At 38.0% G+C, this 68,423-nt stretch overlaps 12 protein-coding genes and 2 pseudogenes across 15 annotated transcripts in view; 5 read left to right on the top strand and 9 right to left on the bottom strand.

The window, feature by feature from the left end:
* Positions 1-2,447: 2,447 nt before the first annotated feature.
* Positions 2,448-4,217, top strand: LOC141845625 (uncharacterized). Its single transcript, XM_074733690.1, has 2 exons — positions 2,448-2,729; positions 3,209-4,217. Exons 1-2 carry the CDS (start codon positions 2,652-2,654, stop codon positions 3,977-3,979), a joined length of 849 nt encoding a protein of 282 aa, XP_074589791.1. The 5' UTR covers positions 2,448-2,651; the 3' UTR covers positions 3,980-4,217.
* A 2,030-nt stretch (positions 4,218-6,247) lies between these two features.
* LOC141825933 (receptor-like protein kinase THESEUS 1) lies at positions 6,248-7,107 on the bottom strand (annotated as a pseudogene).
* Positions 7,108-7,381: 274 nt separating this feature from the next.
* Positions 7,382-8,323, bottom strand: LOC141825922 (receptor-like protein kinase THESEUS 1; annotated as a pseudogene).
* Positions 8,324-11,585: 3,262 nt separating this feature from the next.
* LOC141820315 (type I inositol polyphosphate 5-phosphatase 8-like) lies at positions 11,586-15,154 on the top strand. The gene is made up of 10 exons (XM_074707637.1): positions 11,586-11,933; positions 12,021-12,096; positions 12,170-12,247; positions 12,354-12,447; positions 12,525-12,629; positions 12,745-13,123; positions 13,185-13,378; positions 13,472-13,583; positions 13,671-13,819; positions 14,270-15,154. The coding sequence occupies exons 1-10, from the start codon at positions 11,901-11,903 to the stop codon at positions 14,511-14,513; spliced, it is 1,464 nt and encodes a 487-aa protein (XP_074563738.1). The 5' UTR covers positions 11,586-11,900; the 3' UTR covers positions 14,514-15,154.
* Positions 15,155-17,135: 1,981 nt separating this feature from the next.
* LOC141814274 (uncharacterized) lies at positions 17,136-17,899 on the top strand. Its single transcript, XM_074702214.1, has 3 exons — positions 17,136-17,228; positions 17,315-17,529; positions 17,603-17,899. Exons 1-3 carry the CDS (start codon positions 17,136-17,138, stop codon positions 17,886-17,888), a joined length of 594 nt encoding a protein of 197 aa, XP_074558315.1. The 3' UTR covers positions 17,889-17,899.
* Positions 17,900-19,194: 1,295 nt separating this feature from the next.
* Positions 19,195-20,188, top strand: LOC141831953 (uncharacterized). 2 transcript variants are annotated; one of them, XM_074719408.1, is made up of 4 exons: positions 19,195-19,216; positions 19,293-19,428; positions 19,529-19,743; positions 19,821-20,188. In XM_074719408.1, exons 2-4 carry the CDS (start codon positions 19,336-19,338, stop codon positions 20,104-20,106), a joined length of 594 nt encoding a protein of 197 aa, XP_074575509.1. In that variant the 5' UTR covers positions 19,195-19,216; positions 19,293-19,335; the 3' UTR covers positions 20,107-20,188. The 2 variants fall into 2 exon arrangements, with proteins under 2 accessions (XP_074575509.1, XP_074575501.1); XM_074719400.1 differs by having other exon boundaries at positions 19,195-19,220.
* A 673-nt stretch (positions 20,189-20,861) lies between these two features.
* On the bottom strand, positions 20,862-27,921 carry LOC141831941 (two-component response regulator-like PRR37). Of its 2 annotated transcripts, none has more exons than XM_074719387.1 (9): positions 27,780-27,921; positions 26,740-27,214; positions 25,520-25,681; positions 25,314-25,447; positions 24,988-25,146; positions 23,067-23,250; positions 22,606-22,993; positions 21,704-22,517; positions 20,862-21,194 (listed from the first exon to the last, which is right to left on the bottom strand). In XM_074719387.1, the coding sequence occupies exons 2-9, from the start codon at positions 27,110-27,112 to the stop codon at positions 21,141-21,143; spliced, it is 2,268 nt and encodes a 755-aa protein (XP_074575488.1). In that variant the 5' UTR covers positions 27,113-27,214; positions 27,780-27,921; the 3' UTR covers positions 20,862-21,140. The 2 variants fall into 2 exon arrangements, with proteins under 2 accessions (XP_074575488.1, XP_074575479.1); XM_074719378.1 differs by having other exon boundaries at positions 20,862-21,168.
* A 4,109-nt stretch (positions 27,922-32,030) lies between these two features.
* LOC141833750 (APETALA2-like protein 3) lies at positions 32,031-36,227 on the bottom strand. Of its 2 annotated transcripts, XM_074721248.1 has the most exons (10): positions 35,250-36,227; positions 35,143-35,168; positions 35,025-35,055; positions 34,843-34,930; positions 34,537-34,682; positions 34,227-34,271; positions 34,028-34,131; positions 33,779-33,891; positions 33,459-33,563; positions 32,031-32,351 (listed from the first exon to the last, which is right to left on the bottom strand). In XM_074721248.1, exons 1-9 carry the CDS (start codon positions 35,777-35,779, stop codon positions 33,474-33,476), a joined length of 1,173 nt encoding a protein of 390 aa, XP_074577349.1. In that variant the 5' UTR covers positions 35,780-36,227; the 3' UTR covers positions 32,031-32,351; positions 33,459-33,473. The 2 variants fall into 2 exon arrangements, with proteins under 2 accessions (XP_074577349.1, XP_074577357.1); XM_074721256.1 differs by lacking the exon at positions 34,227-34,271.
* Positions 36,228-43,172: 6,945 nt separating this feature from the next.
* On the bottom strand, positions 43,173-43,824 carry LOC141825910 (putative RNA-binding protein ARP1). Its single transcript, XM_074713177.1, is given in 4 exon segments — positions 43,173-43,332; positions 43,377-43,540; positions 43,543-43,569; positions 43,657-43,824. Coding segments are annotated over 4 exon segments (519 nt in total).
* A 3,437-nt stretch (positions 43,825-47,261) lies between these two features.
* LOC141844558 (uncharacterized) lies at positions 47,262-49,102 on the bottom strand. Its single transcript, XM_074732598.1, has one exon. It carries the CDS (start codon positions 48,972-48,974, stop codon positions 47,946-47,948), a length of 1,029 nt encoding a protein of 342 aa, XP_074588699.1. The 5' UTR covers positions 48,975-49,102; the 3' UTR covers positions 47,262-47,945.
* A 6,129-nt stretch (positions 49,103-55,231) lies between these two features.
* On the top strand, positions 55,232-56,766 carry LOC141840765 (peroxidase 21-like). Its single transcript, XM_074728832.1, has 5 exons — positions 55,232-55,325; positions 55,393-55,544; positions 55,632-55,820; positions 55,912-56,077; positions 56,161-56,766. The coding sequence occupies exons 1-5, from the start codon at positions 55,274-55,276 to the stop codon at positions 56,568-56,570; spliced, it is 969 nt and encodes a 322-aa protein (XP_074584933.1). The 5' UTR covers positions 55,232-55,273; the 3' UTR covers positions 56,571-56,766.
* A 556-nt stretch (positions 56,767-57,322) lies between these two features.
* Positions 57,323-62,438, bottom strand: LOC141836302 (ATP synthase subunit O, mitochondrial). The gene is made up of 6 exons (XM_074723765.1): positions 62,279-62,438; positions 61,992-62,042; positions 60,453-60,696; positions 59,280-59,392; positions 58,256-58,342; positions 57,323-57,680 (listed from the first exon to the last, which is right to left on the bottom strand). Exons 1-6 carry the CDS (start codon positions 62,390-62,392, stop codon positions 57,552-57,554), a joined length of 738 nt encoding a protein of 245 aa, XP_074579866.1. The 5' UTR covers positions 62,393-62,438; the 3' UTR covers positions 57,323-57,551.
* Positions 62,439-65,320: 2,882 nt separating this feature from the next.
* LOC141825899 (uncharacterized) lies at positions 65,321-67,300 on the bottom strand. The gene is given in 5 exon segments (XM_074713170.1): positions 65,321-65,685; positions 65,756-66,356; positions 66,359-66,585; positions 66,588-66,716; positions 67,279-67,300. Coding segments are annotated over 5 exon segments (1,344 nt in total).
* A 287-nt stretch (positions 67,301-67,587) lies between these two features.
* LOC141841417 (uncharacterized) overlaps positions 67,588-68,423 on the bottom strand; it is a 3,115-nt gene continuing 2,279 nt past the window's right edge. The window contains exon 3 of the mRNA XM_074729595.1: positions 67,588-67,914. Coding sequence (XP_074585696.1) covers positions 67,792-67,914 — 123 coding nt within the window. The 3' untranslated portion in view covers positions 67,588-67,791. The remainder of the gene's footprint in view (positions 67,915-68,423) is intronic.

The raw sequence follows: 68,423 nt of genomic DNA, 5'->3' as shown, positions 1-68,423 counted from the left end.
ATATATTAACATAGTTAAAGATTGATATAGACCTAAAAGTGGGCACTAATTGCATGCATGCCACGCTAGGTTTCCTCATGAAAGTCATAATAATGCAGATAAGGAGAGTTTGTCTACTGCACGTTGGAGTGTTATTGATTTGGGGGTCACGTCGTCGCTAGTCACACGACTTGTGGTTCGGGTTACCACTTTGGGTCGAGTCGGAGGATGCACAATTGGGTCAACCGGTAAAGTAGTTGGAGTGGGCACAACATAATGAGACGCGCGAGATCCATCGATCACCCTACTAATGCATGATTTGGAAAAGGCACGCAGGGGTGTGGTTAAAAGGGAGGGAGGGAGGGGTCCCTCGACCTTTGGAGGGTCTCACTTTAATAGATGCAGTCTTGATCCTCGGGGACCAAATAGTATGAGCCTAACCTTAGCCTTGCGTGGGGTGAGCATGATGAGCCTATGAATCCATGTGGCGAGGGAAGGGACCAATTAATTGAGAAGGAGCTGCAGTTCACTATGCTTCTGCATGTGTGTAGTGTAGCTAGGGGCCCCCTAGCTTTTGTACTATAAACACTCTGATATTAAAGCCTAGATTAGATAAGATCGATCGACTAATTCGATATTTTTTTTAAAAAAAAATAAAGGAAAATATGCCAAACGCCGGCCAATGTGTTTCCGGTATATGCAAGAACAAGAGAGAAAAGTGAAACCAACCAAGAAGCTTGGCAAAGTCATCGACATCAAAAACACAATATGTGCCAAATGCAACAGCTATCTTGCATAGGCCAAGACAACGTGAGACATGAATCCATATGCTTGAGCTCTTTCCATCTTTAAGCTTTAAACATGCGAAATGGATCGATTGAATTGAAAAAGAAAATGGTTTTTAACTAGCTAGGTCATGCCGATCATCAATTGGAGTTTAGGAAAAAGAAGGGGGAAAAAAATCATCGAGTAGCTAGGGAATCAAACATCAACATTAATGTGGTTGGATAAGAAGTCATATACAAGAACAAGAAGAGGTCACATTGATGGGGACCTTGCTTGAATCCTATGCTACCAACTAAATATATATATTTTACCAACAAACAAGAATGTTAGGTTCTTGAAGAAAATCTACACTTTGCAGATCTAAAGATGTTCTTTTGCTTGCTACATCAGTGGGATGACTAGTGACGAAAAGTCTATAATGAAATAAATAAATGAAATGCAAATTTATTGATGCATGTCTTTCAACAATTAGAACCAAAATCAAAATATGGTTCAATTTGGTTTCAGCCTGAGTCAAAATGTTTTCTATAAGAACACAGTAGCAACAGCCCCCTATATATATACTTACAAAACAGATGCATGGCAGAAGATGCACTGAACAAGACCCACAGATTTTGATGTCTCAGCATCATACAATTGAAGCATTCTTTTCTACTGTAAATAAAACTTACACATTCCACTTTAATTCCTAATCAGTACTTATGTTCATTCCAAGAGACATGCCAAAAGACAAGAGTGAGCAACAACAACACAGTACAATGTATCAAGTGCACCTGCTGGCTGCTGCTTGTCCTATATACAAACACAACAATGGTCCTAAAATTATTCTTTCAGCAGGAGAATAATTAATGAACTGTACTGTACACAGAGCAAACAACGTACCTTCACATGCAGCACCTTCTGGGACATGAGAGATTCTGACTGCAACATTACATGTAAGTGACGTTGCAAGTTTAGAACTCAGTAGGTAATGTGAGTACAGCTATTTAGTGAGCACATAAGAGAGCGAGAAAGATAAGAACGGAGAGTTCATAGAGATGTAGGTCAACTCTAGAGTTAGTTCCCTTACCACAAACATGGACTGTTTGGTTTCCAAGTTAGAATGTGCGTACCAGGAAAAAAACTTACACGACCAAGACTTCCACAATCATACAACACATGCAATGGAAGGAAGTCTTGATTACCGAGTCAATAAGTTAAAGGACTGTATACATACCCTGGTCTTTACTCAACTTATGGCATGAAAAAGACAAAGTCCATACCCATGTTCCTGCATACAAATTACATCTTAATATGCTAATAAACCATCTCTACTGAAATTAGTATCCTAATCAGCATTGAATCATGCAGTGTCCTTGGTTGGACAGTGTGTGATTCAAAGGATGTGGATTTTGAAAAATTAAAACCAATTCATGATTGTGCCCAAAGAAACAGGTCATTATGTTAATGACAACTTTATCTGCAGAGGGAGCTTTTCTGGAATCTATACAGACTACATTAAAACAAAAGAATAGATATGGAATTTGAACACCAAATTACAAAAATTAATTAATTCCTACTATAGATAACTAGAGAGAGGGAGAGTCATGGTTGTGGGGCAGGGGAGGGGAGGGGGGCCTTAAAGGACGGAGAGGATTCCTGAATCCTGAGTTCATCTTCTATATATAAGGTCATTGCAAGACCACCTTCCATTCCTGACACAATTCCACATTCCATTTTTCTTTCCTCCCATTTCAAAATTCAATTTTGTCAGTCCCTCCTCTTCTATCTTTCCATCTGTAGTTACTGTCAGACATCGACATATATCATTCAATTTGGTTGCGTGCGGAAGATCTTCAAGCGACAAGAAGCCCATAGAACTAGCAGCTGAAGGGGAAGGAGATTTCATGGGGATGGGTGTCGATGCTTGGTCTCTTGAAGACGCCATGGCCTCAGGTTTTGCTCCTGTTTGGGGTTTTCATGAGGTAATCTCTCCATATTCCTGTCTTCTCTTATCTTGCTAAGTTTCACCGACGCCTCGCCCTTCTTAATACACTGGTGATCTTGATTTATAACCTTTATTTGCCGTGACGCAGTCTGCTCTTCTGATGTCTCTTGTTCCTGAAGATGTGACCGTGTTAGGGACTCGCTTTGACCCTATAGCTCCCTGTTACCGTAGAACTTGTTCCTCAATTAATGATCCAAATTCTGCTTGCTCTCTGTGTTTAGCCAAAGAATTCTTATATTACATTATATTTTATTATCTCGTCCACCAACTCTCATCATTACCTTTGGTCTTTATGTGCAGCAAAGATTCTCTGCAACCAATCATTCTGTTCCCATAATTTGATTTAACTTTTAATTTTCTTCTGGCCTGGTCCATGAAGTCTGTGATAAATCATCTTGTGATAATCAAATCTATGCTTGCTCTGACTTGATCTGTTTTTTCCCCTTGATTAAGCAGAGCGTGGAGGAATTAAAGCACAAGCTTCTATGTACTACCTTGGAACTGGAATCACTCCGCACTAATGCCAAGGAAGAGATGAGAAAGACCGAGGAGAACGTTAGCCAGTTGTTGCAGCTGCTTCAAGTGATCACTCAAGAGCGAGACGAGGCCAGAGAACAGCTACAGCTTTTGATCACAAAGATCACACAGCCAGAAAGCCCACCGATGAGGCAGACGAGAGCCAGTTCCAGTATCACTGAATCTGACAGCTTCTCTGGCACCCCCAAGAAGAATCATTCTTATGGCGGTTCTCCCGGGCATTCTCTTTTCAATGTGACTGCTTCTCCAGAATTACCAACTATGAAGTTGCAGTGCCAAGAACGTGAACCAGATATGACATCTGCCGTCATAAATGGCCTCGTTACCAAGCCGTTGCCTCAGAAGGGGAATCTGCTGCAAGCAGTGCTGGAAGCAGGTCCTCTGTTGCAGACTCTCCTCTTGGCAGGGCCACTCCCTCAGTGGCGTAATCCTCCACCTCTGCACCAGTTTCAAGTTCCTCCAGTTTCTGCCATTGCTTACAATTCTTCATCTCTCAGCCAAAAAGTTGTGACGAATGCAAATAATTTGGCTCACGGTTCGCCTAACATACTCGATAGTGAGAAATCTAAGGAAGAATCGAATACATACTCCTCTGATTTCCTGAAGGGACCAGTGAGTTTGACCTGCATGAGAAGTTATGACAACTTGAGCTTGAAAAGGCAGAAGACTCAATGCACAGGGGGTGCATGATGAGAAAGATATGTTCTTTCCTAATTTCCAACACACCCTTCTGGATAGGAACAATTAGATTTATTTTTACTTTACATATCAAGATCTACGTTGCAGGAGTTTGCTTTATTCTACTTTTATTTTTAATTTTAATTTTAAATTTTATTTTTTTGGTGAAGAATGCCTAGTTTAACTTACTCTGAATAATCTTAGTTAGGTGCTATATTTTTTTAGAAGATTGTGTAATATTTCATTGTGCCAGCAGCAGGCAAATCTAAATGCATATTTATCATCTTTACTAAGATATTATACAATCAAACAGCTTGATATCTTGATCCATCATCAAAGTGTCGGGATCCAGAAATTCAATTCTTTTGTACATAAATCAAAGAGTTCCATCTTTTGTTTTATCTCAAACTTGATATCTTAAAACTTAAAAACATCGACTACAAGTTTATGACCAAGATTTCCTATGGCCCTCAAAGGATCCTCATTTCTTGTTCTATTCTAGAAAGTATTCATCAATTTAGACAGCTCTTATTTTTCTAAATTTAATCTACGCATGCAGCTGTTTCTTTACTCAAGTCTTTTCAACAGTTTGGAGCTTTTCTGCAATACTGAAATGTGTCATTTGTGTACTATTTATTTATTTATTCTGAGATTCTTGTTGTTTGGTGGTTCCTTTTGTTCAAATTTTAACACCTTGCTCCTGCTATATTCACATCCTTTATACTCTTGTTAATTATCAAACTCATCCCGTTGCCTGTTCCTGTTGACATGATAGGATGCCTTGGAATGAAATAAAAGGGCCATCAAGCCAAGAAAAAAATTTGAAAATTTCACAAGAAAAATTCTAGCATTTGCACTAAATTTTTAAGATGTGATTGGTAGGCATTTACCTATTTGCAAACTCATGCTGAAAGAGTAGAACTATCAAATGAATTGACTAGAAATTTTAAAATTCTGGCATCTAATTAAGAGGGAATATCGTACAATGTAGAGAATTGGACAACCAAACAAGTTAATAAATTACTTGTATTACACCAACAATAAAGACACTACAACACTTTTGTGGATCACTCACAATTTTAAGACAAGGAAGAAAAAGAACAATTCACACTTTGACTCACAAGTTGATTTTTTTTTTTTTATGAATGAAAACTAAATGTAGGGGAGAGTATTTATAGTACTCACTATGCAATCTACACCGTTCAATAAAAATAAATCCTAGTCATAGAAAAGTCTCATTCTTATCCATTGAATGAGAGAAACACTTCCTACCATACATTTATTTCTATCTCTTACTAAGTCGTCATCCATATTCATTAGATAAGAAAAATATTCCTACCATAAGATGAGAAATGTGCTATTTACAAAATTTGTACATTGTAGGTTGCTATGATGAAATGCTATACAGTTAGGTTGATGGCATAAAGAACTCAGACGAGACAAATGTAATCAAGTAGCTGGAACTGGCTCACAGCAATGTGCATAGGTTTCATTGGCTTTTTCACTTTTGTTTGTGCTAATTAACACGACTGCATTGCAACCATGCCAGAGTAGGAATCCAAGTTATTAAACAACGTGTAGGTAGTTGATAAGAACTATAGTTATTGGTTAGTATGGCATGAGTACATTGACCTAACTTCTCTTTTATGCACTTAATCAGATACCTTTTTTGTCAGTTTCTTCGCTCTTTCAAACACTGAGTGATACAAGTGCATACATGGGATACAGAAAGGGATGGGAACTAATGCTCCATTCCCTACCAAAGTCTGGCAGGATTCTTCACTAATAGTCATTCAGATAAGAAGGCTTGACTATCTAGAACTGAATGTGGATGAAGCTTGATTAATATGCACCAAATTAGACTTTGAAATTACCAAAAAGACAATTTTTCTCATCTACCCAAACGCACATAAATCTCAAGAGAACAGTATTTTCATGCAATTATATAAACTGAGCCAAATAACTGATATATGTATGATGCGAAGAAGAACTACATGTTGATAATGTGGTTCTACTAAAAAAAATCAATGGAACTTTAGCTGAATGATACCTTTAAGTAAAAAACTAAAAACTTTTAGTGTTGTGTTTTTAAGAACTGAAAGCATGATCTTGGTACAAAAATTAGCACCTACAGACTTTCCTGTACATAATTAGTAGATCATGTAGATAAGCTGAACTTACCATATCGAATCAGCTACATTCCTTTTCAATTTATTAGCCACGAGAACACTGTACTTGTTGCAAAATCCGTAACATCACTGGAGACCCTGACAATATCGGCTATAGAGCATATTGCATATTCCATAACACATCTACCATACTGTATTCTGCTAAGCATTTTTCAGCTGCTCAAATTCACAAGATTATCAAGACTAACAGTCCCTGCGAGATAAGGATAAATTATCTGCTCGAGCTGACTGAGCTTTTGGCAAATTATCGTCCGCTCAACAACGTTAACCTGATTTCTTGGTAGTGCTAGGTTGATCACAGGCCTCACAGACACACCTCCAGGAGAACCACTCCAAAAGCATACACATCCGTATTTTCTGTTAGCAACTGCTTTCTAAAATACTAAGGATCGAGGTAGCTAAAACTTCCCTTTACTGCTGCACTCACAAGAGCCTGGTCTAGTGTAGGAACTATCTTAGACAAACCAAAATCAGCTACCTTAACCGTCAATTTCTCATCAAGGAGAATGTTGGTTGTCTAATTATCGATGTGGATGATAGTCTCAGTAACTCCTGTATGAAGGTAATGCAAAACTTTAGCACCTCCGATGCATATTTCAAGCCTTTGTTTCCTTGGCAGCGCTGGAAGGTCTGATCCCCATATAAGTGCTTGCTTAGAGGCTCCCTAGAAATAAACTCATAAACAAGCACCATCTCATTAGCGTCATGGCAATAGCCTACAAGAGATACCAATTGGCGATGTGGAAGCTTGGATAACATCTCAATCTCTGTCCTCAACTCAGTTAAGCCTTGTTGAGATTTGGGGTTTTGCCTTTTCACTGCCACCATGAGTCCTTTTCCAAATACTCCTCTGTACATCTTTCCAAATCTGCCAATGCCTACAACCAACCATTCATCACAGTTCTTGGTTGCTTCTCATATCTCTGAAAAGGCTAGTAACAGTTGCACCATGAGAAGGCACTTACGAAACATCACAAAGAGAAGAGATCTCTGTATCTGAGTTGCCTGAGTGAGTGATTGAAGCTACAGCCAAAAGAAACCAAGCCAAATCTGATTCTTTTTTGTACCTTATCTAAAGCACAAGCCAAGTATTGCCACAATAACAAGTAGAAACAGCATTCCTACCAGGCTTACTGCAAAGACAAATGTCTGAACTTCTGAATTTCATGATCTCCAGACCATCAATAATTGCATTAGCTGGCAAGTTGAGAAGTTCCTATTTGAATCAAAATCCTATCTGAATAGACGTTTGAACATCAGCAATAAAATCCACAAAGTAAGCATTCAATATCCTAACTTTGTTTGATATATCAAAGGAGCTTAATGCAGACTGTTTTATGTACCAAACTTGGTGCTAGGTAATAGAGGATTTCAGATGTATATCTGATCAAATTGGGATCAGTTGAGGCGTTCCGCACAGAAGCCGGAATGACGAAGAATGGATGATCATTCTCCCAAAGTCTCCATAAAGAATCATTACTTAAATCCAAAATTGGGCCTCCCGCATTGATCGTAAATGCAGTCTTGCATCCCACATGAGATGGAATCTCAACGGCGGGAAGACCAAGAAGAACAGGGGAGTGGGGACGCAGCAGAAGGTATCAGATCATCCGGCAGCGAAAATATTTCTATGAGATTAAGGAACGCGATGGAACCATTCGAAGGAACTATTTTGATCAATAGACGCTCTAGCTCGAATATGTATTCCTTAACATACATGATTACCAAGATCCGACTTTGAATAAGAAAAGTTACGCAGGAGGGTATACGCATTCGCCATTATCGAAAAAGCAGAGGATTTCATGACATAAAGGGAACTTCTGATGGGATAGAAATACAACCGCACGAAGCGCCGACTCTTCTGCTTGATGTGGAACCTGTATTCGGCTGCTTCTCTAAAAACCCTGGGGGAGGCTTCAATGGGCCGCCGACAAGAGAGAACGCAACAGAGCAGGAGGAAGAGAAGGTGGATTATGGACACGGCTGAGGTGCCATTGGAGATTGCAACCGAAATCTGAAGAAGTTGAAGAAGGATGGAGTCCTTGCAATCCTTCGGACAGGGAGAGTTGTTTGGGGAGGTGGTACAGCTATCACTGTCGCCATTAAGCAGGCTCCATTTCGAATAAACCTTCAAGTTTCCAACTGAGATAAACCTCAGCATCCACATCCTCAGATAAACCTCACGATCTCCAATTCTGATGGAGATTCTTACTACTTTTGATTAGTTTGGATTAAAACAAATAACTTGAATTTTTGTTTTAACTACTGATAAAAATGTAAATCTAAACCTTGTACCATTTTTTAAATCTTTTCATATTCTAAAGAAAGTAATTTAAAAAGAAAACAAAAACACTAAAAATAAAAATACGACGATGGTTTGAATTGTGACGACGAAACGGAACTTCTTGAAATTTCTTCAAGTTGCATTTTGAAAAACAAGTTAAATTCCGAGGATAAAAATGTGAGAGTGGATGGGCCTTCGGTTGGCCTCATGGGCTCTCTTGAAGTGGCCCGATCGGACCCTATTAAATAGAATAAAAAGTTTAAATAATTTATATATACTTGAAATCTTAATCACCCAAAATTTTTACTCAGATAAAATTAAATGATGGACGATTCTTTATCACAAAACGAATGAGTCAAGTAAATTAACCACAATTAGGGTATATTTTTTCCCAATTGTTAATTTAAAAGCAGCTAGGAATATTAATTTTTCGTGCACTACAGTTCATAATCATAGCGTGCTCCATGCAACTGATATTATATGACGTGGAGCTATCAAGTGATCGTCATGCCATATGCAAACTAAACACCTCCAATAACTACCTAATTATATATATTAATGCTTCCCTTCTTAGTTCTTAACTAACACCCTCATGCACTTAATTAAATCCTTCCTCCTCTGTAATTAGTTAATTAATTAGTAATATATTAGTAGTGGGGGAGGAGGCTCCTACTAATTAATTAATCGATTATGGGCATTGCATTTTTTAGTCTAACAAATAATTTTTCTGTAAATATTTTCAAATAACATAGGTGTAATAAAAGAAAATTATGCTTTATTTCTTTTCCAAGTAGACATAGATTGATCTATTTGTTAGCTCTGTAAGTTAATTAGTAATGATCTTATCGTGCATCCCCGTTGTCTATTGTCATTGTCTATTGCTTAATCTTTCACTATCTACAACATGACACAACAATGGTAGATATATCTTTCTATTGAACAATGATATGTTATTGGATGGTCGTAAGGGACCCGTACGTGATAGATCAATCAAGATTATTGGAATACAATCAAAGTCCACGTTGAAAATATATAAAGATATCATTGATTTATATTATAAGGATTGAGCTCAAAAATACAATCATGAAGATTTATGTCTAAAGTGGACAATATATAAAAAGTAAAATTTTTAATTGGTTGAATAGAAAAAAAGTACACAAATTAAGTCAAATAATGATAAACTTAAATAATAATATTTTAATAAACTATATATATATGTTATTGTTTTTTCCCCAAGACCACGAAACAAATCTTGGAACGGATTGACGAATAATTAAATTCCAAAAAAAAAAAAAGGGGCGACAATGATTTGGTGCCAATCTCTTGGATGGTGATGCTCCAACTAATTCAATTCAAAGTACGACGAAAATTCTATCTATCTTTTACAACATCATTTCATAACTTATGGTAGTAGCAATATTTTATGAACAAAATCAGTTAATTTACTGCTGTAATTTACCATGCAATAATTCTTGGGACAATTGTCTTTCATATATAATTAAATTAATGTTTATGCATATTGTTTGTCACGAAGGAAACACATCCTTGAAATTTATAATATTTTCATACCAATCAGTGGTACATAGTCACCATGCATGCATGTGAGCATCATTCAAGAGCTCCTATTTAAACAAGCAAGCAATGCTAAAAGAATTCCAATTAGATCATGCATCCAACTCCTTCCACCTGTCCTAATTATTGAACCACACACGATAATGAATATAAGATGAGATCTAATTAATTAAAATTTTCTTCTCGCAATAGTTAAATTTAATCTTGATTGCACATGATGAGAGGTGGCAAACTTAGGCCACAAAATTGGGTAGTAGGGCCTTAATTCCCTCTAGTGAATTGATAATCCTTTGTGTTAGGGCATGCATGATGCCACCATGTGTCCACAACGAAGCATTTCCCTTCGCACATTTGGTCATGATCACATTTGTTTAAGTGGGGTGTGATTAGGTGCATAATTACGATAAAGGTGGGATTATCAAAGTCATAGACAAGAAGCCTCCAAATTAGGCCCGGAATTGTTATTATATTGTGTATTAATTCTTTACTAATTAATCATGTCCTTAAATGAATCTGTTGGAGACGACGAATTGAAGGCATTTGAGAATTAGGGTTAGAGATTCTCACGAGATAAGAAGAAGGACCACTCTTAGCATTTTGTGTTTGGTGTCAAAGAAATATTGGTGTTGGTATAAACAACACAACTTTCTATTTTCTAATTATTAAGATTGATTTTGTTTTAATTAACCACTCTCAACTAACATGATTTATTGATTGTCACATGTGTGAATAACATTAATTTAAAGCTACAATAAATTACACAATCGAAGAGTATATTGATCGAAAAAGTTTGAATTATGATTATTGAACGATCAATATAGTGAATTAAGTGTTTTCTTTCTTAGACTAACAAAATGTTACCATATTTGGTAGGATGGAAACACGATAGTGGGATTCTCCCCACTTCTCCTTTCAAAAAGTTTAAAAAAAAAAATTAGGGTTGGAGGTTCTTGGAAGGTTGGCAAAGTGGAAAACAGGCAGAGAAAAGGGCCACTCTTGACCTTTCCATCACACACGAAAAGAGTTTATTGGAAAAAGAAGTTCGTGATATTCTGAACTGAATATATAATTCTTTCTTCTATTAATTATTTCAATAGGATCAAATTGACCGGGTTTACTTACAGATAGATCCGACCCGTTAACCATACTTCAAATGAAAACGTCTCGACCGTCGTCCGATGAGATCGAATTGGATGCACGTGATGGTACTTCTTCAGAGCAGTTCGGATGCTCTTGGACTTTGTAGGGGCATTGAAGTAATTTCAACCCAAGAAAATTGAAGGGGGGAAAGGGATAAAATGCCTCCCCCTCGTGGGTTGCCATGCGACGAGATAACCACCTTCGTCTTCATAAACGCACACGCACACGCACACGCTCCGATCTCTCTTCTTCTCTCTCACTCTCGCGATCTAGTGGTTTGAAATTGAAGGCTTCTGAGAGGACGAGCGAAGCGAGAAGAAACCGTGACTCCGTCTCCAAGCCATCACTTCTCCCCTCTGTTTATCCATTTGAAGGTAATTTACTAAAGCTCCTTTAGTAAATAACTCTTTCAACAATGGCGGAAAGGATAAGCTTTGGTTTTGGTTTCTTCCTCCAACTTCTATGATTTCTGTGGCGGAAGCTAGTTTCTGGACTTTTTGAGATTTAAGATTGGTATGTATAGCGATTCTGACCGTGGACTCCTTTTTCTCTGCTCAACGTTTCAAAAGCGAAATTAGAGGAAATATATGGCCTGGGTTTCTTCTTGTTTCTTCCTTCCTCTTCTCTGTAGTCACATCCGTATATACTTTTAGCCTTCTACTATTCAACACTGCGTCATCTCGCGAAAAAATCATCCACTTTTTTAACCTCTTCTACACGCTGGTCTACGTCTTCCCCACCGGCATCAATGAGATCAGAGGCGACTCGAATGCCTCCAAAGGTGAGATCTTTCTCTCACAATTCAACTCCATACTCTAATTATTACTCTCGAACGCTATTAATCGGGTTAATTAATGGGTTGTCTCAGTCATCTTCTTGGCCGAAGACGGTTGTCTGCAAATGGCTTAACTTGAATAACCCGGAGTTGTTCTGCGACCGCAACAGTAAGGCACTCCTCTGTTTTTGCACTCATTCATTAAAAGGTGAAACTTTTATGATTTCTGCCTCAAATAGCAGGCAGTTTTGGGGTAATACAGAGGCGGAAGAGCTGTTCGGACAAGGACGGCAGCGTTCTACGCAGCAGCGAGGCATCAGGTGCCCATCTCGATCCCAATCATAGCCCAACGCTTGCATTAATTTCACTTCTGCAACTTCAAAAGTTTTGATTTTTTTTTTTTTGGCGTCTTTTATGGATTTATAGGTGGATGGTTGGTGGAGAGCTGTGACAGCCTCGAACGCCCCTGTTTTGGGAAGGAGATGCTGGTTTGCTCCTCGCACGCCGTCGAGAGCTTGCGGTGAGGCCTGCGTTATTCATCACAAAGAGCATTTTTTTAATGTGGAATTAAATTGTTTAATTGATCTGATGGAGCAGGGTGTTCGTGGGCACATGGAACGTGGGGGGGCGGCCGCCCCACGGCGACCTCGACTTGAGAGATTGGCTCATCAGCACGCCTTCGCCGGACATCTACGTTCTCGGGTATTGCGATTCTTATTGATTAATTCGAGCTCAGCTAATGATTAATTGAATATTCCCACCTCGGTTTCCTAAAATATTGTGTATATGTTTGTTTTTTTTTTTTTGGAATTAACAGATTTCAGGAGATTGTCCCTTTGAACGCCGGCAATGTCCTGGGGCCGGAGGACAAAGGCCCAGCGAACAGGTGGCTTGCCCTCATTCGACGGATGCTGAACCCAGAGAAGCCAAATCCCTGCAGCTGCACCTCCGGCGATCTCGACGGCGGGAGTATCAAGCCCAGAGTCAGCTTCTCCGATTTGCTCTCGCTGGAGGTAGAGGAGCGAGACGACGACGGGCACGGCAGCGCCGGACAGGAGATGTACTGCCTAGCGGGGAGCAAGCAGATGGTGGGCATCTTCCTCTGCGTGTGGGTGCGCGCCGGCATCGCCCACGGCATCACCAGCCTCAAAGCCTCCTGCGTCGGCAGAGGCATCATGGGTTACATGGGCAACAAGGTGACTAGTGAATTCTTCATCGATCTCCTTCCCCAAAATCTTCTCATCATATGAAATGCAGGGATCGATATCGATGAGCATGACTCTGCACGGAACAAGCTTCTGCTTCGTGTGCACGCACCTAGCGTCAGGGGAAAGGGACGGCGACGAGGTTCGCCGGAACTCCGACGTGATGGAGATCATCAAGAGGACCAAATTTCTACATTCTCACAGGACTAATGCAGCTCGAACCCCAGAAACTATACTGAAGCACGAGTAATCAAGTTCATTTTTTTTTCCTTACAAAAAAAAAAGAGACAAATTATGCATCAGAACCCATTAATTTAGGTTCAAATTTTGATCATGCAGCAAGATCATATGGCTTGGAGATCTCAACTATCGATTAATGGCTTCCAGTAGCATCGAGACACAAGCACTGTTGCAGAGGAACAATTGGCAAGCCTTGTTAGCGAGAGACCAGGTAATTAATTTATAACATTAATTAAGAGGAACGCATTAGTAAACTTAGTTAATGCATAATTAAATTGGTGCAACATATCAATTGCAGCTACTGATAGAACAGAGAGATGGAGGTGTGTTTGCAGGGTGGGAAGAAGGAAGAATAAGCTTCCCTCCGACGTACAAATACAAGGCTAATTCTGACATCTACGCTGTAAATCCGGCCAAATCCAGAGAGAAAAGACGAATCCCTGCCTGGTAATTAACTCTCTAATCTTCCACGTATAATGACTTAACCGATCACTTTCATTAATTATCTCACTCCATTGCTAATTAGGCAGTCTAAAAGCTATTGCTTAGGTAGCCGCACCATTAACGTTGACTGTGTCCATTGATTTCCGACGGTGTTGTTAGGTTTAAGGAATCAAATTAAGAGTCGAAAGATGTCCAAACTTTCACTAGTAGTTGAGCCGACCAACTTTATTATGATTAATTAACCTGCAATAATCCTGGCTTAGTTGGACATGTGTATGTTTGAAAACTTGGAGTCTCGATCTGCCGCCATCTGTTCGTCAATTAACACACCCTTTTTCTCTCTTTTTTTCTAAAGCACTTTATCAGATAGATTAAAAGGGTGCCTTTTGTGAAATGTTTATGTTTAAGAAGAAAATAGATTAACGTTAATTAGAGTTAATTGATATACAACAGGTGCGACCGTATCTTGTGGCGAGGGAAGGGGATGAAGCAAATGTGGTACGTGAGAGGCGAGTCGCGGTTCTCCGACCACCGCCCAGTTTACTCCCTCTTCTCCGTGCAGCTCGACGTCGATAACCAAGCAGTAGAGACAAGCAATGGGAGCTCTTCCGGGTCGTCGTCATGGGGGAAGGTGCAGGCTGAGGAGCTGTTCCTCGTAGCCCGAACTCAAAGCTGCATGGAAGCCAGCAGATACTAATTAATTAATTCACGGAACTGGCACTTCGGGGGCCACTTGGCATTGGACTGCAGCCTTTGACCTCGCTGAGGCAATTCGACAAATACCTGGTGCCCCGGCAGCAGCCTTGACCAGGCTAAGACTGCAGCGTGCCCGGCATTCTTTTCAGGGATGCTCCAGGGCAATGATTGAGATGGTTGAGGGGAAGAGAAGCGGTGAAACACATGCAGGGACTGGTTTGGGCTCTTTGCTCCATTACTGTTCGTATTGGAATGTGGGATCATGTGCAGGATGATGATCGATCGGGGAGCAGCCCAACAGAGGGGAAGGGGGGAGAGGCTGTGAGGAATAGCTAGCTCGGAGATGAATGATGGTGGGTCAGAGACGGCTTTGCTTCGTCTCTGCTAGCTGCTGTTCAGGAACCACTGGATAAGATAACCGTGAATTTAAGATGAATCTGTGCGTGAAATGGAGAAAAAAATTACACACAATTACCGGTTCGAAGTTTTCTTGCATCTTGGATTTAGAAGCGATCATGATTTAGCATCACTGATCGATACTATGAAAATTCAGATGAAACTCCTACTAAAAAGCCTCTCATATCGATTTTCAAGTCGAGTAGTTCCTTTGAACACGAAGGGAATCTACATCTTCATCTTGACAAACTACAACAAGTTAATTGTATTTGTACATTCGTTGAAAGGTGTTGCTAAATAAATCTGATCTTATTTCAATATGAAAGGTTTGAAATTAAAAGCTAGCTAATTTTTTTGATGCAATACTCTTTTGGCAAATTTCAATAAATTATTTCCGGCCTATATGTAATTTCATTCAAATGGAAGATTCTTAAAATTAGCTTTCTACCTAAAGTCTTTTTGGATTTGATTATAGACGAATCCAAAAAAATTGAATCAATAATTTGTCAAGTGGATAAGAATTACAACAAGTTAGTATTGAAGGATATTTTGTGAAGAGACAGGACGACATTGCGACGTGAGCTTATGTTAGGAGCACACAATAGAAGTCAATGGACATGGAAGTCAAAGGGTACAGGTAAGCTGAGCGCATGACTGCATGGGGCGTAAAATAATTAGATGGGAAAATTTTTAAATGGGCGGCGAGGCCGGCGCGACCGTGGACGTCGCTGGCCCATGTGGCACCAAATGCTAAGGCTGCTAGGTAGCCACGTGACACATGTTGACCATGCATGGGTCAACCAGCTTGACTAAAGGGGTTGGCCACGTGTTGATGAGAAGCGAATCAAATGTTTCTCTTCTTTATATGGTGAGGTAACACATTTGGTGTTGTCCCCATGGACGGGCACAGTTGACACTTGCATTAGTTGTTACATTAGATCATGAGGTCGATCTAATTCAATGTGTCTAGAATGTTTCGTTAGTTCATTGATCCCATGTAGAGGATCGTTGTATCGAACAAAAGCTCCATGATTTACTTTTCTTTCAGATCGCGTGAGACAATCTGATCATAATGCATGAAAGAATTATTGATTCATTATAGATGCATGTGATACTTATACGCCCTTCAGTTTAAACATAGCAATACACAAAATTAGGTATTAGTAATTTAGCTTAAAAGGCACATTGGACAATAAATCAAAGGACAAATAGAGAGTAGCATAAAAATAGTATGAATAATTAGAAATTTAATATTTGGATGATTTTAAATTTTACATTATTTAATTTAAAATCATTTTAAAAATATCTTAAAATGTTTATTTATTTTTGTCAAGTATCATATTTTTAAAAGTAGTTTCTCAAATAAATAATAATCTATTGAGCAATTAATTAAATTATTACCATATAAACAAAATTTATTTTAGATATTATAAATTCTTATTTTCGCATCACTTTAAACAATTTAATTGTATTTTTTTAAAAAAATAATTACTTTCAAACTTGCTCGATACAATGAATTTATGTTACACCTTTAAAGAGGAAAGAATTGGAATGTACACACACGCTACCAATTGTTGATTTCTAAAAATATAGGCAATCTATGATTGTTTAAATACCTTTTTTAAAAATTATTTATTGGGGAATTATATTGCATAGATGCATATATGCAAGAATAACAACTAGTCATTTAAAATATAGCATAAAAGATTAAAAGTATATATGAAGCAATAAATTGGATACCTTGGTAATAAAAAAAATTGTAGTTTTCACAAGGAATTCATTTAATGTTGTTTCTTATCATTTCCATCACATTTGGAAACAAAAAAAATATATAAATATTAACCATATAAAGATGTAAACTACACCAAATGATTGAATAAATAATAAAAAATTTCCTTCTTTGAATATTTTAGAACAAGGAAGTTATTAGCTTATTGCTTGGGTGGAAACCTTCCTGTCTTATCCGCTGTCAATAGTGGTTTCGTTAACGTCAGAATCGAAATCCAGCTCGTCTCCTATTTATTGCGCACTTATTTTGGATCACCTCCAACGATATATATGCAACACATTCACAAAGATACAAAGGCAACAAATTCTTAGAATTCTCAGAAGGTCTAAACCCTACTAATCAATCTTTTTTTCTCTAAACTTTACATTCTTCTTCACTTTTTCTTGTGGAAATCTCAAGGTTGAAGCCCGGATTTGATCTATAACCTCGCGAACAGCAATGGCCTTGGAGCAAACTGGAAAGATCGGATCCTTTGTGACTCTTCTAGGTTTCTTGTCCTTCATATTGGCTATTGTTGCAGAGAACAAAAAGGTTTTTTCCCTCTCTCTCTTTCTCTCTGACATCTCTCTTGGAATTAGATTCTTTAGAGCATTTCAGTTAGCGAATTCATTTTACAGCCTCCGTTTGGAACTCCAATTCAAGGAAAGGGCGTTGTGATCTGCAAATTCCCAAGCGATATGACAGTGCTCGTTGGGGCTTTGTCAGTCGTTGCTCTAGTTTTTACGATCATCGCAGGGCACGTCGCTGTGTTCTTCCCCTACAAAGGGAAAGCTGTTTCAAACAATGTCTTGTTTGGCTACTCCACCTTATTCGTATTCTTTGTGATCGCTGAGTGAGTACTCTCTTCTTTCTTACTGTGTGGACATCAGTTCTGTAGTCACTAACTTCTTATCGTCTTGTTTCAGGATTGTGTCAACTCTAGCCTTTGCGTTCTTGATATGGACTGTCGTTACTGAAGGCTTACACCGAAAGCGCAACGTTCACTTCGATCTCACGACGCAGTGTCCTACGGCGAAGACCGGTATGTTTGGCGGCGCAGCTTTTCTTGCCCTTGATGCGGCCATCTTGTGGCTCGTTTGCCTCATGCTGACCATGAACGTAAGATCTGATCACTTTGAAGAGGAGGAGGAGGATAAGAAGAGAGAGTATGGGCAGGTTTATGCTACTGAATTGGTTAACCAAGGGGCTTAGCAATATTAATCACGTGCATTTCTGCTCTTATAACATTTGTAATTACTAATTAAGTAGCATCGTGTACCATGTGCTCTCTTTGAATTATCATCTTAATGAATAATGATTAATTGTATAATATTATAAGGCTTTTTATCGCACTTATTACATTCATGATTTTACTATGAATTTCTATGTTCTATTTTTATGTAAAATTTTATAGAAAATAAATATTTTTTATATTGTTAATTCCGTTTTATTCCAGCTCTATCGATCAGTTTGCTGATTCAAGCTTTCTCGAAAATGCCATTTATTTATTTTTAAATTAGATACTTTCTAAAGGACATAGTTTTCCTTAAAAATATTAATATTTTTATGACTAAAGAATTTTTTTTGTTCATCATCATTTTTATCACATCAAATATTATTAAAAAAATTAAATATAAAAATTCCCCCTTAATTTTAGTGGTCTTTTTTTTCTTTATTTTGTGAAAGCAATTATAATTTACCCATAGCATTAGGGCCCCTTTTCATGTTGCCATTGAAATTTTGCTTTATCCCACTTTAGACACCTTACGTAAACTATGTTTTTCACACGAAGCTCCCTTCACATCAGTTTAGTTTTTTTATTATTAACTAATTAGTTAGAGATTTAATCAATTCACGATTTATAAATTCATTTATTTAAAAATTTATTGATTATTTTTTATTCTAATTAATTTGATTTATTCAATTTAATTGAAAAAGAAATTTTAAAATTGAAACCAAATAATTAATTAAAAAAATAAAATTCTAAAATAATTAAATTGAATTTTTAAATTTAATCGATTTAATTGATTTAATTGAACTTTTATTCATCTCATGGGTGGAACCTTTCATGCCTTATCCATTGTCAATGATGGTTTCGTTGGCGTGAGAATCGCTAAACGAAAAAAAATCAAGAATTTATCAGTTATTTTTTATTTTAATTAATTTGAATAATTTAATTTATTTGATTTAATCGGATAAAAAATGTTAAAATCAACATCAAAGTGAATTAATCAAATTAAAAAATAAAATTTAAATTCTAAAATAACTAAATCTAATTTTTAAATTTGATTGGTTAAATCTATTTATTTGATTTACTTGCGTGGAACCTTTCTTGCTTTATCCAGAATCTAAAAAATCGTATTATCAAAAAAAAAAAACAAAGATATTATCCAAATTTAGCTAGTCGAAAAAATCAAAGATATTATCCAGCAAAAAAAAAATCAAAGATTTTATCCCAATCCAGCTCATCTCCTATTTATTGGGCACTTATTTTGGATGTTTTCAAAGGACACCTAGGCAACAAATTCTTATAATTCTAAGCAGGTTTAAATCCTACTAGTCATTTTTTTCTATAAAATTTGCATTCTTCTTTCAATTTTTCTTGTGGAAATCTAGGGTTGAAGGCGCCGGGGATTTGATCTATAACCTGCGAACAGCAATGGCCTTCGATCAAACTGTAAAGATCGGATCCTTTGTGACTCTCCTAGGTTTCTTGTCCTTCATATTGGCTATTGTTGCAGAGAACAAAAAGGTTTTTTTCCCTCTCTCTCTTTCTCTCAAATATCGATCTCTTGGAATTAGATTCTTTAGTATTAAGGTTTAGCATCTCATTTAGCGTATTCATTTTACAGCCTCCGTTTGGAACTCCAATTCAAGGAAAGGGCGTTGTGATCTGCAAATTCCCAAGTGATATGACAGTGCTCGCTGGGGCTTTGTCAGCCGTTGCTCTAGTTTTTACGATCATCGCTGGCCACGTCGCTGTGTTCTTCCCCTACAAAGGGAAGGCTGTTTCAAGCAATGTCTTGTTTGGCTACTTCACCTTATTCGTATTCTTTGTGATCGCTGAGTAAGTTCTCTCTTCTTTCTTACTGTACGTGTAGACATCAGATCTGTAGTCACTAACTCGTTATCGTCCTGTTTCAGGATTGTGTCAACTCTAGCCTTTGCGTTCTTGATATGGACTGTCGTTACTGAAGGCCTACACCGAAAGCGCAACGTTCACTTCGTTCTCACGACGCAGTGTCCTACGGCGAAGACCGGCATGTTTGGCGGCGCAGCTTTTCTCGCCCTTGATGCTGCCATCTTGTGGCTCGTTTGCCTCATGCTGACCATGAACGTAAGATCTGATCACTTTGAAGAGGACGAGGAGGATAAGAAGAGAGAGCATGGGCAGGTTTATGCTACTGAATTGGTTAACCAAGGGGTTTAGTAATATTAATCACGTATATTTCTTGTTCTTATAACATTTGTAATTATTAATTAAGTAGTATTCTGTTCTATTTGAATTGTCATTTTAATGAATAATGATTAATTGTATAATATTATAAGGCTTTTTATCGCAATTATTACATTCATGATTTTACTATGAATTTTTATATTCTATTTTTATATAAAATTTTATAGAAAATAAATATATATTTTTTATATTGTTAATTTCAATTTAAAATTTATCTCTAATTTCTCCATTTTGTTCCAGCTCTATCGATCAGTTTACTAATTCAATTCAAAATTTCTCAGAAATACCATTTATTTATTTTTAAATTAGATACTTTCTAAAAATATTAATATTTTTATTACTAAAGAATTTTTTTGTTCATCATTTTTATCACATCAAATATTCTAAAAAATTAAAGTAAACTTTTACCCCGAAAATTCCCGTTAACTTTAATGGTCTTTTTTTCTTTATTTTGTAAAAGCTATTACAATTTACCCATAGCATTAGGGCCACTTAAATGTTGCCTTTGAAATTTTGCTTTATCGCGCTTTAGACACCTTACCTAAACTATGCTTTTAGTTTTTCACATGAAGCTCCCTTCACATCAATTTAATTTTTTTTATTATTATTTTTATATTTGCCTAGACAAGCCACATTTACATTCAACTGAAAATTAGCATATATGTTGGCGACTACCAACTCATAACATCTGCTAGAAACTTTGTAATCATAAGTAGTAATTCCAGGTAATGAAACATTTATAGTTTTGTAGAAAATATAGCTTAAAGATACCCCAAAAGTATTCAGGAAGTTGATAAACTAACGTGGCACAAGTCTTCCAGTTTATTCAATCCATGTATATTCTTAAGATATCCTTCAACTAACTGTTCAAAATCAAGAAAACACATACTAAGTACTAACATGTTGCGATTACGTATATTAGCTGGGTTATCTATCAGCATCTTGGCCAGTCTGTTGATGCGTAGCTTGTCGGACGAATTGGCCACGCACGCGCGGCCGCTGCTCTGCTAGTCTCTTCCTGCTCTGGTAGCGAACCTGCGCATCAAGGATTGCTGTGTGAACTGCGAAACAATAAATTAAAGAGGATAAACTATGTTAATATCACGTGGTAACAGCCCGTAACAGATGAAGTCGTTCTGAGTGAATGGAAGATTCAGAAACAGTCTGCTTGGGTTGTGAGATGAGGCTTCTAATAAGCTTGTCTCACTATGGAGGTGTATGTTCGAGTAATTTTTGTCCTAAAACATTAATGATCACTAGGTGACAACATTTTCAAGAGCCTATATTTCTGTCATATTATCTTTGCCACTATTCAGCAATAGAAAACCAATGAGGTCCAGATGGCATATCAACCTACTGCAAGTCCACTTTCCTTGGCCCTTCCTTATTTCACTCGCTTTCAGTTGGTACTTATTTCGTTTTTGCTTACTAACTGGAATGCAGGATTGACTGGAATAAGATATTTGTGTTCCAATCAGTCTGCTCTGGATAGTTCTAATTTGAAATCGCATTGAATTCAGATGTTTCACATTGATTACTCGTTAAAGCTAAAAACGAAAAAGTTAAGTACCTTCTTCCCGAAGTTCCTTTCTTTTCTTTTCAGACGAAACTTCTTCAAGGCGACCTCTCTTTGAGCAAACCTGTTTTGGTCTACACCACTACCGTTGCCGCTTCCACTTCCGTTTCTGTTTCCTAGGCCACTCTGTCCTGCACTACCATTAGCACCCTCAATATTGATTCCTCCTGCATGTACAGCACCGTTACTTCCATTTTTCCCATTGCTGCAGTGATTGCTACCTGAGTTGCTTCCACTGATGCTATAGTTAGCTGCATTTCCCTCAAATCGCCCGCTAAACACATCAGATGACCCGCAACATTGTGGTGCTGCTCCTGCCCTATTCTTAGGTGGTGTATCATTCTGATTCTGTGACTGCTGCGTCTTGTGCTGCACACTTTGAACATGGTGGTAATGATGATGATGATAGTGGTGGTGATGGTGATGTTGTGCCGGGACTTGATGCTGAGCCTCCCTTGGTTGTCCTGTTGCTGATGCTGCTGTTACATTCTCCCAATTTTCTTGTACAGGTTCCCGGCTCCCCAAAGCTAGAAACTGAACAGGATGGAAAGATGAGGTCTGTGTGCACTTGATTATTGGTGCAGATGATGCCTTATCTTTGTGTGCTGCTGGTTTCATGCAGTTCTTCGTTGTGGAACCCATATCCTCCTTGTTACGGCTGCCATCGGAACCTTGCTTCAAGGGAGCCACATTTGAACCAGATATAATATTAGACTCTGTCTTAGTTGCTTCCGAGCTGTTATCAATCGGGTAGCAGCTTCTGCCACATCCACTAGGAGCTTGATTAGGAACAGCAGATGTGTGATACCTAGCACAGTGTTGGAGCAGTTTGATTACTATATTTTAAGCAAACAATGAATAATAATAATGTTTAAAAGTATTCTCATTTTCTGAACCTTGAAAATGCAGATAAATCCGAGCGCCTTAGAACATTGCGATCATCTTGAGTTGCAGTTGCACCCTCAACAATTGATCTCAGCCTCTTTAAACTCAGTTCAACAGAGGGTAAATCTATTGAGGTCCTATCTTGAGCTTCTGAGATCTTGGAGAACCAACTGGGAGACTGAATATCTCTAGTTATTGTTTGATTGCCTAATCTAGCAGCAACTTGAGCACTTGACACATCCAAACCATTGTTCTGAAGAGTACCCATGCAACCCTCATTCTTAGATTCCTTTTCAGATAATTTTTCCACCTTTGTTTCAGCAAGTTTGGTAAAATCTTGCTCATTTCGATGATATTCACTTTGGATTTCTGAATTTGTGTGTAATCCTATCTCCAAGACTTTTCCCACGCAATCATTAACAGCTCCAAACAGAGCACGATAAATTAATCAATTTAAGAGATCTTGGCTTACCAGAAAGTTTCTTTTTGCCCTGTTTCTCTCCCTTCAAATGTTTAGGAACCTGATCTTTGCAGAAGGTTCCAGTTGCAGGGTGAATCACCAGGGCACATGTACTATCAGGTGGATCCGCTGACTGATCAGAATTAGACATAGGCTGGGGGCTGTCAACTTCTGCTGCACGTTTTGTCCAAGAACTCTGCATGACCAAGTGAAAAAAAAAAAGTCGTTTCCAATTTCCATCACTCATATGAAAACATTTATTTGACAAATGATATAGGAAAGTGGCAAAAAAGATTTAGTCTATAGAAGGCATCCTTTTCTTGTTAAATGGATATCCAGTTGATGATGCATCAAAATCGTTACATATCCCAGAAGAGAAAAGGTCTTATTTTTCTTAACTTCAGTATCCTGTGACAAAAAAAATGGCTAAGTGTCATTCAATCATCTACTGATATCATACTATTATTGGATCTACACGGGCCTTACTCAATGACTCTTACTAGACCGTGTAGTAAAACATTATACGTTTTTTGTTATCAAACAAATTAACCTACTTTGATTGGACTGACATGGTGAATTCTCATTTGCATATGCAAGTCGACTTGAATTTTGATTTGTGCCTGTGCCAATTTAACGTATCCCCTAATCCTTTTCACAATATCAGGCAAAAATATAACAGTCATAAAAAGGGAAAAAACACCCATTAATATACAAGAAAAAATGATGAGGAAAAAATCACAAGATGCCCCTCTTATCTATTAGTTAAGAATACTACTTTTCTCCTTCATTTGTGATATTCTGATATTTCTATGTTTTATCACGCCTCACTGAACTAGTGAAGGAATGTCCCACTGGCCAACTCCTACTGCAGGACCTGGATAAATAATCCAATCCTTGTCCCTTCTCCAGGTCCAGCCTTGGTGATAATCATTCCTGATGTATAAACCATCGGATTCTCCATCCACCTTAATACTGGCTGCTTGCTCAATGGGGTTAGTTTGCTTTCTTTTCTTTTACAAATGAAATCCTAGAACCATTAGAGCATCATGGGAATTCAGTGACAAAATCGCCAGTAGTTATAAGGTACACAGATCACACACAAGTGAACAATTTTGACACTGTTAACTAATACTGAAGTTCTCAAAAGACATCTTTTTTGTTAGATCCAGTGAATAATCCTGTCATTGGTTGTCCTATCCCTAGTATCACTCTGAGCGTACATTTCGCGTAGTTTTATCATTCAAGTCTAGTGGACTCACAATCATACTAGCAATCACTATTTTCCACCTTCATTTACCAGATAGTTCAAGAAGACTGGAAACTAGTGTGACACCTTAATGAGCCTGCTAGCTATCAGCCAATTCAGCTATGAAATCATATTGTAGTTTACATGAAGATAGCAGCTGCTGATTTAAGAAATAGCAACAGAAACATAAATAACATAGTGCTATAATACTTAAAAGTTGTTTAAAAAATGGACAGTTATGCTACATCTGAGATTCTCAATGATAGCCATAGTAATACTTCGGATACCTATGAAACAAATCTCACGAAAAGAGTATCAATATGTCATTTGAACAGGAGAAATAAGAAAGTTGGTAGATAGCCAACAAGTACAGCTATGTAGTATATACAGGTCGATAGGCTGCTAGATTTTGTGAATAAGAAAAAAAGCAGATAACCATTTAAACTTTTGAAGAGTAGCAGATTATAGGAAAAGACACATTCAGAGACAACAAAACATCCAATGTTAGTCTTGAACTTATTTGCATAAAATATCTATTTCCTAATTTAAAAACATAATCTTAGTCCTACAATAATGAAAAGGTTGAGAAGAGAACTGAAGAGTTTAGATGAAAATTCACCTGAAATCTTAGTCCTACAATAATGAAAAGGTTGAGAAGAGAACTGAAGAGTTTAGATGAAAATTCACCTGAGTACTACTACCAATGTCACTGCCGTCTCTTGCATTCAAGCCAACACTATCATCCTCTTCATCATTGCTGTCACTACTATTGCCAGAATCATTACAGTTCTTTGACTTAACTGATTTCTGGTTTTGAATGCCACTCTCACTTCCACTACCACTGGACTGAAATAGATAAACAAGGTTCTTATAGAAGAATGGCAAAGCCCTACACAACACAAGTAGTCAACCAGAGTGATAGGTTTTGAAACAATAATCGAAGATAGTGTCACCAATCCTACAGATTATTAATGTATCTTTACTGACTTTTTCCAATGAACACATTAACTTACACTGTGGCATCTCCTCCAGACATGCTGCCAAAGATTTTTAAGCTCATTCTTCCTGATAGGTTTGAACAAAAAGTCGACAGCGCCTTTCGATAAACATCTAAAGACCGTTCCCATTGAATCATTTGATGACATCACTACACAAAGTTTTAAAAGTGAAGCAATATGCGCACATCAATGCAGAAGAAAAATAACAGAGGAGCACTCACTGATCACAGGAATGTTTTTCCAAGTTTTATGGCTCATGATTTTGCATAGGAGACCAATGCCAGTCAAACCAGGCATGACTACCTCAGTCAAGATAAGGTCAATATGATTAGTCAGATCCCCCAGTATTTTCCATGCTTGTAGACCATTAGAAACAGCAGTAACTGTTGAATAAAGGAAAAACAACATCAATAGTTGATATTCATCTGCAAGACATTGTAAGAAAATAAAGTAGCTTTAGTTAAGATATGCGAGCCAAAACCAGGTTCAGCAAGCCAAAAAATCTTAATTAACTAATAGAATATGACCTAGAATCATAGTTAAAGGTATCTATGACTTGGCCAAGCTCTTGATCCCAGGGTTACTGGTCGAACCAGTGGGTAAACTGATTTGATAACATGTTTATTTAGAATAGATTTCAAAAATATAATATCTAAAAACTAGCCTTTCAAGTTTTGTTCTCTTGCATTTTGGTTTGTGAAGTAGCTCCAACACTCAAGATATCTGTGAATCAATCAACAGTACAGGATTTATATGCACCCAAGAATTTCAGATAGGAAGTACTTGTATCATCTAAAAGCCAGACATTCACGGAAAATAAGAAAAGCACTCAAACTTATGGCCTACAAAAAGAAAACAATATGTTGAAAAGATCCACAGAATTTGATTTCCTAAAATTGAATATTAAAATAGGATAATGGCACCAAACACTTGAATACCACGATTATTCATCTTAAATAAAACAAGACTAATAATTCTTAAAGATGTCAGTATCTCAAGGGGGTTCAGCAAAGCCGTATGGGAATGCAAGACTTATTCCCATTTCAGGAACGACAATTTGCCCCCACATCCTTGATCTGGTTAAAGAGACTAAAATAAGAAAGCAAGCATTTGAAGCGACTACAAATGGCATCCACCTAAAATATCTCCAAACTGTAATGAATGAAGCAACAAAAATTATATAGTGGGGTTTTGTATATAATTGGCCCAAGAATACATAACTACCTAAATGTAGAAACTAGTGTTTTAGCAAAATCAGGCTTACCAACAACTTCAAATTCATCTTACATCGACGATTTAAACTCTAAAATTATCTGAAGACTGAGGATGACGATTGATTCTTTTTAGCATGATAATTTCAGCAACTAGAAAAGGATTGAATTGGACACAGTTAGCAATAATATTTTGCACTGATGTGAGATAAGAAGAAACTATATTTTACCTTCATAGCTGCAGTTACGGAGCAACGCGCTGACAACTTGGCGGGTGGAATCATCGTTCTCGACCAGCAAAACCTTGAGAGTTCTAATCGGGAGAAACCTCTCCCAACGTATGACTGGACCTGCTGGCGGTGGCTGCTGCTTATGGGGACCACCAGGCTGTTGTGCCGATTGTGCAGCATCCCTTATCGGGTTGGTTTTCAAATCCTCGGCCACCTCGTTGACCTTCGACTCATCCTCGTCCGACAGTTCTTGACCTTCTCCAGGAGTGGCATCGCCAACTTCCTTCAGCTCATCTTGAACCTGGTGATCGCTTCTCGCAGGTTCCTTATTCATGCCCTCGCCGGGGCTCAATTGATTCACACCTCCCGTCATCTGGACTCGAAGAGATTGATAATGGCGCTATGCTGAATCAATGGTATTCTCTCGGCTATCCAACGAAGAAATGGGAGCATCTTTCTGCTGAGAACCGCATCTCTGAGAGTAGAATAATCATTTTTGCCATCAGGACTATGAAGATGAAGAATAATCCATCAATATCGAGGTATATAAAACCAAACACTCCGAATACCACACTGAGCTACCTTAAAATCCAACAAATTTATAACAAAGTAAATTAATTGGGAAAAAGAAGTTATTTGATTTGTATAGTTAAAAGCAAAAAAAAATCCGCTGATTCAGATCCCAAAATAACAAAAACTAGCAACTCATCATCCAGAAATACCAAAAAGAACAACGATCCACCAACTAAGAGATTGTGCGAACCAAAAACCAAGAAAAAGGATCATAAAGAAGCAGCAATTTATGAAAATAACTGACGGCCTCAACCAACACATAGAAAACAACAAAGGTGGCGGATTTTGGGTAGCTCCGCCTTCGATCGGAGCGGAGAAACCCACAATCAAGACGGGGAAACCCATTTCCGAAGATCCGACCAACTAGAGACTAGAAAAGAAAATTCCAGCTAGGAAGAGGGCGGCTGAAAACTGGGTTTGAGAAAACTAAATCAGGTGGGCGAAGGGCTCCTCCTTTCCGCTCTTGCCTTGGCTGTGGGCGAGGAGCTCCGCTCGGGAAGCGTAAGCAGGGCTGGACGCCTGGACGTGGACCGAGAAGCCGGGAGGAAGGCGATACAGAGATCGCCTGAGCCGGAGGCGTCAAAGAGAAAGAAAGAGCTCAGGGTCGGGTTTCGGGGGTGACGTGGAGAAAATGGCGGTAAGCAACGGGCTATCTAGTCCACGTCGGACCGGAGATGGTCCGACAAGGTGAGACAGGTGGACGAAATCAAAAGCCGGAAGCTGACGATCCGCGCACGCATCCTCCTCGATCTCGTCTGAGCCACGTGGGAAGGTATGCTGCTCGTCCCGGTAGTGTCACCGCATCGAGAGATTCGAGTTACTTTGCTTGTTGTGGGTGAAGTCGGATTGGACGGCGGCGGTATGGTTTGCCAGAGAGTGAGTGGAGCAGACTGCAGACGGGGAGGAATAAATATCATGACGACGAGCTAACGGCGTCACTTTCGTCATGACGCCCACAATTGATAGTTATGGTCGCAGCGGGTGCGGTCAAATCGTTACAAAGCAAGATATTCCTTAACGATAAAAAAACGATTGAAATATTGATTTTTAAAAACATATATATATAATATAATTTATCAAATATTTATTAGCAAGGTATAATGCGACTTAATTTAATTTATTTTCTTATTTAAGAAAAGAAGAAAATTCCCTTCGACTTTGATTAAATTAATCGCCCAAGTAGCCAAAGGCCCAAAGTGGGTGGGATAGTTTAGTAATGGTATTTTTAAAGACTCTATGCACTATGCAGTACGTCCTTGTTAGGAAGTTTCTAGAAACGGAGACCTCATTCACACTTTTGTGCATTAATTAGTGATTAATTGATATAATTATAATTATAAACTATAATGGAAGGAACATAATCACCTAATTAGTCATTAATTTAATATGGCCTGATACATGCAAAATAAGGACGGTGGTGGACTCGAATCATCCGTGCATTCCAGAAACTTCCTCTTCGATCTCCACGAGGATTCTCTAAGTGAGAGATAAATTAATATAATTTATTAATTAAGTGGCATTTAGCATTACTGAAACCTATAAATCAGCTTATTTTATAATAATATTATGAATCATTATTCGTATTTTACCGTTTTAAAAAAAATAATAGCATATGTTGCCCTTGACTTGCGATCTTTTCTTGCTTTTTCCTAAGCATTTCTTTCTCATTTTTCACTTTCTTGTTCCATCCATTTTCCCTCCTTGTAAACAGGAGACGACCCGATTAGTAGGATAAAGTTTCTGCCTCCCTTTGTGTCCTCTCCCACAATTGGCAGCTTTACCACGTATACGTACGTACCCACTTCTGCTTGGTCAAATTCTTAACACTGGAAGACAGTTGTCTTTATCCAATTATTGAACTTCTCCGCACGTTTCTCTGTTATCTAATGCACCTTTTCAGCTACAACAATCAATCTGCTTGACTTTAAGTGCTCATAATCTTAAAGGACCTTTAGGATTTTGCATGCCTGTCAATCTTATACTTAATTTGCAAGGGCGATATCTTTCCTGCTACATGTGTCTTTACTCGGCAACTAAAATTGTGTTCTAGAAAAACGTTTCAAACCATATCAAGTGAGTGAGGGAGTCCCACAAGCAAGAAACTCCATGCTGACTCCACCTCAAACCCTTTCAGTGCAAGGAAGCAACATTATATATAGAAATGCAGCAGCACCAAATGAAGACTTTCAGTAAACTCTTCACTCTTTCAGAATCAATGGAGTGCCACTGCCACGTCCCAGAGAGCAAGGCGAAGCGCAGGCCGCTGCCGAAGCGAGGCCAGGTGAAGAAGAGGATCTTTGGAGGCTTGGTCCGCGCATTCGTTCCGAAGGCTGACAAGGAACGGGACTGCGACGGAGGTAGGTCCTCCGACGGGGCTTCTACGGCGACAAGTGGTTGCACTTCCAGCTATGAGGATGCATGATAACAGTGAGAATGGATAAGAGTTCAGTCTTTATATTATTTTATATGAAGAGTCTCTTATTATTAATTTTATCGTATATTAAAATCGTCCGTGTAGATATTGAAACTTTTGAATTTGTTTATTTGTTTCTGAGAAATTAAGCGTAATATATCCACCATTGGTTGGCCGAAGCAGAAATTTTAGAATTTTTGTTAGGCAAATCTTTGGCATTTTGTGTGTGTGTCAGTGTGTGTATATATATATATGAAAGGGTAAATGTGGATGGTTGAGCGGTTTTTGTACATAATGTCATGTATTTTTATTCTGTCATTTAATCATACTGTGTTAAAATAAGTTATTTCTCAATAATTTTTTTTCCAAACTGTGTTATAAATTCTCTTGTAATTTGTCATGTATTTTTTAAAGAAATTTAATCGTAGTCTGTTTTAAAAAAAAATTAGTGTGTTTTTAACATTTATGGCAGAAGGAGACGACTTACATTAATATTAATTTGCATTTCAAGTGCATGAGGGCCAATATATTGCATGGTTAAATAATGATCACAAACATTAATTGCATTGCATAAATAAAAATAATTAATCTGGTTACTGTTTATTTTTGCTATTATACTTTTTTTAAAAATACGATAAACTGGGTAAACAAATTCATTCAACTATGTTGATTAGAAAGAACGTTCTGATGCAATAAAAATAATTTAGGACACCAGATATTGGATCCAATATCTGGTGTCCTAAATTATTTTTTAAGAATATTGGATCGATAGATTGATAGATTGTTCGCTGTGAATATTTTTTAATTTATTTTGTTAATTGATGAAAATTTTACTTAGAGCTGAATTAGTCATTTTCGAAATTAATCGATGTACATCAGATAGTGATGTCAACTTTTAAAAAATCATCATTGGATTATAAAATAAAATCATTTCACTCGTCAAAATTTATCCTTCTTTTAAAATATACTTTAAAATTGTTGGCACCTTTTAAAATTATATCATCTTCAATTCAGTTCTATCTCACTAATTTTATCATCTTCCTAATTTATCACGAACAAGTACATCACTGCCTAATAAGCCTGCTCGGCTAGCGAAAGACAAAGTTTTCCAACATTACGTTTGGTAAAGTAAATTGGATTAAAAAAAATAATCCATGCATTTAATTTTTACGATCCAATTAATCTTTAAAGTAGTCAATCCGATCCCACAGAACGACCATCAGATAAATCTGAAAAATACAGATAAATCGTAGTAGAGTAACCCAGTATTATCAGTGATTTGAACTCCGTGAGCATTTGAAAATGCCAGTATGAGATTCAAACATTCGCTACATGAAAAGGCCTAAGGGACAGAGCGCCTCTTTTTTGAATCATTACATGAGCGCCCTTCTTTCAATTTTTATCCAAAAAAAAGTCCACCTCATTAGCCCTGTAAAATGACACAGGTGCTTTCAAATATAAATATAATGTTCAATATTATTATAACAGCTACAAAATTATAACTGTTATTCATAATTGATACTGTAATTATAACAGCTACGGCGCGTTTCATAACTACTATAATGTAAATATTCATATTGTAATAATTATGAAATCATAATTACTATAATATAAATATTAAATAAATAAATTAATCTGTATTATAATAATTACAAAATCGTAAATAATTATTATAATATAAATTATAATAGTTATGAAATCATAACGGCTACAATGTAAATGTCATTGAATAAATCAAATCTATCTGACCTATTCATGTTTTTAAACTTAAAACCGATCTTCAAATAATGTATTTGAAAGAAACTATATAATTTTGCAAAGACTTAATGGGAAAATGAAAGACGGACATTATCTAAATGATTCGAACAAAAAAAACATCTTTTACCCGTACGTTTTCCCTCTGCCTTCGACTATCGTATTTGGCTGCACTTGCCCCATGAGTTTTTCGGTTTCAGCTTTCCTTACTACACTGAGCGACCTTGTACCTCAGACCACCGTCCCACGACCCCGACGGTGTATCCACCAGGACCACCCTCCGTCCTCAGCCACCCTGTGATGCCCAAGTCCTCAACACCAACGCCAGCAGGCGCGGGACAATACGACAGCAATGCGTCAATACACACTTATTAGCGACGTAAGAGTATTTCTGCATGTCCAACAAAACGACGTCTCCCGATTTTCTTTTAGGAAAAAATCTCATTTCAATCAAGCAATGTACCACACGCGAGCAAATTAAGGTACAAGTCGGAGGGCCATCGTCCACAGTAATCTAATGACCAGCAACAAACACTCTCACCAACATCCATTCTCAAACCGACCAATTTAGTTATTCAATATTCACACAGATTGTCCAAGGGTAATAATGTCGCTTCGCCTCGCCGACTAATTGAAGCATGCAGCGAAATGGAAATAGAAACAAGCCAATTGTTACTGTTTGTTGCGCATGGCCTGTTCATTCTTAGCCTGCTGATTTCGATACTCTAGTAGCAAGTTCAGAGAGCAGAAATGGCGTTGATGGTCGTGGAAGGTGATGGGAGGCGAGGATGGCAGCCATCACTTGGAAAAGAGATTCGAGAATCCTAATGCTGCTGCACGAGCTGTGGAGACTCTTCACTCTCCCTCTATCCTGCAGTTGTATATTATCCAATATTATATGTTTAATTAAGACTAACTGAGCAAGAAAAATATGCAACGAAGATTTGGCAAAATTATAAACTATATACAATTAAGAGACATGCTACATAGATATTTTCCAATCTCATGGTTGAGTAGCAAAATCAATATTTGCAGGGTATCAAAGACGGAACATGTATTTGATGTTAAGTCAAAGAGAACACTCAATCCAACTCAAAAGGTGTAGACACTTAAGTGAGAAGCCTCTTAGTATTTACCTGAAGATGACGACTCAAACCCAAATATTAACACACTCGAAGATGCCATACTAATTTGCGTCCTCAAGAGTAACATTGAAAGAGTTGGGAGATCGACTCCCAAAGGAAATCCAATCCAACTCCAAATGTCAAAGCACTTTAAGGTGAAAATTCTATTAGTATTGCAAGTTTTTAAGCATATTAAAGAGCTCTCATTTGGAGATATGGAGTTAAAACTCAGGTTTTATCACTCTTTTTTCACCTCCTGTTTTTAACATTTGATGCTTAAAAGTTGTTGTAGGATATTATATAAGGAATAGGTATTTGATGTTAAAGTCAAGAGAAAATTCAGCACAACTCTAAAGGACGAGACATTAAAGTGAGTAACCTCTTTGTAAGCATATTTATAAGAATTTGAAAATGTGACTAATCAACCCAAATGTCAATTGTAGTTAAGAGAGGATTTAGTGATGTGTTCTTTTTCTCACTTCCTAAATCTCTTCAATATGCTCCCTCAAGAGCAACATTGGCAGAGGTGAGAGATTGACTCCAAAATGAATTCAATCCATCTCTAAATGCCAAAGTACTTAAGGTGTCAAACTTATTAGTATAGCATTTCATAAAAACTCTCACTTGGAAATGTGGAGCTATAAAAGTGGAATTTTATCCTCTCTTTAGCCTTTGATTCTTTAACTTTCTTGCTAATGTGGGAAATAAACATATTTTGCTAGTAAATCCTGCTGTAATTGAGATTCAAAGCCAGAAAACAATTTTAAATTTTGTACAAGTGGTGGTGGTGGGGTCTGCAAATTTAGTTCTATCATACATAGAATGTTGCAGAAGATATTTCTTAAAAATATCACCTTGATCATAGGAAATTAAAAACGAGCAGCCCATAAAAGAGAATGTCCTGGTGGATCCGGTGAGATAGGTGGGATAGATTTCATTTGCCAAGACAGGTTGTTAATCTGTTGCAGAACAAAAGAAAACAAAATGAGGATCAATATCATACTAGTTTAAAAAGAGAGCTTGGAAATATAAGCTAAGATTTGTTTTAAGTTATACTCAATTAGTTACTTGGAGTGAAACACGAATTAAACCACGATATGAAATAACATCAAATTTATTAGGAAGTAAGATTGAGGAAATGACAAAATTTAACGATCTAGCAAAAAATAATTACATTTGTTTTGCCAGCATTAGAAACTTCAGAAGGACTAGCCAGTGGATTAGGATTTCCCCCTGGAAGTTGTACAACTGGTTGGGCAATACTCAAGTTCAGATCCACAAGATGACCTGCGGACATTTCAGAAAATCTTGTGAATTCCACCAGAATATATATAACTGATCGCAAGAAACATTGCACAATGGAATAGAATGAAAAAGATCAAAAGATTAAAAAAGAAAAAAAGAAAAGAATTTGCTTATTTACCTTCACTGTCACCCGTGCCAAGTAGTTCTGTATCATAGTTACTTAGCTCAAAATTGGTAACAGCTTCCTTCCCATTATACTTTATAGCAGCCATGTCATAAGCCCTAATGTAAACAAGTGGCGTTAGAATTGAATCATCACACATTAAAATCATAATTAGAGACTAAACAGTAATGAGATTATTCATGTTAAGAGACACCTTGCAGCTTCTATTTCGCTGTCGAATAGCCCAAGATATATATACCTGCACATCCATTGATATTCTCATAGGTAAAAAAATGGGTTTTTCTATTGACTTTTATTTGGCAAAGGGAAGAAATTATCAATCTATTGAAGAAACATAGTTCTAAGAGATGTTTATTATATTCCCTTTTATATAAAAAAATAGGTCCAACAGATGTTTATGATAGAAATGCAAGAGCGAGAAATTATCTTGATCTAAAACGTAAAAGAAAAAAAAAAGAAGCATGATTAATAGACGATTAAGCACTGGAGAATAAGATTCTTACTTCTTGCCAAGGAACTGTCCCATGCGGGCTTCCCAGCGGCCGCACTTGTGAAGGGTCACTCCTCTATATTTGGAACTTCCCCTTGAAAATCCAGTGCTTTGGCGACGAAGACTATGCACAAATTCTTCCTTTGACAAATCCATCGTCTACAGAATTTCCAACAAAATAGGGAAAAACTAGGCCATTTTAAAAAGACATTTGTTTATACAGTGAATCAAATTCTTCAAGACCAACTCTAATCCTCCGTGTACTGTAAAAAATGGAGAAATGGATGGCTTATGAAGAACCTCTTGAAGAGATAATTACCTGTTTTAGATCCTCTTCATAATCACAAAGGCTAAAGTTGATATCAGCACCAACTCCTCGAAACTTAATTGCAGCGCGATCATAAGCCCTGAGTAAAGAATATTCTCCTCAATATTGCTCCTACCTAAGTGGGTAAGTACATGACTGAAATAGAAAGCACCAGACAAGAAAATAATGCTCACCTTGCAGCAGCATGAGCTGTGTCGAAGCCTCCTTTTAATGGCCAACCAATCAAGTGAAAAAATAGTAAGTTTCAGAAAATAATGACGGAAGAACAGACAAAAGGGGAACATTGCGTACCTAAATATACTTGTTTGCCGCAGTCCCTGCGCAAAAGCTCATATCAATTTACCAATTTTGGGCGAGCAAGAAAAAAGGAAGTAAATATTAGAGGGCAATTTGCTCACCAGATGTGCGATTCCCATCTCCCTGTTCTGCGGTAAAACGTAACGCCGCGGTACTGAGAGCTCCGAGATCGTGGCCCACGGCGACTCTTCTTCACTTGCGGTTGCTGCTGCTGATTGAGAACCCTAAAATCCATCCGCGACTCGTGTTTGGAGAACGAGAAATCGATCGAGTGCGGCCCGGAGGAACACGAGAAAGGAGGAACTACACCCGTCAGCTGTGAAGTTTGCGAAATCGCCGGCGCCGGCGGAAGCAACTGCATGGTGAATAATCCAGGCTGGACTACCCGATCGTCATCGGCCTTCTCTCCCATCGCACTGTTGGAGGCGGAGCTCTTCGAGATGACGAACTGAAAGGCCGGAGCGGGAAGAGTCCAGCAGCAGTCGCCATCGGCCAGATCCACTGGGTCCACGACGCTGAGGATGGACGAATTGGAACTTCCTGAATCACCGGCTCCGCCGGAATCGACGGCGACGATCTTTCCCTCGATCGCAGCCGAGTCGTCAGAAGACGCCAAGTTTAGGTCCAACATCGATCGACCCTCTCAGAATCAATCGCGTCGGAACTCTTCGTGGTATCTCCAAGAACTCCCGGCAGCAGCTTAGCCTCCGGAATCTTATTCACGACTTGCGGAAGAAGAACCAAAGAAGGAACAGATAAAAGCAAGACAGGGCCGAGTCGTTCTTCCTAAACATCTGTCTTCCGATTCACTTTCGAGATCAAAATGACAGCTCAAGCCGATCCCAACGTTCTTGGAATGCAAGAACTTTAACCCTAGCCTCAATCTGCCTTTCCCACTCTACCCTTCGCCCGCCCGTCCGTCCGAAAGATCAACACCCTACAAAAACGGACACCAAACCCACTAGATCGGTAGTTCAGCAGCGCACAGAGGTAAAAAAAAAAAGGCGAAAAAAAAGCAGCGGCCTCAAAGGTAATACGGCGGAGAGATCGCCGGCGGCCACCAGAGAAGGCGAGCTCAAAACCCAAAAGCTACTACACCTTTCGCAGTTCTTTTTCCGCCAGAATATGTAGAGGTAAGAGACGGCGTCAGGTGACCGGGAGAACCGGTACTCCGGTCGACTTCCTCGAAACGGAAGCCAAATATCTTACCAATCGGGGCAATCCCGAACGTCCGATCGATTTTGGACGAATCCCGAGCGTGGAACAGTAAACCCGAGTGGGAGAAAGGAGTGGGAAGGAGAATGGCTACAGCTACATTGTTAAAAAAATAAATTAAGGAATTATTTAATTGATCATTCAGATGCTTCATATAGTAAATCAATTAATTAAGAGGATGAGTAGGTTGTGTGATTATTTATAATATACTTCTTCGTCAGTTTATGCTTAACAACAATCATTTCCAGTGGAGGAAGTTTCTGAGAAATTTAACGTTAAGAGGCTCCGCGTTGAATGATGATTAAGCAGATCAAATCAGAGATTATCTACTTGTTCTCTCGTATTGCTATTTTTGCTTGCATAAGTAGTTTGATATGTTGGAATAGAATTTAATGTTTAGTTTAAAAGAAATAAAAATAAAATTTCAGGACTACCATACATCAATAGGTCTAGGATTTATCGAAAGTTATACTTGATGACTCTCATATCAATTATTAAATAGAATCAATATATTTTCATAATTATATATTATTATCCATTTTAAATCTAAATGCTCATAATTTTATTTTTAGACTTAATCTAAAAAATCTTATTTCAATTGAGATATATTATTCCATCTCATAGACTTTTAATATGAGACTTTAATTATAATTTCAATAATGTTCAAATAATTTATTTATGACATTTTTTTAGATTTTTATTTAAATATATAAACTTAGTTGTAATACCCTAGTTTTTTTTATATTTTTTGTTTGTTATTTTGATATCTTGTACATTCTATAATTTCAAATCATCCGTGAAGGTTTTCATTTATTATTAAAATGTAAAAATGATTAAAGGATTTTAGTATTAATCGAATCTTATTAGATGTTTTAAAAAATACTTTAAAAATATTGAAATATCGTTAAAAAATCGCCGTGGGTACAGTGATTTTCTATCCTTCTTTTTTTAATTATTAGTTTATGTGTGTATTGTGAAATTAATACCCTATTACAATTTTGTGTAAAACATCCTCATATATTTTATTAATATTAAAATATTTTTTAATATTTCTCATGTACTATGATAATATCTGTACAAATTTTATTATTAATATTTTAAATTATCACCCCGCTTATTATGCGAGTCATAATTTACAATAAAATATATATTTTTTAGTGTATTCTTTATTACTACAATAAAAAAGTATTTTTAGAAAAATAATAAATATTAATATTTTAATTATCAAGTAGTTCAATACCGTAGCAAACTATAACACTTTCATCCACTTGCCCTATCAAATTGGCCATGAGTGGATGAATATTCTACTCGTAATAAAAAAAAGTGGCTCAATTTCTCATATTTCAATCATTCAAAATTGATTTGCTGAGAGCAGCAATGTATCATTTTAATATTTTAAGGATGAGAGGAGAGTTTTTTATAGTAGAATATTAAGATAATGTCAAGTTTAATGTGGTCCATATCATGACACACCAACAAAAAACGAAAATAAAATTAATTGAATAGACATATTTTATTCTTTTTAATTAACTATAATTGATGTAATTAATTGATTTTTTGATGAATGATAGGTAGGCCATAAGCTATTTTAGGGGGCATTAATTTATGATAGTATTGGTTAAATACGATAAAAGGCATATTTTAATTCGATTAATAAATTTAAATTTGATCATTTAGGTCAAATTTCAAATTAAGCATAGTTTTGATATCAAATACAAATATTATCCATCAAACTGTTTGAAAAGGTCAAAAAGTATTGTAAGATGACTTTTTTTTTAGGATTAATGAAATATTAAAGGGTATTTTAAACAGCCATTAAACTTAAGAGATATTTTTAAAAATATTCCAAATTAAAGCAGGTGGGGTGCTCTTTGCTTTCCGCATTTGGCCCATCACCGGCTGCAGCCGGTCATCATCCGCCGACGCTCCGCCCGCTACCGGGACCAGTTTTCCTTTCTCTCTAGGCTCTTCTAGTAAAGTAAATGGCTTCGGACCACGAAATCAATTATAAATTAATAAATAATTATCCTTTTATTATTATTCAAAAAGTTGTAGAATATATATGTTGTGTGTCATGTCCTCACTCCCCACCACAGCAATTTTTTATCCTTAAAAAATGTAAATCTCACGAATATTAATTAATTTGTAAAATATTTTGATTTGGATCTTTTACGATCCGTATTCTTCCATCATCATACTTGCGTTGCTTTCCACCCATAAAAATGAGATGCAAATTGACATTAAAAAAAAGAAAATATTATTTGTAAAAGATAACTTTGAGATGCAAATGAAAGTATTTTAATTTGATATAATCATAAATGTATGACATTATATATATAGACAATTGACCTTGCTATAAGTCAAACTCATAGGGGTTAAATTAATGTTCATAAACGTCTTAATCAATTAGGTTCAAGTACCCTTCTTGGCTTAATTTGGAGTGAGAATTCTAACCTAATTTGGACAAAGCATTTATCAGGGATTTCAAACCAGTCACATCGTTTTAGCTTAAGACCAATACAACGTTTTAATAAAAACAACTTATGGATCACTTTTTTAAATAATTTATATATATAAAACATATTCTAAATTTTTATAATATCAAAATATCCTTTAATCTTCTTATAAAAGTATGAATTTTATTTTCCTATATTGAATTTCATCTAAATATAATCATGACATAATTTCAAGTGTGCAACCATTGATGAATGAGTTTTCAATGATCCATTCTAGTAAAGTCGTCATCTTCACCATGGACCTTTCTTTCTTTATAAGAAAAATAGTAAAAAAAAACTATTATTATTTTAAAACCGGAACAAGTATTGGTTCTATTTTAAAACAATAATAATAATAATAAAATCAATTTGTGATGCATATCAAGTTGCATCTTTCTTCCTACAATTCTAATTAATGCGCATGATATCATGTGCTTAATACTTAAAAAAATGTCAACTTTCAACTAAAGCATTAGTCGTTTTTTATTAAAAATAATTGAAATCGTATGTCCACGTTTATTGGACTCTATTACCAAACGTCGATGCAAAGTTATGCGCAAGTACCTTTCAAATGTTAAATAGGGTTGTCCGTTGGAGCACCAAAAGGCTAGCTAAAGAGATTAACTTGAACCAAGTAATTAATTATTTAATGATGCCAATTGCTTTCCTAGGTATTGACACATTTAATAATAACAAATTTGTATCACTATAAATATTGTAGGCCATGTGGGTCCATGACATTGAGTGTAAACAAGGAATTGATTCATTTTAATAAAAAAAAGTCAAAAGGGTGATAAATAATTTGATTTGTTCGTATTATTAAGATTTTTCTTGATTAAAAAATAAATGCATGAGAATCGCATGCATGTTATAAAATACATTTGGATATTAAAAGGGCCTTTATCGGTTATTTTTTGGATTCCCACGTAATATGCTTTTATCAAATTATATTATATTTATTTGGGGGGCCAAATCCGGAATTTTCAGCTTTAGTTTTTTGCTTTTTTAATAGATTGTCGACTTTTGTTAAACAATATTTAAATTACAGAAACATATTCCAACCTTGCATTTTTGAAAAGTCAACCTTATTAAAGTCAATATAACTAAGAAAAATGTATATTTAGTAAGATGTTAAAAGTAATTGTAAATTTGTTGAAGCATTTGTATGTTTATTGGTTGGATAAATCATAAACCAAAAAATCTAAGTGAAAATAAATGAGATTTTAGTAGTTGTTCGATCTACCAAGGATAAATTAGATTTAAAAACAATAGATTAAAAAAATTGAAAGATTATGTAAAAATTTATATTAAAACTTTTTTTTCGTACTATGACAATTTCACTAAAATTTTATTTTATATCATTTTGGAAAAAATAGATAAAATAATAATTAGAAATAATAATAAACAACTTTTTTTAATAAAACTCAATCAATGAAAAATCCTTTAATATATTTGCAAGTTGCAACTCCTCTTTTCTCATCTACATTATCGTTTTTCTTTGGATATACTTTTTATTTATTTTTTTCTTTCATTTATGTATGTATTTTAAAAAATTTAATTTTTCCACCCAATAAATTTTGAAAAAAATCTCAGAATAAGTTAAATTGGACTTTAAAAGATTGTCTTAATAAAAACAAAAGTATTTTCAAAGTTTGCACAATTATTCACATGTAGTCGTTGGCGATGATTGACCGACAAAGCGCTCTTAAATATGTTTATCCGTAAATGGCAAGTGGGGTGCTGTCCGATGACGTGGATGTCAGTAAATGGAGCGAGTCGCATTCGACGTGGCTAGGATTTTATCCGTTTATGGAAACCATTCGCGCCCACGACGTTGTACGTATCTGCAGCCTCAAATTACACTAATCCCCTTGATATTCTGATTATTTCGTTGAGCAAAAATTTATAATCACACCCTTTCTAATAAAATATCTGATCAAGCCTTCCAAATTCCGATATTAGAATTTTAATATTCTCATATTCTTTTATGAAAAATCATCTATATCAATTTTGAAATATTTTGAATTTAAAATATTATTTATCAAATTATATCAGTAAATAAAATAATATAAACATATAAAATAACATTTAAGCTATCTCGTAGCCTTAGAATAGTCCTCCACTGATGGAGAAGTTCTTAATGATCGACAATTCAATATGAATTGTCAAAACCATAATGAAATTCACTTTAAAAAAAACACATGAAAGACTCAAAAATAAATTTTAGGTCCCAATATTTGACATTGGATGAACACTTATTTGGTTCATAATTTTTATATTGGATTGAAGTATATATATCATTATGTTAAATCTAAGGCGAAGGAGGTCTTTTTTGCCCTAGCAATACAATAGCTAGGATAGCTGAATTGGGAACCTTCTAAAGGGAAATACTCGATCCTCTTCCTCTTCTTGAATCTCATTGCCTTTATCGTGCCACTCCAACCCTTGAACAACTTTGCAACTATTCCATTCATTTCCCACTGACTCGATCGGCCACTATATTCAAAAACCTCACCTATCACTATATCACCATTGTCAACGAAGGAACATGGCATTGAAGCATGCCAAATGACTCCAATGACCAATAGACTTCATTCAAATTATCGACAAATTTCACTATCACTTTCTCCACCAACCGCTCACCCTCTTAGATAAGGAAGGAGACAACTTTATAAGAATTCGTTCAACCTCTTAATTAGATAAGGAAAGAGACGACTTTAGAACTATATACCTTGAATTCTCTCGACCAATCACAATTAGAGACTAGATGACTGGATGGAGATGACCAGGTGGCAGTGATAGTAATTGGAGAGGAGAGAAGAAGAAAATAAGATGAATATGGTTTTCGTCCATTTAGTGGGACCTCTTAATTAGGAACTAATTACGATTAGTAGGGACCTCCTCGAGCAGCTAACCATATTTGACCTTCTCCCATTAAAGAATTTTTACTTTGAACTAGTCCTATGCTTTCTACGATATTTATGAACTTGGACTTTCTTGTTGATATCTAACAATTCAATTATAGTTTTCTAGCTAGTAGTAGAGTTTGAAAGTTGACTTTAATTACTTCTACAATATTTTTTTTAAAAAATTAGTTTCCAATAACTTTTTTTTTTTGAATTTTCAGATGATTTCAAAAAATAATTAGGAGCTCCTTGCAAGCAATTCCAGAAAAAATGATGCATAACTTTCTATATTATTGATGAAATAGTTGGTGCAAAAGCATTAGAAGTTTACCATAAAATAAGTTGGCAAATGAAAAATGACAAAAAAAAAAAAGCTGATTGTGTATGGTGTTGTATTTTTAAGCTTCCGTTGCATTCTCAACGACGACATGAATCGGAATTATTTATCCTCTCTAGTTCGCACGAGTCCTAACATATTATATATATAGTTGCTCCTTCTACTTCATCATAGCTCTAATTTTGTTTCGCTAATTTAGCTTAGGTTTTGTATTTGAATCCACCATTTTTGAGCCCTCATTTTGTGCAAGAATTATATGAAAGCCCATTCACAAAGTACTACAAAGGGTAGCATTTAATTCTAATTGAATCAAAGGTTAAATGCTCTTTATATTTATTCAATATTTATATATATATATATATATATATATATATATAATAGATTTAATATAAGACTTGTGTCAATTTATAATTAAATATATATATTAACTTATTTAAATTTTAATTATAAATCTAATTCTCTAAACCTTATTTATTAACTTGTAAAAGTTTGTAAATTAATAAGTTTGCGCACTAGGCTACAATTCAATTTATTTATGAAAAAATTTATTTACTCTTTTTTATTTAAATACGTACATAAAAAATAGTCCTTTATGCATTTTTTAACAATTCCAAATTATCTATAATATGTTAAAAATAAAAATAATATAAATTTTATACATTACATTAATATTTTTACATGAATTATAAAATCAATATTAATTGTTGTTAGTTAATCTTAAACAAAAAAATAAACAAGTTTTAACGTAGTCGAAGTTCAGCTGCGAAGGAAAAGTAATATTCAAGATGGGTTACGATTCAAAACAGAAGGTTTGAGTGATGATAGAATACCTCTTTAATGTACAAATGGGCAATTTGAAGAAGTTTCATTTTGTACGTGGATAAATGAACAACTCCTATTCTACTCTTTTGGTCATGCAATCAAGCGAACAATGCACATTATCCTTTCATGGAAACAGACTAATCTAAGCATTTTCTTGGCAGTCGCTGAGCCTTAGAGGATGACAAACTAAACCCTACACAAGCGTTTTCTTGGGTTTTCTTCGTTTTGGTATGATCAACAACCATAAACTCACAAGGAAATGTGACAACTGTGATTGAATTGAGATGACCGACCTGTGGACGGAGCAGGCTCGATGGCGTACGGCACGGTGGCGATGGCAGTAGTAGCATTGGGGGTTGCGGCGGCGCCGATAATCGAGCACAATAAAGATAGCATCACCAAACGGTCGCTTTTTAAAAGACGGCGTATATATTGGTTCGCATGGGACGGGGCGCGGTACCTGGAGGCGGTTTGTGGTGTGGGCCGTGAGCGGAGAGCGGCACCGGAGTGGACGGAGGCTCGGCTCGGAGGCCAGCTCGCTTGGCGCCGAGGGAAGCGAGGTTGCAGTTGGCGCGACGGCCGTTGATTACCGGCGTCGCGTCTTCGCACGCATGCTTCGAGCCGCCTCTGCTTCCTCGAACGTCACCTGACGTTCGCAGAGGCAGGCGTTGAAGCCAACTTAACGACAAATTAAACATTTACATCTTTTAAAGGAAAATATTAAAATGCATACAAAGCCGTAGCCCGTGGAACGGCAGGTGTGTTTGTCGTAGATGATGACGGCTTCGAGGATGTCGCCGAAGCGGTCGAAGTGCTCGCGCAGCGCCTCCTCTCGCGTCTCCCACCCCAGCCCTCCCACGAACACCTTGGTCAGCGTCGTGTCCCCAAACCGCTTCCCCATTCGCGAATCCTTCCACCACGACACTGCACAATCCAATTGTGAAGTGACGAATTAATGGCAGAACGGAGGAAGTGGAAGGGTTATAAATTATAAGGAATTGGCGGTGCTACTGCTAGTCTGCTACAGCTTGGTTTGAGGGAGTTCGACGGAAGATAAAAAGGATGCATGTTTCGTGAATATTAAGCATAGAAGAAATGGGCTCCAAACAACGTGATTTCGTAGGAATCCGCCATTACCGGAAACACCCCACCATAAAAAAAAATGAAGATTAAACATGCATCAGGCACGTTTCAACTTAATAAAATTGAAGCTCCAAACGGAATATATAGTACTGAGTGGCCAGCTGTTAAATTCCTATCTGTATATGTTCGCCATATCCTGCTGCTCTGTTCGATGGTGGACAACCGTGGAGCAAAATCTACAGGAGAGTGGTGGGCTTGTAGTGTTAACTGAGAGACTCGAGCTGTGAGTTAGCTGGAGCAACTGGTTAGTGAGCTGGCTGATCAGGAGATTAAAGAAGAGAGGAAAAGTGGCATGTGGTGAAGAGTGAAGGCCAAAAGTGGTGCAGGGAAGCTGAATAATTTATGGAACGGAAATGAGCTGGTTAACAGGCGACCAATGATGGCACCGACCTCCGCCATGGGGAGGACTGATTCCATTGTTGTGGCTCGTACCGATCAGTTCTCGGACCATGTTAAGTGTCTCCTGCGATCTGAGGACTTGGCGCATGCTTTATAGCAGCGTGGAGTAAGGCTAACTGGTGACCGAAACTAAATATTTTCTCAAGCCAAAACTAAATCTTCGGGAATTCCATAATTTATAATCCAAGAATGGAATGCTGAATCACTCGACTTTGAGGTACCAATGACAAGATGAAGAAAACGACCTACATAAGTAAGAGTTGAATGATCTTGGCAGAAGGATCATTGATCTTCCACACATAAGATCTTAAAGTGACCACATGGGGTCCCCGGGGCAATGGTGCAACGGTAGGACATCCGGATTGTAACTCAGGGACCCGCGGTTCGATCCCCAGCTACGGCGTATTTACAGGAATTTTTCTCTAAATGGGGAACGCAATCAAAGGATGCTGGGCATCTGGATTGGCCGTCGTATGCGCTTCCCGATTTACCCTGGTGGTCGGTGGAAAACTTCCGTGGGACCGGGCCGACCACCTCCAGAGATGTGGCTACTGGGATTATCATTTTTTAAAGTGACCACATGGGTCCCCGGGGCAATGGTGCAACGGGAAGACATTCGGATTGTAATTCAGGGACCCGCAATTCGATCCCTAGCTACGACAGTATTTGCAGGAAATTTAATTTCCTCCAAATGGGGAACACAATCAAAGGATGCTGGATATTTGGATTGGCCGTCGTATGCGTTTCCCGATTTACCCTGGTGGTCGGTGGGAAACTTCCGTGGACCGGGCCGATCACCCCAGAGATGTGGCTACTGGGATTATCATTTTTTTTTTTAAAATGACCACATGGGCATAAAACAATTGGTACTCGGGTCGAAGTGACCATCCCCAAGGGCATAGTCAAGTTAGTTCCCAGATGACAGATTTATCGCATTATACACTGGTCGAATTGCGGTGTTGATGGTGTGGAATGCTCTCCCACCTAAAGAGTCCGCTTGGTCATCGTCAATGGCAGAGCCAACCAGAGTCATCCACTCGGGCTGATCTCGAGCTTTGGGCCATGAACAGCTATGCCAATGTTGTCACTTCGGGCGGTCTTCTTTTTTCTCTCAAAATTTTCTTTTCTCTCGTTGTAAATTTGTGCTTGTTCTCCTTCTCAACACCGTCAGGCCTCGGAGTTATAGCTTGGATAGACATTAACGTGGCTCCGCACTTGGTCACCATGATTTACCTCTCTTAAAATCATTATTGGACCGACGTTGAGGGGTACTTAAGGTGGGTATTATCCCTTTTTGCCACATTGAAGTGATGATCCCTTAGGGCATAGTCGAGTTACTTCTCAAGTGATAGATTTGTCGCATTGGTCACGGGTCGAATTAGGAGGTTGATAGTCGTGGAATGCCCTCCCACTTGGGGTCTTCTCGATATCTAACTTACATACTATATGTCATTGTGAGAGCGACAATAATGGGCCACTTGGGGTGGCGAAATCATTTTTTATTGCATTGAAGTGATCATCCTCGAGTAATGGTGGAACAGTAAAGTACTTAGTGATTTACTCAAACATTCATGATTTGAATCTTAAATATGACGCACTGTAGAATATTTTTTTCTAATAAGATGGAAAATTTGGGATGTTGGCTATGATGCACTACAGAATATTTTTTTTTTTTCCAATGGAGCACGGAGCCACGCTCGCTTTTGAATTTACTCCGGTGGTGAATAGGACTTTCATGGGATTGACTCAATGATTTCCATGATTAATTATAAGAACTAGATACTAGAATTATCAAAAATAAATAAAAAAAATTGAAGTGACCAAACATGTGTACAAAGGTGATAACTCTTGATGTGTTTAAGATAAAGCTCAATAGGCCTTTACGGGTGTAGCGAGTTGATATTCAGGTTGTAAATTTATAATAATAGAGTAGAGTTCGAATTTTCATGGGTTTATGTCTTTAAAAAATTAATTCTTCTTATTTAAGAATTTAAGAGGCCGTTCGATACGATCATTTATCTCTTTTGCAATGATATAGTTGAAGTACACACTAAGGAAACTCACGTAGTTGGAATCTTGAAAAGTAGTAACTAGAATAAGAGAGTCATTGAAACTATTTTAAGATAAGCAATCAACTATGTGATACAAGTCCAAACCTTAACCAAAAAAAAAAAAAGGATAGATGGCCAACTAAATTGAAAATTTAAAAAGTATTTAAATATGCAATAGTCATCTAGCAATTACTATATCCACGTGCCAATATAAGTACCCAAACAACTTCTGGTGCGTGTGTGCAGAGACATAAATATTTTGGTTATTAGATAAAATATGAGCCAGGTGGAAAACAATGTATCAAGACACTAATCGATGATTCATAGTTTCAATCGACTGATCAACTTTTGATGCAATAATGTCTCAAAATGGTAAAATTTGATCAATTTGATGTATCAAATTTACAGCTTTTCCCTCCCTCTAATTGCACCACATAGATCTAATAGATATTACAATGGACAACAAACCACCACATAGATCTCAAATTTTATGGAAAAATAAAAACACAAATCCAAGCATAATTAAATACCTAATGCAGCCACTCTTTGCAACCAATCGAATGTTGGCTATTTTGCTGCTAACTTTGTTGTTGATTTAAACTTCTACTTTGACATTTTGTGGATCATTGCAATCCAAGCATAGTGTTGCATTTTAAAGGCCCATTTTAACTGCAAGGCCGTGGACCGGATTTTGAACCGGTGTAAGATGGTCCAATTTGAGATGATTCGTCCGAGTCAATCCCAATAATCAATAGAACTCTAACCAAAACTTAGATTCATGTTTTTATTTTTAGAAAAATAAAATAAAATTCACAATCTTTAAAAACATATAAATATCTAGCTTTAAGAAACCAAACCCCGGATCCCACCACATTGATTGCCGGATTGTTCCGTCTCATTCCAGTCGACGTCAAATTGGGTCGACCCGTCGTCATCGAAGCGACCCATCACGAACACTTACTCCATTGCGCACAAACACCTCACGAGACATCAAATCAGCCACCGGCCCGAATCCGACCCACACCCAGCACGTGCCATCCACCTCCTGCGCTGCGATCCGCCATTGGCAGGGCTCTTCGGCTTTCTCGCCTCGAACATAGAGATTGGCCGGGCGACACGAGAGAGGGACCATCTCCAGTTTACTACTATTCCCGAGGCGTACGGCCACGCCTTGCCTTCTCCCTGGACCTACCTCGTTGTGTCTTATCTGCTGCTTCCATCCCAATGGTAGATGGCCCAAAGCTACTACAGATTCCCGGAGTGATCTCGATAACCACCCTGCCTCGCCTTGCCACCACTCGTGCAGTGATTTTTTTTTTCTTGTTCCATTTGATTTGATCCGGTCGCCAACAATAATTAATGGAACAGCAGGAAGAAGAAAAGGAGTGATTTTTTTATTACATTGGAACGGGAACGAAGAGCAGAGGAATCACTGTGGTGAGGAGGAGATGTGGGTGGGGCTCGTGTAGTGAAGCCGGTTGTCGTTGACCTGGGCGGGCCAGAAGCAGGAGGCGGCCTCCGGGACAGCCAGCTTCGCCGCCGCCCGCCACGCCGGCTCTGACTTGCTCCGCGGCAGCACTAACAGCCGCTGTGATTCTGACCCTTTTGCCTCGTCGTCCTCTACTTGATGTTTCTCTTCCGCTTGCACTTCCGCCGCGGCCTCCTGTGTTGTTTCTTCTCCGGCAGCGGACTGCTGCACGAGCTCCTCGTCCGAAGGTAACGCGAACCGGCCGGTGGCGAGCGAGGACGCCCGGTTGTGCGGCGCTGATCGGCAGCGCATCAGGAGGAGCGCGTTCTTCGGCGGAGAAGATGTCGTCTCCGATGACAAGGACACCCGTGGTTCCTCGCGCACGGCCACCGCCTCCCCATTTTTTCCTTCGCTGTCGCCTCTTTTATCTGCTTCCTTCGTAGCGCACGTGATAAACTCCGGTGGCTGTGGCGACTTAAGCGGATCCGGCTTCTTCCTCTCTTTATACTCCTCGCTCCGGCTGGATTGGATGCAGCTCCATCTCCGCCTCCACAGCCAGCGACGTCGACCGCCGCCGCCGCCGCCAGGGGGCGTCTTAAACACGACGCAGAGGAAAGCCTTGTGAAAACAGTGGCAGGACACGAGGCAGGAGTGACTCCTCCGCTTCTTGGCCGAAGGCGCCTTCCTCTGTTTCGCCGACGGCGTCCTCTTCTTGTTTCGCATCCGGACTTGACCGATGCACGTGACCTTGGGCGATGAAGGCTCGCCCTCCTCGGCGGCGGCGGCCGCTTCCGCCGCCGCCGAGGCGGAGCGGCCACGGCTCCTACTCCGCGACACGAACATGGGGCTGGACCGCGCGGCGGAGGCGGAGAGTCGGCGGCCACGGCTTCCGATGGCCTTGCCGTACAGCAGGCGCGCGAGGCCGATCGGTGGGGGTAGCTTCTCCCTCCCGGGGCTGGAGGAGACCTTGACACCGCCGGGCTTCAGCATTTGTACGCGGCGAGAGGTGGAGGCGGAAGAGGAGAGGCAGAGTAATGGCAGGAGTGGTGGAGTGTGTACGTAGCATGAGCTTTTAAGTTCTGTGCTTGCTGCTTGTGACAACTGTACTCGCCGCAGATAAGATTTGGTCTCTCCTTGTTACCTTCTTCTTCTACTACTTATAAATATATTTTCGCTAATAACTCAGTATCTTTAACAAAAGTGAATAATTAAAAATAAAAAAAAATCCTTTTTTCATCTCATTCTTAAGTTCATTGATTTCAAGGTCAGAGTCTGTGTTGGGTGACGGGTGGGGTGACGTCATGTATGGTCGGATGGAGTAGTCTTCTTGCAGCATTGCCACTATCAAAGTTTTGTATTGGCACTTATCCTATCACAATGCAGATCTAATCTTGCCATTTAATGCAACATTCTTATCATGCATTTTTTTTTTTTTTGTTTTCTTGTCATGTATTTTTGTTCATATATAATGTTGCGGTTGGGTCAGTCAAGTTGGATTCGATTCCCATTGGATGCTTTAAAGTCACATTGTCCTGCTCCGACCCAGCACGAGGTGGTCCAACCTCACCTGTCAACCGGCCTAATCTTATTCATTGCCACTAACAGTAGTATTTTACTTGATTTGATTAGACGCTGTTTGGTGGACGAAGGTGGGTGAGTGGGTCCACAAATCCCCAGTCAAATCCAACAAAAGACTGAAGATATTCGGCAAAGGTTTGTTGACAAAAATGGTTAGTGTTGGTGGGTCTTTGACTTTTATCCTTCAAGATTCTAGGTGTCTTATTATGCTTAAATTATTTTAATCCTAACTGTCTGAGCAAAGTTCACTGGTTTAAAGAGTAGGAGTTTGATGGAGAGGAGTATGGGACAGTTGCCAAAGTTGGTATGATCAAGGATGAAGAAGATGGGCGATTCACTAATCCATTCGATAAGTGTGATGGACTCAGTCAATGGCCAGTCTGCCATCTTCAGCTACATTTCTGCAATATATTTTTATTGCTGATATGACCAATGCTACATGGATGATCAGATAGAATTACATGGGAAATTAAATTTTAATATATTTAAAAAGGTAAATTAAAATTGCTTTTTTAAAGTTCTGGTATATGTTTGAGAAACGGTTTGTTAGTTTAGATGTTTGGGTTACGAAGTGTTAGATGTAATTGGGCCTGAGCCCTCGGCCCGCTCGTCTTCCCGACCAAGCAGCCGCAGAATGCGGCTTTCTGCCGACTTGCACGTTATAGAAACCTTCATCATCTCCGGCGGGAGCCATCAGCCATTGTACTTACTGAATTGGAGAACTCGTTCTCCGTGCCGTGATGACGACCAGGAATTATCTCTATCGAGGTTTGGGGGAGGAGCTGTCGCCTGTTCGACGAAATGCTTGATTGCAGGTTAGTTTTGGGGGCCGATTTCAAGTAAGTGTATATCAGGGGGGGGGGGGGGGGTTTGTGTTGGCACATGGAGTAACAAAACCTAGTCCTATTGAAAAGGGCAAAACTGATTATTATTATTTTTTTATGTCTGTCGAATAGTGTTATATTGATATTCTGCCAAAGTTGACCTATTAAACCATTGTTAGACTCTTGATTGGGCATTTTCATGTAAGAGGTGGTTCGGAGTCTTCGGTAGCAGAGAGCCCAATTTAGGTATTTGCTCATCTCTCCGAATGGAAGGAAAAGGAGGTTGGAATTGGAATTCTCATAACAGGAGAATTTAAGAATTAGCAATTCTAAATAGACAAACCATGAGATGTGATTTAAGAAACTTTGAGAGATCTTGGATGTGAACCCTTATCCTTAATTTATGTATGCTTTTGTTTACAAGAAATAACCTCTTGTAATGCAGGATAAAAATAAGTACAATAGATTCTTCTATGAAACTTCATCTTGATAGAAATTTCACTGATTGTCTTTTTTTTTTCATTTACAAGAAAGTTGTCTGTATATATATATATATATATATATGTTGCTTTTGAAATAAATTCCTGTTTAATTTTGTATAAAGTTGAGCTATATTTGGCTGCATTTAGTATATAACATATATCGCCTGCACATCTAGGTAACTTAGCAAAATAGTTCATTCAACATTATGTTTCCTTTTGATTCAAAACTGAAAAGATTGTAATTTTAATTTTTTTTTATATATTTCCACTTGAAACGATTGGACTCCAAGCATTTGATAGAGTAATAGTTTTAGAAATGCGTCTTTAAACTGTACTTTATTCCTTCTGTGTGGGCATGGAAATCGAATTGATAAAAAGTGTTGTTTATCCGAGCGTTTGAACATGTTAAGTAAGCTTACTGGAAGTGATGCCAAGGAAGATAATGAATTATTAGACTCTAGTCACTCTACCTCTTGAGAAACAAGATCCTGAACTGCCACGGTTACTCACATTCACTATTTACATTCTATGTTAACTATCCTCCTGCAGTACGCCTCCTCTGAATTTCTTTACTATTATCTTATAACTTAATTAAATCGGATTGTCTTACTCTTAAATTACCAAGACCATTTCATTGACTTAGGAGGTTTACAACAACTCTATCATGCAAATTGATGCGGGATAAGTAAAGGTTCCACGTGGCGGGTTCTTAATTTGGTCAACATATGAGTCATGCAGTACAACTTGAGACTTGATCAACATAGATTGCACATGGCTTGTCAGCTGCCGAGCTGACTCGACTAGCCGAGTCACCGATCCCTCTCGATAAATCTTTCCAACAAAGGCCTACCTCCCTCGAGGAGTCTTTCCAACAAATGTCTACTTCCCGAAGTCTTCCTAACAAAGGCTGATCTCTCCCGAGGAATCTTCTCAATAAAAAAACCTCTTCAACTCAACTACTTCAACTCGACCATGCCGACCTCGGCAAGCTTTGCTCGGCTTTGTCGACCTCCTCAGCTCATCCGACTCTCCCTTAATTTGGTAACATACGATTTATTCAACACAACTTGAGACTTGATCGACATAGACTCCACATAGCGTGTCAACTTCTGAGCCGACTCGACCAGTTGATTCGTTGACTCCTCTCGAGGAGTCTTCCTAACAAATGTCTATCTCCTGAGGAGTCTTCCCACCATAGGCTTACCTCCCCAAGGAGTCTTCCCAACAAAGACCTATCTCCCCCAAGGAGTTTTCCAAATAAAGATGTACCTCATGAGGAATCTTCCTAACAAAGGTTTACTTCCCAAGGAGTCTTCCCAATAAGGATCGACCTTCTCCAAAGAAGCTGCCCAACAAAAGATCTCCTCAACTCAACCACCTCAGCTCAGAACTCCTTAACTCAGCCAGCTCTGTTCGGCCCTGCCGATGTCAGCTCATCCAACTCTGCTTGTCTTTGTCAACCTCTTTAGCTCAGCCAGCTCTGTTCGGCCCTGTCGATCTCCTCAATTCAGTTAACTCTGTTCGGCCTTACTGACCTCCTCAGCTCATCCAACTTTGCTCGACCCTGCCAATCTCCTCAGCTCAGCTAGCTCTATTCAGTCCTGCCAACCTCCTCAGCTTAGCCAGCTCTGCTTAACCCGTCGACCTCCTCAACAAAAGCCTACCTCCTCAAGGAGTCTTCCCAACAAAGACCTATCTCCCGAAGAGTCTTTCCAACAAAGGCCTACTTCCCGAGGAGTCTTCCCGACAAAGGCTGACCTTCCTCGAGAAGTCTTCCCGACAAAAGACCTCAACTCAACCAACTCAACTTGGCCATGCCCACCTCCTCAAGTCAGCTATCTTTGCTCAGCCTTGTTGATCTCCACATCTCATCCAACTCTACTCGGCCCTACCAATCTCTTCAGCTCAGCTAGTTATGTTCGGCCCTATCGACCTCCTCAGTTTAGCCAACTCTTCTCGGCCTTGCTAACCTCCTCAGTTCAGTTAGTTTTATTCGACTCTATCGAGCTCCTTAGCTCAGTCATTTTTGTTGGACCCTATTGACCTCTTCAGCTCAGTCAGTTCTGTTTGATCCTATCGATCTCCTCAATTCAACTAGTTTTGCTGAACCCTGCAGACCTCCTGAGCTCGACCACCTCAGCTTAGCCTCGTTGCTCTCTCTAGAGCATGGCGATGACAGGATCTTCTGGACGCGGGATGATGTGACCTGTAGAGTATGGCGATGGGACACTGTCATACCTGTGTGTGGCTTCCCATCGGTCAGGACGTGGCGGATGGACAACATGGTCAACAAGACATGGGATGACATGAGCCTCTAGAACGTGGCGATGGGACATCTTCCATACCCATATATAGCGTCTCATCAATCAGTACATGGAGCACGTGAGCACCATCTCTCATCTAGGGAAAATGTAGTATAAAAGTAAGCCCACTCTTGTGGGCGGAGTTATACGCAATATTTATCTCTTAACCCTTATTTTATTGTTTCACTCTTTCCCTCCTCTTCTCTCCGGAGAATTAATTTGAGCGTCAGAGTACTGAGCCAAAGTTTGCCTTGGCCTGCATTCTAATTCTCATTTGAGTTTTACATAGACTCACAGAGCTTGCCCTTCACCGGATCATTGAAAGCTCATCAACCTCAGAGGTTATCCACTGGTGGGGTGGTGGCTCACCCCTCCTAGTCTCAGCCAGGAATACAAATCTTTCAATGTTTGTGTTTTTAACCCTTTAAAGCTCCTGATCCTGCAAATAGATTTTGCACACCACTAATCTGATAACAATTCCATAGAATGTCACTGCAAATTTGATTATATTTCCTTCATCTGCAAAACCAATCAACTTATAGAAACAGTATTTTTTTAAATTATGCATACTCCGATCACTGTTTGTTGCTAATGTTATTACTCGCTGATAAAAGTCTGGTTGGTGTTTCTCAGGATGGGTTCCATTTTGGTTGTTAAGGTATAATCAATATTATTCCACTACTAGAATTGAAAATCGTAGTTTTCTCGAGTTGAGAATCCCTTGAAGCCTGTATGTTTATGCCAAGCTCAATTGTGCACGCCACACAAAGATGTGGGAAATGCTTTCAATGGGTCTCTCCAGTACTGCTCGGCTGCCAGTGCTACTATCATTTTGACGTAGCAAATTGCAAAGGGCATCCCTGTCATATCCTAGCCATGAATCAGGTCATGAAAGTTACCGTCTTTGGAGGAAATGCTTGCTTATATGCTATAAAATGCCTTCTACGTCCATGGTTTCAATAGAAAAAGATGAAAGGTGAGTTCTAGATTTGATAGCATAAACAAAGTATCCACTTTCTCATTTTTTGAATTATATCTGATTACTATTCCCTGCGACCATGCCAACAGAGGTCATTTTCTTGTTAATTGTTTGCCAGCCTGCAAAAGAGACTCCTCAACAGTCTTTGATTGATATTGGATCACGCAATTGTTCTTGATTGGCTCACCATTTATTTTAAACTACTCACTTTATCACCTTTAGTATCTGTTTACTGTTTCAGCAGTGTGCATTCAGGGCCAACAAAGGTCACTTTCTTGTATAATCCTTAGTGTTTATTGTCAAAGAGACGGCATTTGTGATTGTTTGAAAGCTAGCAATCTTTAACATGGTAAATAAAATCATCTCTGGTTTTATGACACTTGATAACCTGGAAAACCAAGCGCTAGCTTTAGTTTGTAACAGTTTTTAGACATTTAGAAATCACAAGTGACATCGGGGCACTAACCAGTGGTATGATGGCGCAGTATAATGATGAATGACATTTTTCATTTCTACATCAATGATGGGACATATAGAAATTTGAAGTATTCTTCTTAATCACGATGAAGCAAGTCTATATAACTCTCGACTCCTTGCAGATGTAGAATCAAATGTTAATCACTCACCATAACAATCATACCTCTAACCAAAAGGCTATCAAATGTTAACACTCACCGGCTCCATTGTGGTCCATTGCACTGGTGGACCAAGAAATGAAATCATAGATAAGGCGATAGCAATGCACTAACAACCGAGAAGCCATGCACATGTATAAGCAATCAAGCAAATGGCATTGCAAATTGTGTGGTTTACAAATATACAATGATCTATATTATCTCTTGATGTACTTGAATTTAATGAACTATTGTACCCATCATTTTGCCATATGAAATGGCTCTTGCAGATTGTTGCTTGTCCTGCCTGGGAGTGTCGGTGAGGACTTCCCGTGTGGTTTGCACATTTTTGCAAGCATCCCAAAAACAAGTTGACGACTGGCCACGTGGTGGAGCCACTGCATCAGTGTCAAGATAAGAACTCAACACACTACTCTCACATATAAATTGAGATGCAAGGACTCGTTTCCTCATCAACTGGCAGCTGAAAGGGAGCTCGGAAAATAAAGATGAGACTGTTAGTTATATTAATCCTTGCATGTTGGAGTTCTCTTTCCAGAGGTCAGCCTCAATTCACAGCTTTTCGTATGGCCGCATCACAAATTTTGAACTTAAACTGATTTTGCAGGAGAAGGTGTTGGCCTCACACTAAACTTCTACTCCAAGAGCTGCCCCAAGGCCGAGGAGATTGTTAAGCAAGAGGTTGTGAAGCTCTACAACGAGCATGGCAACACAGCTGTGTCTTGGGTCAGGAATCTCTTCCATGACTGCATGGTCGAGGTCAGATTTGTTTAATAAATTCCTTATTTCTGATGAGACTAAAATTAAATGTTTGTGCTTTGAGCTGTGAATTGTTGTCGAGCGCAGTCTTGTGATGCGTCTTTGTTGCTGGAAACGGCCGGTAGCATTCTGTCTGAGCAATCAGCTGATAGGAGCTTTGGCATGAGAAACTTCAAGTACGTGAACACCATCAAGGAAGCCCTGGAGAGGGCGTGCCCTGCCACTGTGTCTTGTGCTGATATAATTGCGCTCTCTGCAAGAGAAGGTGTAGTCAAGGTATGATGACTATAAATCCTATATATATATATATATATATATCTATGTGTGTGCCTTCGTTTAAAAACAATCTGGTGGGTTTTCTTTGTAGCTTGGAGGTCCATTCATTCCCATGAAAACTGGTAGAAGAGACAGCAAGCAAAGCCATGCAAACGTGATTGATAAGTCAATTCCCAACCACAATGACTCCATGTCCCACGTTCTCTCCAGATTCAAATCCATAGGAATCGACGCGGAAAGAACCGTCGCTCTCTTAGGTACTTTGTCTGGTTGTTTTGTTTAGTTACTATTTTGTACTCCCCAAGTAAACAGAGTCGACATATTCCTTTTTTGCCTTTAGGGGCTCACACTGTTGGCCGAGTGCACTGCGTCAACCTCGTCGGCCGCCTCTACCCCACCGTCGACCCGACCATCGACCCCGAGTACGCTAAGTACCTCCTCAATCGCTGCCCGTCACCCAACCCTGACCCGGAGGCAGTGCTGTACTCCCGGAACGACCGCGAAACGCCGATGATCATCGACAACATGTACTACAAGAACTTGCTGAATCACAAGGGGTTGCTCAAGGTCGACCAGCAGCTGCTCTCTTACCCAGCCACTGCCCAGTTTGTGAAGCTGATGGCAGCTGACAACAGCTACTTCTACAGTCAGTTCGCGAAGGCGATGCTGTTGATGTCGGAGAACAATCCGCTGACCGGGAATGAAGGTGAGATCAGGAAAGACTGCCGGTTCGTCAACGCTGCTGCATAAGCGCCGCAGGCTGTGTGATAATGTAACCGCTCCGTGTAATATCGTGTCGAAGTGTATCAAGTTTGTAATCAACCGCTCCGTGTAATATCGTGTCGAAGTGTATCCAAGTTTGTAATCCATAAGCACAATGTGCAAGTGCAGATATTGGGAGAAACTAATGGAAAAGAATCAAAGGTAAAACCGAAATGTTGGAAAAGCATGCATTTTTAGATCTTGCCAGAAGAACAGGACCGTGGTTCAATCGGAAAAGTCCAAAATTTTCCCAAAGATCATCGAATAGGAGACGAGGAGCTTCGGCATGGTGGCCGACAGCTTGGAGGCAGAGTTCGCCGACCGCCTCTACCGCATCTTTAGAGGAGGGCATGGCTCGTCGGCCCCGTCGCCTACCAAGCGAAAGAATTATATATTAAAAACTACGATGAGTTTTCGATAAAATTTATTTTCGCAAGCGATTTGATTGGAGGTCTATAAACAGAGGCAACGATTCTGTTCTCGGATGGCTGGACGAGAAGCAGGACGAGTCGGTCGTGTACATTTGGCAGCATGAGCTCCATCGGCGGTGCCAAGCTCCGGCAGTTGGCGCTGGGCCTCTGGCCACCCCTTCATTTTGGTCAGCAGGAGCAACGACGAGGCAGAATCACGGCGGCCGGAGAGGTTTGTGGAGAGGACGAAACAGGAGTGGTGGCTGATCATGGGCCTCGTAGGCCAAGACACGACGGCCGTTGGAGGCTCCTGACGCCTACCGTGCGGAGTAGTTCTCCAAGTCAAAAATCCAAATTTTCATACAATCAACATGTCTACAGGGGCAGCCAATTGTAAGTGTAATTTAAACATTTATTAACTCGAAAACAAAAGAAAAAAAAATGGAATTCTGTTTCAGGGAACGACCCTTGAAACATTCAGAGTTCACTCCACATAAATTTATTTCAAGTCGACCACCACCATAGAATAACAGCAGCGTCGAGGGATGTCGGAGAGGGCCTAAAGGTTGTCAAAATTAATAGGCTCCCTCAAGAGTTTTTCCATCTGCTTGGCCCTGGTCTTTATCGACATGTCAAAGACCTTGTTTCCGAACTCGACCACCAATCCTCCAAGAATGCTGGGATCGATCTGTCAGAATCACAAAAGGTGAAAAAAATGAGAATTCATAGAAAACAAAGCGAGCTGGAAGGAGATCAACAGACTGGTTTCTGGTTTATCAAATGAGATGGCACTGATGGTTCAACAAAGAATATTCTGACTGTCTCAAGGCGAAGCAATTGGAATAAACAAAGGTCTAAGAACTTATTATAAGGCAAAAAAAACATAAAGCTATTTCGGAGGAATGAAAATAAAGAATTTAATCCACTATGCAAAAAGTAACAAAATGCAAATATCATTAACATTTGCACAAGTTGTATACAATATTAAACTAGCTTGTTTAAGTAAACAGTATCCTCTCTCATTCTGAACTACATGGAGTTATAATGAAGAAGATTGAATTGATACATCTGTTGCCATATTGCAAAAGCAAGAAATGTAGAGATTTATCAGAAAAGCTTTAAGAAAATATTGCATGAAACCACATCTCTTTTAATAACATGTTTGAGGAAACAGATTGTTGCGATCTAAAAGCAAAATATGTTAAGTGAGAGAAGTTATTAAACCCACTCTTGTATCGTTAACATGGTAGGTAAAGAAAGTACCTTCTGCTCAAGCTTGGCAGTTTTTCCATGCCCTAGAATATCTTGCATAGTCAACTTAAGCTCCTTCTCTTCTTCCGCAGGAAGTGGCTGGCAACAAAAACACCAAATACTATTTAGCAGCTAGAATGCGAGAAGGCACATAGGCATCATGTTAGATTCTCACTGGCGTCACTTACTCCTAAAGCTAAAATTCTTAATAATATCTGCTTAGATAACTTGCAAGAGTGGACTATCTAGCTGCCAGTCCAACAAGTTCACTGCATCAACTTCACAAAATTTACTTTTTGCCTTAAATAACAGAAATTAAAGGACTTTAATACAAGACCTCTAGATTTGGTACCATCTTAAAATTTGATTTAACTGATAGCTTACTGCTGATCTAATATTTTGTTAAATTTTGATAAAGCAACCACTAGCTGTCAAAGTTAAGCTATCATGAAGAATTCAATTTGTAGTTTAATAATAACAACAGGTAGTACTCAACAACTGCTGAACTAACATGCAAAGCAAATATGAAATTCCGTGACACATGCTAGGCAAAATTATTCTAATGGAAATACTAGTTGATGGACATGTTTAATGAGGGGGAAGGAAGAACGTGCATCAGAAAAATCATTGCACATACCATATTCGCTGATTAATTTTTTTATTTTATGCATTTGTTTATTCATTTGCTAATTCAATTTTTTTCCAAGCATTCTGCCCATCTGATTTTTTAACTGTAAATAATTAGGACTCAACGTGAACATGACCCATAACACTCGATTCAATTGATGAACTAAATCGCGAAGAATCTCATAGAACTCATTTTTTAAAAGGACTGTACTATCCCTATAAGAGGTAGACAATAACTATAATGTAATATCAACTGATATCTTATTTTCAAACAACAGAGATAACAGTCAGGCAATATTATGCATAAGCATTTATCATGGTTCATTTATATTGAATCATGAGCTTTCTAACTAACAATGAATTCCAAGTTAGCCATTGTGCAGCTGAGAAATCATTTAAGAGGACTTACGATAACTGTTGTAACAATGACTTTAACTTCTCCCCTTTGTGCCATAGTCAACTCAACAAATCTCTTAGAAATACGATCTATGTGTGCAAGCCTTCCATTATCAGCCAAGACAGCTTGCATAAATAAAAGGGGAAGAAAAGTCACAACGTTATACAATCTATAATTGCAATTGAATCTCATAGAAAGTCTCAACACTTGATTTCATTAAATGGATAGGAACATAGGACAAATGCTCCATTCAGTTCATACAACAGTAACGCTGGAAATCTGAAATAATTAGAACAAAATAAATCATCACATGTAGGACCTACTATTAACCGTTAATGTTCTTCAAATATGAATACTGAAGAGGAATAGATAATGACATTTTTAAAAGAAAATCATAGCAAGAACCAACATAGGTTTACTGAGATACGCAATAGATTTACAGCTAAATGAACCTTTCCTTGAGTACTAAATATTCAACAATACAAGTTATCCATGAAGCTCGTAGACATTTTGCAGAAAAAAGGGTGATGCATGATCAAAAACATGGTAGGCATACACAACTTGTCCTAAGGCATAAGCATGTAAGTAGTCATTAATCATTATCAATTATCATCCATAGTAACTCATATGATCAACTATTTAATCCAACTACTTGAGAAATTACTATAAAAAAACTAGCCATAAACACAAATCACGTATCAGGTACCTGAAATCCAGTGAGACACACTTTGACAAGACACTAATCTTTAAAGATAACAAACAATATTAAGAGGCCATAAAGAAAAACAGATAGATTAGCATACACCGGATATCATCTCTATAGCCACCTAAAATGACTATGAATAGCATATGTAGTAAAGTGACAGTATATATCTACCATGCACAAGAAAGCATATCAAAGCACCAAAAATGCAATGCAATAGAATATATAGTAAACTTTTAGCAGTATAGACATGTTGCAACATGTAGATTACATAGTAAACTAATGGCAACATAGACATTTTATGACTGCCATGCACAAGAAAGCATATCAGAGCACCAAAAAACAATGAAATAGAATACATAGTAAACTAATAGATAGACACGTCGCAATGTGTAGGTTACATAGTAGACTAATAGCAATATAGACATTTTATGACTTGTAGACAAAAGTGTTCACAAAACAGGAAATGAAATGAATAATACCTAAGAAATTCTTGGTGACATCAGAAAATCCAGCTTCAGAAAATATTTCAGTGACAGTTTTGACACGGGTCATTTTAGGAATTGACATGTCTTTGATGAACTTTGAAAACCGAGGACTCCTCTTGGAAGCCTCTACCACATCAAGAATCTCAGCTTCAACCTTGTCCAATGCATTTGCTTTAGTTGCAGCAATGAAAAGAGCAGTTGCATAATTTCCAGAACCTCCAAATAGTTTCAAGGGCACCTGTATTCAATCATGATACAATGAATAAAAACAAGAAAATTTAATGAACTAACATAAGATAGGAAATCAATTACAATTATTTGCCAGACAAAAAAATTGGTTAGAACCACCCATTGGGAATTCCTTATTTGGCATATGTACACCCAATCACTTGACACATGCACCATTTTCACTCCCACTTTGACTAATCTCTAATAATAAAGAGTTTTCATTTTTTAAGTCCAGAAGAAACCTACACTGTAAGAACATTTAGCTCTATGAAGTGTAGGGTAGAATGAAAACCCACAATGTTCTTCTCAATAATCCACTAGAAACTTTCACCTTTCTTCTCAGAAGGCAGTTTAATTTCCTTCCACCTCATGCACATTTATTACTTAATTTAATTTTCACAATTGTGCATGTATCTGCATTATGAATAACCTTACATATACAAAATGCCTTACACGCATGTTTACTATTCTCGCTCCAAAGGGTGTAAATGAATGTTTATTTTGTGAAGATTCAAAACACAAAAACCCTGTTGAAAAGAACATCAGGTGATTCTAGGTTCATACAGTTCACAAATTAATCTGTACCATTTGTTAACTATGATATGGTTTGAATCCAATCAATAAACTATGATATGGTTAAAGTCTATTCATGACTAAGATGTCATACAGAGGATACAATTCCATCTACAGTGGCAAAATAAAGGACTAACTTGCATAGATAAAAGCTCATTCCACATATTTGAAATTATATGCCAATATATATCATGATGTGATGCATCTAAATCTTATCTGTAGAAAGTATAAGCCACATAGCTATAAGGCAAGAGGCACAGGTCAAGTCTCCTATTACCAACAAGAAAGGAAACACTAACTATGCTGGAAATAAAAATGAGGAACTAGTTTCAATCATAGAAGACCACACGAACAAGAGAGAAAAAAATTCAGGAGTTTCTCATTCCCATGCATGAATCTTTTGAAATCCTCCATGAGAGTTCCATACTCGAGTGAATCACAGATATGGAATATGGCCCCAAGAAGATCTACAATAGTGTAGAAATCTAAAAAACAAATTGATGAATTGAACAACATAGTAGCGCATACACTATCAGATTACATGATGGCAAACCACTAAAAAAGTTCGCTTTGAGCTATTTCTTCCTAAATTCATAGAGTTGAATAATAGCAATGCATCAAATCCAACATGTTCCACTACCACCCTGCGCCTATGTTTTTTCGCAAATAAACCAAAAGCAGCAATAACATAACAAAAACATAATGGAAATTACATCTCATTATCACATTTACCTTGACCTTTGCTTCAGTTGGTTGTGTCTGGGTCGCAAAGGTCCTCAGCCCCTGCAGAAAAAGGTCTCAATCTTTAATAATCAAAACATACGAACATCAGAACTTGCAGAGATAGATACAAGACCTTAACTAAACTAATAGAAACATATCGTATTTCCTAGCACACTCTACATTAATATTTGCGAATCGAAACCAAATTCAACGTGAGAATAGGACAAGGCTGCCCCTCAACAAAAGAAAACTGGAAAAAAAGGTAGAATTGCAAAGATCGGGCTGTGAGATCTTACCGTGCTAAGGTTTCCTAGGGACCCCTCGGCGGCCAATCGAGCACAAAGGATCGATTCGGTGGAAAGAGCCTTGGTTAAGAGAGGGAAGGCAGATCTGAGTCGCCAGAGAGCCATCGCAGGGAACCCTAATGCTTTCACCGGCCAACCGAATTAGTGTGATCGAGATTATAAAGGACTTAATATTCAGTTAACACGGAACTGAACCGAACTGTGAATTAATTAAAATGGAACCAATCGAATTTTTTGAAGTAAATCGAACTTTTCGATAAAAATGAAACAAACTGATTGATAAAACATCAGTTAATTCTATTTTCGATTGAATTAATAGATCTTTTTATTTCTATTCAATTTTATTAGTTCGGAATTATGAATTTAAGATTTTTTTAATTTAAAATTTTAAGATTCAATTTATTCTATTTAATTGAATTAAAAATTTTAAAATTGACATCCAATCGAATTAACCTAAATAATCAATATTTGTATTAAAAAAATAAATTTTAAAAATAATCAAATTAAATTTTAAATTTTGATTAATTTATTATTTTAATTTAATTGAACTTTTGCTGGTCCCTAACTGATCTAACAAGTTCGAGCTCGAGTGGCCAGCGCGGCATAGCCCAGTTGACAATGTCGATTTGGCGGAAAAAAAGATAAGAACTTGAGGTAGCATTCCAGTATGTACTGGTTCGGTAACATTCAAATGTGTCAATGTTGTCGTCGTCGATGATCATCGTCGGTGGCATGTGGCTAGGCGAAGTCCCAGTGACGAGTGAGTCGATCGCCTAGGCACTCTGATTATGCATCTTGGTCATGCTCCTCGTCACTGTGTTTGCTGGCATCATCGACTAACAAAGAGTAAATTAGCTAATTTTTAAATATTTATTTCTTTTTTACTTTTAAAATTAGTCAAAAATCCAAACGACGTCCCAAATCCCAAATTAAGAGAAATATTAAATGTACATTTTTTTTAAAGAAAAAAAAATGGACACTCCATTATTGATTTTATCTTGAAAATATTTTTTGACCTCGTGTACTACCTAATAGCTGTTATTTGTAACAACTATATAATAGCTTATATAATTATTTTAAAGTAATTTAAATAAAATTTAAATAATTTTACCTAAATTGATAAATAATATTTTGATATAATATTATTCAGAAATTCTAAATCTTAAATTCTAAATCATAAATTATCTTATGTTATAATAGCTATCGGGTAACTTCTATTGGGTGTAAACCCTAAACTCATCATAAACACGTTATAGTGGATAATTTATATATATTATAATAGCTACTTGGTAGGTGACTTCTACATGTTGTAAATGCTAAATCTTAAATTCTAAATTCATTTTATACACGTCGTAGCAACTGAATAGTTTATACACGTTATAGCACTAGCGATAACTATTATAATAGTGTTGGATCAAGAGGTATTTTGGGATAAAATCATTGAAGAAGTATCCATTTAACTTTAATTAGAAATGAAATGTACATCATTTTATAAATGATGGATGCCTATTTGATTTTTTACCTTTAAAATTTAAATAACAAATTTAATCTAAATATTTATTTTATTTATCCTTTTAAGTTAAGAAAATAGAAAACAGCCTTTTAAACCAAACAATGCTTAATCACCAATTGAACTAACTTAATCATGCAATGAGAAGGGGACTAAAGGCGGGAGGTTTAGGGAGGGAGAAGACTGAGAAAATAATGAGAAGAAGTGCAAATTCTAATTTTTTGGATTCTATTTATCCTGATTTCATTCTCTCATTATCAGTTGATATGGTACCAGTTATACTATTTAATTATTTTAATCATAATCTTTTATTAAAAATATAGAAATCTATTTTTTTTATCTTTTTATTTTCCGCTTTTAAACGTCGAACATGCAAAAGAATTAAATGGATTACAAGTCTTAATTTTAATCGGATACATTTGGAGTTTTTTTAGAACCTTTTGATTTTTGGGCAATTGTCTTATTTTTTGAGAGTATTTTAATACATTTATAACCAATTGATCCTCTATTTTTTATCATATGATTATTTAACAGTATATGAATGGCAGGCGTGTAATTTCATATAGTTTGGGAATCGATAAATTTGCTATACTGGGTAAAGGTTGTATCTCGAGAAAGTTAAGGAAATATTCTCCTCGTAATGATCAATTATAACTTTCTAATTTACTTTCTCACAGATGATCGACTAATTATGTAAAATTGTTGGATGACGAATTTCATCTTTTACAATAGAAAATTGATAAATTTCTCAACCCATGCCTCTAATTTGAGAAATACCTAAAATATATCTCTTAGTTTATAAATTTTAAAGCAACATCTTAGACGTTATCCTTCAAAGCGGCAATTCTAATATAAAAAAGCAAAAATTTAAAGAGTATGTTTTTTTTTCACAATTAAAATCAACTTCTACAATTTTCACTCATTCAAAAAAATTAGACTAATCACTCATGCATGCCTAAGCAAACTTATCAAATAATTTTGATCAAATTTAAAAACTTAAAAATATTTTTTAAAAAATAATTTCATGACACAAGGGGGTCGTAGTGACGCAGGTAAGCAGGAAAATTGAGGCAATTTCAACGGCTCACAGATGCTCTCTCCTTTCGTAAAGGATGAGAAGATAATCACAAAGAAGTTGCCAGGGCATGACCAACTATTGCCCTGTTATTTGTTTTCCATTATATTATGTCTTCTCAAACTATTATAGTTAGTCCACAGTAGTGCATGAAAGTTGTCAAAATCTCAGTGGACGTCAGAAAACTTTTTATTTAGGAAAACACTGGTCATCTGAGATTTTTAAGCATTCAAATCTTCTTTGAATCTTGTACTCAGTAGTTGAGCTAATGCATATTCTTTTGTAACCTTTCTAATCTTTGCTAGTTTCAGTTTTGTCAAAGCAAGCATTCTTATTATCTCGAAGAGAAGCAAGAACTTTAGATGATGGACCACATCTTACGTTATTAATTTCTAATTTATAGATGTCTGATACTACTTGCAAATGATGAGGAAGAACTATATACCACTTATGAACATGATCTGACAATTGAATTGGTTATCTCAGAGACAGTTTCCTCGAGAAGTAGATCGAGCACCTTCTTTGCAACTTCTGCTGCTATCTCACGGTTCTCTTCCGACCTCCAAACCTTGTTCAAATTCGACATCCATGCCGAGATCTTCACTTCCTCTCCTGTGAGCTCGATAACCCTCAGCCAATTTCGACTGTGATCTTGACCAACTGGCTTGGAATTGCTTGTTGTCTCAGGAGTTGGGGGCGGTTCTCTGCTGGTAGAGATCAACTGGAGATGAAAACCTGAAGTTATGCAGTTGAGATTCTCAAACTTGGATGAGAGTCTCCTTGGGTTCTGGAACTCTGATATCTCCTCTTCTTCTGGATTACCCCAACAATTAGACCTCCATTTAGCACAACTATAGTGGGCGATTAAATTACTAAAACTCACCTGAATCGAGAGAATCAGTGTAGCGGATGAGGAAAGGATAGTCCAGGACTGAAACAGGACTAAGATCTTGATGGCAGCAGCAAGGCATGTTCTTTGTGCTGTTACAGTTGTCAATTCCGCAAGGTTTGCTACTGCTGTGCTCTTTCTCAGGGGAATTCTCCTTTCGAAGCTCAGAATTCTTGCGATTGTTTCTGGCCTCCTTTCCACCGGAGAATTCCTCTTTCCTCTTCTTTAGCTTACATTTCCGGCCAATTCTCCCTACTTTCTCCTCAGGAACGAAGCTCAGAACCAGGAAGTTCTCGTTCTCCTGCCTTAGGAAAACAGGAGCTTCACAAAGTGACCGCCCAGACTCCGGAGAAGTGCAGGGGAACACTGGCATAGAATCGAGCCCCATCATCCGCGCCACCACGGAGGGACTCGCCGGCTGTGGCTTCTTCTGCGCAGCACTGTCACCGGCCGCATTGCCGCTGAGGCTCGCGCACAACAGTCGACGAACAAACGCAGACACACAACCGGTGCCGGCGTTGGAATTCAAGCGGAAGGGGGAGGGTGGTCGAGGGGTCTTCATGAGGAGGGGGAGAAAGCAAGAAGAAGAAGAAGAAGAAGAAGAAGAAGAAGAAGAGAAGAGGGAGTGGTGAGGAGAAGGTAGGTAGCGCAGTTAGAGGAAGATTTGAATGGGAAGAGGAGGGAACCGAGGAGGCAGAAAGCACAGGCTTTTGCTTTAGAAACGAACAGTGACGATAGAGGGAGAGGCATAGGGGCTGGCGTTGTCGGAGGTGGGCCATGGAGAATTGCTTTTGGTCTGGGAGAGGAAGAGAGGGAGGTGGGTAGATCGGAGCCCGGCAAACTGCTTGTGGCACCCACAATTCTCCATCCTTCTGCTGCTGCTGCTGCTGGTTCTTCAGTGTTTTGCAGGTTTTTGCTGGTGGTGGTGAGGCAGTCAAGTCAACCGAATGTGTGACTGAGAAGCATTAAAAACGACCCCGAAATTAAAAGATCGATTCTCCTCAAGGAAATTGACGTGGATGGACGTTAAAGCTCGACGAAATGCCATCGATAACAGCGGCTGGGTTTTCAAAAGAGCAAATATAGGCATCTCGTTAGAATTTTGAGTTTGGACTTCCCTACAAAAGCTTCATATAAAAATAATTAGATTTTTCAACACATGGCCATGCAGATCTCATCTCAAAGAAGATTGATCTCACAAAAAGGATTCCTTCATGAGTTGGGTACGCCTTGACACTACAAATTCATTGCCGTAGACGACATAGATCAGGGATTAGAACAAGAAGGCTCAAAGAAAAGGAAAAGGGGAGGATGAGATCAAATCACAAGGAACCCACAACTAATTCTGCACTAACTCATTCTGAAAATAAATTTATCAGACGCATAATGACCTCAAAAATAAGCATATAAGGTGTGGCTAAACTCACGCATGTTCTGTATACACTTATTCTACAAGTCTGCTAGTTTAAGATTTTGATGAATTAATTTATGTACATATGCCTCAGTATCTTAAATACCCATACATAGTCCCCAGGACATAGCGTAAATGGTGGACACATGATATTGCTTGCGTAATGGTCAAGAGTCGATCCCCATGAAGTAATGACCTGCATTTTTTGATCTCACCATGCACCTAATGTCTATGAATTAACCTCCTTCCATATCCATGAAGCCGACTCTAGGAGGGCCGTTAAGGTAGTGGATCTACCTTTAAATACCCATACATATTCATGAAACATTAAATCTAAAAAACAGATTATTGGAATTTGGTTCTACACAAAGCAATATGATTTCCTTGGCAAGTGGAATCTCCTGCAAACCAGATGTAACAGGGATCTAAATCACAGTTCATTGCTGATCATGAGCTTATACACTAATAACATTTAGCACAACTTAGTTTAGATATAGCTAAGAAGTCCACTTTTCACTTTCCTAAACTTCCTGATCATCTTCTGCTCACAGAATAATACTATCAGTTTTGCATACTGAACATGTAACTGGCAGTTCAAACCTTGATATTACAAAGTGATTCAGGAGCTGGAGCTGTGAGATTTGTCCCTCTTCATCGTTCCTGAAGATGATGGTTCACCAGTAGAGTCGGGAGAAACTGGCGAAGGCTCTTTCTTTAAAGTTGTTGGCATCCCGGAGATTTCCTGGCAGAAGTCCAATCTTAGTTAAGTATGATAAAAAAGGATACTAATCAAACAAAACTTAGCAGGAAGTATGTGTCACTAAAAAGTCTGGAGTTTCTACAGATAAAAACTAATGGCCAGAATTGCAGGAAAGGAAAAGCAAGTATTATAATATGCATATCCATTTCAAGTGAAACTGATAAAACCTTATAAGAAGAGTAAAGCAATTATTATAATATGCATATCCATTTCAAGTGAAACTGATAAAACCTTATAACAATTATTAAAATATGCATATCCATTTCAAGTGAAACTGATTAAACCTTATAAGAAGAGTTTGGACAAAATGGAAGTTGCCTACTATTGCTTTGGCTTTGTCACAAGTGAGACTGCTACTCATGATTGTATCATTTAGTGAGCTCAAGCAAAAATATTTCATACAATATCAGAAAGTAATTTCATTATCTTGCTGAGGTTGTTCTCATGATAATAAATTTTAAAAAATAGTTTAGAAATTTTCTTTGCTTTAT

The sequence above is a fragment of the Curcuma longa genome, chromosome 1 (genome assembly GCF_044706935.1).
Source record: "Curcuma longa cultivar G26 ecotype Majalengka, Jawa Barat chromosome 1, ITB_CL_G26_1.1, whole genome shotgun sequence".
NCBI classification, from domain to species: Eukaryota; Viridiplantae; Streptophyta; class Magnoliopsida; order Zingiberales; family Zingiberaceae; genus Curcuma; species Curcuma longa.
This window is presented reverse-complemented; position numbering and strand designations above follow the sequence as displayed.

Bases quoted from the DNA above. Each gene is read 5' to 3' on its own strand.
- LOC141844558 (XM_074732598.1), bottom strand. From the start codon at position 48,974: ATGCTGAAGCCCGGCGGTGTCAAGGTCTCCTCCAGCCCCGGGAGGGAG.
- LOC141831941 (XM_074719378.1), bottom strand. From the start codon at position 27,112: ATGACGGGAGGTGTGAATCAATTGAGCCCCGGCGAGGGCATGAATAAG. The intron at 23,251-24,987 runs GTGAATTTTCAT...TTGGTCATGCAG, and splicing joins ACATTGGTAGTAGTACTCAG to AGTTCTTGGACAAAACGTGC. The intron at 21,169-21,703 runs GTACTTAACTTT...CTTGATGCGCAG, and splicing joins AAAGGAACTTCGGGAAGAAG to GTTCGCTACCAGAGCAGGAA.
- LOC141845625 (XM_074733690.1), top strand. From the start codon at position 2,652: ATGGGGATGGGTGTCGATGCTTGGTCTCTTGAAGACGCCATGGCCTCA. The intron at 2,730-3,208 runs GTAATCTCTCCA...TTGATTAAGCAG, and splicing joins CTGTTTGGGGTTTTCATGAG to AGCGTGGAGGAATTAAAGCA.
- LOC141820315 (XM_074707637.1), top strand. From the start codon at position 11,901: ATGAGATCAGAGGCGACTCGAATGCCTCCAAAG. The intron at 12,097-12,169 runs GTAAGGCACTCC...CTCAAATAGCAG, and splicing joins GTTGTTCTGCGACCGCAACA to GCAGTTTTGGGGTAATACAG. The intron at 12,248-12,353 runs GTGCCCATCTCG...ATGGATTTATAG, and splicing joins ACGCAGCAGCGAGGCATCAG to GTGGATGGTTGGTGGAGAGC.
- LOC141836302 (XM_074723765.1), bottom strand. From the start codon at position 62,392: ATGGCTCTCTGGCGACTCAGATCTGCCTTCCCTCTCTTAACCAAGGCT. The intron at 62,043-62,278 runs GTAAGATCTCAC...CTTTTTCTGCAG, and splicing joins CCCTAGGAAACCTTAGCACG to GGGCTGAGGACCTTTGCGAC. The intron at 60,697-61,991 runs GTAAATGTGATA...GATTGAATACAG, and splicing joins CAACTGAAGCAAAGGTCAAG to GTGCCCTTGAAACTATTTGG.
- LOC141831953 (XM_074719408.1), top strand. From the start codon at position 19,336: ATGGCCTTCGATCAAACTGTAAAGATCGGATCCTTTGTGACTCTCCTA. The intron at 19,429-19,528 runs GTTTTTTTCCCT...TTCATTTTACAG, and splicing joins TTGTTGCAGAGAACAAAAAG to CCTCCGTTTGGAACTCCAAT. The intron at 19,744-19,820 runs GTAAGTTCTCTC...GTCCTGTTTCAG, and splicing joins GTATTCTTTGTGATCGCTGA to GATTGTGTCAACTCTAGCCT.
- LOC141833750 (XM_074721248.1), bottom strand. From the start codon at position 35,779: ATGTTGGACCTAAACTTGGCGTCTTCTGACGACTCGGCTGCGATCGAG. The intron at 34,683-34,842 runs GTAATTATCTCT...GAAATTCTGTAG, and splicing joins ATGAAGAGGATCTAAAACAG to ACGATGGATTTGTCAAAGGA. The intron at 33,564-33,778 runs GTAATTATTTTT...GTTCTGCAACAG, and splicing joins CTAATGCTGGCAAAACAAAT to ATTAACAACCTGTCTTGGCA.
- LOC141840765 (XM_074728832.1), top strand. From the start codon at position 55,274: ATGAGACTGTTAGTTATATTAATCCTTGCATGTTGGAGTTCTCTTTCC. The intron at 55,545-55,631 runs GTCAGATTTGTT...TGTCGAGCGCAG, and splicing joins TCCATGACTGCATGGTCGAG to TCTTGTGATGCGTCTTTGTT. The intron at 55,821-55,911 runs GTATGATGACTA...TTTTCTTTGTAG, and splicing joins CAAGAGAAGGTGTAGTCAAG to CTTGGAGGTCCATTCATTCC.
- LOC141814274 (XM_074702214.1), top strand. From the start codon at position 17,136: ATGGCCTTGGAGCAAACTGGAAAGATCGGATCCTTTGTGACTCTTCTA. The intron at 17,229-17,314 runs GTTTTTTCCCTC...TTCATTTTACAG, and splicing joins TTGTTGCAGAGAACAAAAAG to CCTCCGTTTGGAACTCCAAT. The intron at 17,530-17,602 runs GTGAGTACTCTC...GTCTTGTTTCAG, and splicing joins GTATTCTTTGTGATCGCTGA to GATTGTGTCAACTCTAGCCT.